This window comes from Lygodium microphyllum, chromosome 18 (assembly GCF_053477565.2).
Source record: "Lygodium microphyllum isolate KBCC chromosome 18, Lygodium_microphyllum_v1.1.10, whole genome shotgun sequence".
Taxonomy (NCBI): domain Eukaryota; kingdom Viridiplantae; phylum Streptophyta; class Polypodiopsida; order Schizaeales; family Lygodiaceae; genus Lygodium; species Lygodium microphyllum.
Window position 1 is genome coordinate 139,890,827 of NC_141152.1, and position 72,089 is coordinate 139,962,915.

General features: G+C 41.1%; 1 protein-coding gene across 3 annotated transcripts; it reads right to left on the reverse strand.

Annotated features, from left to right (window-relative positions):
* Positions 1-5,842: 5,842 nt before the first annotated feature.
* On the reverse strand, positions 5,843-50,998 carry APC10 (anaphase promoting complex 10). Of its 3 annotated transcripts, XR_015694721.1 has the most exons (8): positions 50,656-50,998; positions 29,767-29,827; positions 29,590-29,682; positions 13,880-13,950; positions 7,227-7,328; positions 6,892-6,992; positions 6,712-6,803; positions 5,843-6,621 (listed from the first exon to the last, which is right to left on the reverse strand). XR_015694721.1 is itself a non-coding variant. In XM_087699320.1 (7 exons), exons 1-6 carry the CDS (start codon positions 50,802-50,804, stop codon positions 6,923-6,925), a joined length of 546 nt encoding a protein of 181 aa, XP_087555446.1. In that variant the 5' UTR covers positions 50,805-50,998; the 3' UTR covers positions 5,851-6,803; positions 6,892-6,922. The 3 variants fall into 3 exon arrangements, 2 of the variants coding, with proteins under 2 accessions (XP_087555446.1, XP_087555447.1); XM_087699320.1 differs by having other exon boundaries at positions 5,851-6,803; XM_087699321.1 differs by having other exon boundaries at positions 5,859-6,803; positions 50,668-50,992.
* Between the last annotated feature and the right edge of the window lie 21,091 nt (positions 50,999-72,089).

The following is a 72,089-nucleotide window of genomic DNA, read 5'->3' on the forward strand; positions in this document are numbered from 1 at the left end:
TCGATAGTTACAATAGCATTGAGTGGTAAAGTTGCTCTATCACTTTTTCGTTGATGGTAAGGAGAATAGTGACACCATCTTGACTCTTTTCATTGCAATGATACATGATTGCCTATGAAATAGGCCAGTTACATGTTAACAAGGGTTTGATGAGGATTATCATAACCTAAGCATGTTTGTAATAGTTGATGAACTACTTTATTTCTCGCTAGATAGCCTTCCAATTTATGGAAGCATTATGCTAGTATGCATTTGTCAAATTACTCATCCATGAGTCCATGTTTGGGGACTTTAGGCTTAGGAGATCAATCCAATAAGATTCTCCCATGGCAATACTTTTATTGGCTCTTATAACTTAGGCTCTACTCAAAAATGCCCACCAAAAAAGTCCCCAAAAAATGATTTTAGGGCACTCAAACTACCAAACAATAACCATCTCTGTATCCAACTACTCATAGATGGTAACTTGTAATGGAGAAAATCTCTTACATGCCCTAGTACCAGAGGTATACAGTTAGTTCTCTACAATTTCTAGATCCATTACAAGTAAATAGTAGCTTCAATTGGTAATTTTAGATCATAAACCTAGGTTTAATTGCATTATTTTGTATGCATTCAAAATCGTTTGAGATCATAAACGTATACTTAATTGGATTGTTTTGTATGCATTCAAACCTTCTACCAAGGATAGATTACTAAGTATCTAATGCACCCATTGAGGGTTATCCTAATGGTGAAGGAAAGATTCAAGTGGATGAAGGCGAAAATATATAGTAAAATGTAAACTTGGAAGAACATTCCTCTTGTATTTTCAAGAAGGATAATTATTCACCTAGTCATGATTAACTTCCTCGGTGTTCTATGTGGGTTCTATCTTTTCTTTCCATAAATCATGTTGGAACAAGAAATAAAAACATATATTGGAATTAGTATGGAATGGCATATACATTTAGGGTGAAAAAGTACTTCCATGAGACAACAAAAGGACTATGGCATGGCTAGCATGTATGTAAAGGAAAAGGCTATATGCCATGATCCCTTAAAATATAACTATGCTATTCATTAGTGGTTTATATTATGAGGAAGTGGATTGGAAAACCATCTAACCTTGGTGATCATGGGCCACTCACAAAGGATAGAAGTACATGCTTTGTATCAGCTAATGAAAAATTAAGAATAAAGAGAGACAATTTCTCTTGAAATCATCTCAAAGACATGGCGTTCATTTTCTGCAAAGCTAAATAAATTCTTAAGAGCTGATGGTCTCCCAACTTTTAGGGGAGGTTGCACATCCTACAAAAGGACCAATTTTGGAGCTTGTTTGATTGTTGAATTCCAAAGTGTTGGCAATCTTCAAAGAATTGGTCTTGGTGACAACTTCACGAATTGCCATGGCCTCTTGGATGCCATTTTTGTATCAAGAAAAAGAAAACTTGGCCTACTTCTGCTAAAAACAATGGCAAGAGGAAGAAGAAAGAACATAAGCATCAACAAAGGAGCAAGACAAAGCTCGCACATATTATCAAAACTTGGAAAAATATGAAGAATCATACATAAGTGCACAACCACGAATACAAGAATTCGGGTGATTACAAAGTGAGGGAAAATCCTTCTTAACAAGGGAGAAAACATGGGCATTCCAAGGTCTATTCACACTTCACTAACATATAACATGCTACAAAACAAGTGATGGGTTGAACAAGTTATCTCAGTCAAGTGGATCGATTTGAGAAAATAATTATGTTCAAGGCGTTGTGAGAAGCATCAAACTTCTCACAAGTCAAGGCATGTCCGAATAATTTGCCAAGTTATCCTACGTAGGCACATGCCATGGTGGTCTCATCTAGTGAGAGTTAATACATACGACAATGTTTCTCAATGTAGTTTGTTGCAATCACCAAAGACTTGATTCTTCAAACAACTAAACCAATTTGAATATCAGTATAAATAGTGGTAAGAGATGATTGATCACTACTCAAGTTGGCAACATGTTGTCGAAGCTCAAGCACTCCATTGAGGTTACCTTGTACTTGGCTCAAATTCACAAGTGAAAGTGGCCCCAATAGCTTGTTGTTTGCTCGCTAAGATGCACATGAAGCACCAAGACAGGAAAAAATTTTGCTCTAGTGAGAACTGTTGTCTCATTAAAAGTCTACCAATCAAATCTTAAAAAACATGTTGGCATGGATCAATATCAAGTAGATAGAATAAAGCATGATATTATTGCATTCTAAGTAGCATAATATCCACTTTGTCTATTAAAACGTGATTCAAATTTTGTGGGGCAACAAGAGGTCCATGAAATGAAGAGCCATAACAAGCTTAGAGCATAGCCAAGGTGGTTGCAACATGATAACTATGGTGCTTTATGAATGGACATCTTTATGAGCAACTTTGAATACACAATACGATTTTTATGGTACATGCAAGCTAAAAATCATAGGCTACCTAAGAAGTGGGATAGGAAATATAGATCCATCATGTCATTTAGAGACAACCATTATTCTTATTGTTCAGCATTGTGTTTATTCTTCTAGACACTGTATGTGAATATTACAATTTAACTTAGGATCTGTGGCAGGCAGTGATCGCTTTGGATCATTGTTAATGGGACCTTCAACATGTCAACTCATAAGCATCTTAGGTGGCACCTATGGTAGTGATTGGAAATATAAAATGTACATAACTATCCTTATCCCAAGTTTTGTCCTTAGTTTGAATGACAAATTCACTTATGACATTCTTAGGAAGGATAGAACTCTCTTGCGCTGGTTTGGGGTCACCTAGGGTCCATGGTAGTGATGGGTTTATGTGGTCTTTGGAGTGTGAGAGCTACATCTATGGCAAATGGGATGGCCTTTCACATTGGTGAGGGAAAACAAGGTAAAGTGAAATCACACAGATTCCCAAAAATAGAAAAGAAAAGGCCTTCAAATTGCAGAGTTACAAGGATTACAATGTATAAAACATGGCCTTATATAAGGATGCGAAGTACATGGAAATTGGTCGAAGCCGAAGGGTCTATTATTCTCCTATTTACTAATAGAGATAGTTTTGCCAAACGTTAGGACTCTTTCGTCTACATATGCTAGAAAAAGGCAGCATTAAACGCTTGTGCGGGGTCTCTCTCACTCTCTCTCTCGATGACATGTAAGAATACCCATCTCTTTCTGTGGACAGCTCTCGATCTTTTGTCTATCGTACTGAACATTGAAGGAGGCATGCAGGAGAGCCTTTTCTGGCCTATGAATATGTATATATCTTTATGCATGAAGGGTCCATAGCACTACATAGCCTCCATCAACACAAAGTAAGTCCCTTGTTCTCTTTCCTTGTCGTCCTTCGCCTTCTGCATTGTTCCATTCCACGTCTCTTGTTTGCTTTTGCTCCAAGCTCCAACAATGTATGATTCAAAAGTAACACAAGCTACCCGGTCTGTCCCCCCCATCATTACCTTGCTGATTCCTCCCTTTTGCCTCAATCCAACAACATGAGTCCAAAAGGCCACAACCCCACTGCCAGAAGAAAGCCTCTTCCCTTCCTCCCATTTTGTCACCCCAATCCCCCTTTCTCTTACATGCCACTATCCGACAACATGCTACATCCAAGCCAAACTTAGAGGGTAGCTTTTTTAGCAGCACCCACCCTCACTTCCCATTCCTTATAACATTTTCTTTTCCCAGAGGCAAAATCAAGTGGTATGTCAATGAATATAACGGTTACATCATCTGGCAAGTCAAGAGATTCCTTAACTCTTCTAAGGTTTCCCTTCCTAATTCCATTCCATTCCTTGATAGCACTCCACTATATTCCTCCATGTATCTACATCCATTCATAAGATTTTAATGCTTGCATTGCCCCCCGCCCCCCCTCCCTCCAATTAAGTTTCCGGCAATGCTTATATTACCTTACCTTCGAGGTTTGTGCTTAGAAATCACAAGCAAGGGCTCGATTGGAAAATACTATGCAAGTGTTGGGGACTCTTAAGGGCCTATGCTTCCAATTAGAAGTGTCCAAACCCGTGGCTTCATAACTTTCCCTTCAACCACTTGGCCTACTTCACGCCTTCCGAACTACTTCCCTTCAACCCGTGTTTACAAAGAGATTCTTAGTTCTCCCCCCATCACAGCCGGAATCCCAATTTTGTGTAGCTCCAAAAGTCTTTCTTTTTACAAGACAGGTTGCCCTCTACGTAATTCTCTTATCCTTTGTAAAGTTGTGTTGTCTCCAAAGACTTTGCCAACCTTACTAGACCAAATGGAACTCCTATCCATGAATGGGCAAACTAGGGTAAAGGTCAAGGTAAGCTTAAAGAGAAACATGGTCCTAGGAGTAAGCTTTAAGGGGGGGTGGAGCAACAAGCAATTTCTATTGAGGCTATAAGCGAGCCGAAAAATGGCAAGAGAAGTGTTGTTAGCAACTAACACAATGTCAAGAGCATATGAGTTATTAGTGAGGATAAGATTGATACGTGACAATTGGCTCCATGGTGTATTTAATCTGAATCCATCTTGCCTTTCCATCACTCTCATTGAGATCCTATTAAACAATGAAGGACCGTATTAATCCATCTTATGAGGAGATATTGATCTTGCAATGATGACAATCTAACTTCCACACACACAGGTGATCCAAAAAATTGAAATATTATCACCATTATTTACATCCTTGAATATCCCAAACTTGCACTTGTCTTGAAGGGTTCTCTTCTATCCTCTCTATATCAAGTCAATGTTTTTTTAACACATGAACTTGCAAGATAAGCATAAATCGATATGAGTGAGCTCAAAATGTCTTGTGTATTGTACCAAACATTCTTTTGATCTCATTGAGGCTAGATGAAGTTACACTTTACCTTCTTTTTAACTTTTTAAAAGCTCATTCATATTTGCCTCAATCAATACGTCTTTCACTTTGGAGTCAATTTGCTTGCGAATACATGCTATTGTTGCTATTGTTGATAGCCAACAGCCTAAAAAGTATAGGGACTAAGCCATTGAGCATTTTCACATCTAAGAATATACTTTGGTTCACCAAGTAGAATCAACCATAGATCATGCAAGACCAAATTGTAATCTACCCTACAAGTAACTAATATATGAATACGAACCAATCACTTGCTCATTAGGCTTTGACAGATTCAATCACCTAGAAATGACAATAGTAGGGGGTTACTTTTAACATATTTCTGTAACATATATGCACGTGTGTGCAAAATGTGTTTTTGTGCAAGGGATAGGGATGGCCAAACACCCTTGGGTCTATTCTTACAACCTCTCATCCATACATATAGAGGAAGGAAATATATAATAAACCTACAATAACAAAGCACGTCTCATTGCTTGTTTAGTGTTGGTAGCCAAGTAGTTTGCTTGATTTGCAATTTGAACCTACAATAACAAAACACATGTCATTCCTTGTTGAAGGTTGGTGACAAATTAATTGAGCTGATCTGCGGATGACTTATCAATGAGGACTTCCTTGAGATAAGGAGATATACTTTGGCATCTAAAAGGTTTTCTTTGCACTGGCACATTCAACATTTTACTGAGTCCCCTTCACCAATGGATGGAAACACCCAATTTTCTTCAAATCTTGCACCCAGAAAATGATTGTGGGTTCCTTCATTTTAAGTATTAGGCACTTCTTTTGGACGTTACCTACCAAGATCCAAGTTCTTTTAGGTCATGTCCTTCATGCATATGCTCTTCATGCTCAAACAATATATTCTTGATAAGCACTATATTTGAGGAATTTGTAGGTATCTTTTCAACCATTACAAATTCAATAGTAGTTATTGACTTGTAACTTTGGCATGGGTGCATAGGGGTAAATGTAACTGTGGATGTGGGTTTTGTTGAGACGAAACAATATATACTTGTTAATATTTTGGGAGGCAGACATGTGATCATCTTAATGAAAGGACCGAACACATGTAGAGATGCATAAGAGGCAAAGCTAAGAGATGAAGCAAGTCAACAACGATGAAGTCCAGGATGGAGATAACAACAATACCCTACCTGATACGGGAAGCTTTGGATCCTAAGGCTAAAGATGTAGATAGACTTAATGTGTAACATATCCTAAGGCTAAAGTTGTAGAGAGACTTAATGTGCAATATACAACTCGACTTGTGTTCTTAAGTGACTCCCAAATCACGTGTGTTAGGCAAGATTTGTAACACTAGATGGAAAGAAAACATTAATTTCTACTCGATATAGCGACCCCAAAAACCAATTCATGTAGGAGCTTTATCTTATCGGTAAGCTGTATCGACATCAAACCCACCCTAACCAGCTGTCAAGCACATACCATATGCAGCCTCGCTCATAAATCAAAGACAGCCAATGCTCACATAAGACGGCATTCTAGCATAGAATTGTACCGGCTGGAACTCCAAAACATCAACAGGAGCTTTGTCACGCCCTTGAAAATGAAAGGCATGTTAGCTGTAAGACCAGCATTTCATGTGGATTTTGAGTAGCAAAACCAGTAGCTTCGGGAGCTTGCCTTATTTTTACAGACAGAGAAAAGAGTGCCAAGTGTGGGCCTTTTTTGAGGATTAAGGATGTGGGGGCGTGCGCGCGGTAGGCCCCCCATATGCATTTGAAAACAGGTGGTCTGCTAGTGTACCAGAGAACTGTATCAGTCACCTTTCTGGCGGACTTTCATTGTTATATCTCACAAAACCAGCAGTTGCATGCACTTTACCATCAATGCAAGTCCTCATGACCTGTAAAGTGCAGATGATGTCCTTGACACCATGCATGTTGTTTCAAAATAGACCAATCAACATTGTGCATCTGCCAGGAAAAGAAGTATGTCACAAAGCTCAGAAAGAAATGTCAACATGTAAGATACAGCTGTACAGGGTAAATTAACCCAGAATACCTAGACCATGCTTGCCTCCTCACTGGTCCTGCTACCTTATGGTGGAATACATAATGAAATCCAAGGAGGTAAACTGAAACTGTTGGCCAATAACTGGAGTCCTGCAAAAGCATTGGAAGTGAGAACTTCTCTCTCCAATTTCAAAATAAACAAGAGACAAGAAACTCGGTAGCAAAAGATAACAAGAATACGTTCATGAATGCTTTTGAAAAAGCCTGAATGATTTTAATGTTCACGTCCTTCAAAACCTACAGGTAAAGCTAGACAAGAGACCAAGAATGCCCATCACAACTTAGGAACCTTGTTTAGACTGAGTAAGGATATGATTCACTTACTGACGTGGACCGTATATTTTGATCTGGCGAATGTGTGTGTCTCGCCCATTTTGGTGATTGGAGAGAACAGCAAGTTGCACAAGGAAAGCACGAAGAAACTCCCTGCAATGGAAAATACATTTGTAACTGCAACTTTTAAGTCAGTTAAGCAATGCATCACAAAAAGATGTCACTAGTCTCAGAGGTCCAGCTAGTCATTTCCAGTCCCAGGAGGTGAGAGGTCATGCTCATATGCAGGTCTCAATACTGGTACAGCAGTCACACAAGACAGTATGTCTTTCATACAGCTTACAACAGACTGCAGTTCAGCAGCATCACACAGCAGGCATTGTCCTTTGGACCTCCTAACACTCGTGGCTTCTGTTCATCCTCTAGCCTATTTCTGCCCTTTCTATCCCTTGTATTTATACCTCAGCACTTGTGCTCAGCCACAGAGGCAGGTACACAAGAATGCTCGGCACCACATGAGTGCATGGTATTTTAATTTGCATTCGTACCTATTTTCAAAAAAAACATAAGATTTTGCATTTACAATCTTCTGTCTGTCTTCTTCCACTTCCCTGTATATTTAGTGCTGCCTGAATGAGTGACTTTGAGGGTTCGGAGTCCCCAGAATGTCACAATTTCTTAGTCTATTACATGGAGAATATATTATACTACATGCTTTCTTGGATCTTCTGACTGTTACAAGATTTGTAATCAGCTTAGTTTCTGTTTCATGTGAACGACCAGCAACCCTGAGTTGATTGAGCTAGCTTGATCTTATGTCCTGTTGTCACTTCACTACCTGATGCATCAATGATTTTGACTAATACCTACTTCTGACATGGCTGAATAAGCTGAGTTGATATGCTGGTAATGCCATTGTCACATGGAATAGGAAACGGGAACGGGAACCGAAACAGGAATGGGCATGATTTGGCTTCCCCTACCACTACGTAATAGCAGGGAATCAGCATACCACCATTCCTTGTGACTATGGGTAAAGCATCTACTCACATTGACATGAAGAAGTTAATTGTATTGGTGCGATAAAGGGGTCCTGTGCATGATGATGTGATGCCAAGCTACCTCAGAATTAGTGTGAAAAATAAGCTTGTACAATTGGTTAAATTTCTTAGGCCATTCTATAGCCCTAAAACAAATTCCAGTAAAAAAACAAATTGCCAATTTGGACAACTAGCCTGGAAAGTTCTAATAAAAGGGAACCATGGGCAGTGTCACACATCGTCCCATTATCTCCCATCCTTGCCAACTCCCCATCATCATCCTTTGCCTTCACCTTCTCATCACCATCATCATTGCTGCCTCCTTGCACTCTCCACACCTGCATTTTGGTCTAGGGTGCTGCTACCCTGCTCTTCACTAGCATGTTTGGATCCTCTTCTCCATTACCAACCTCCACACTGCTACATTTGGCATTTTCTCCATCATGAAATCCCTCACACAGCTCTGCTTTTCATCCGGTGCTTCCACCTAGATTAATGCCATCCATGTTATGGCCCTCCTCAATTTCCACTACTGCCAATTGTGAGGAAACACTAGGATTTGTAGAGTGAACAATGTTTACGACAACTCATGACCAACAAATGGACTCAAAACATAGCACTGAGAGTGAACAGCACAAAAACACAAAGAACGACCACATACAATTCATGACCTCGAGGATTGAAAGGTTGTCAAACATCCAATCTCCTCAACAATTCTTAAAAAAATACTGCAAGGGGCACTATAGTTGGGACCAATAGGTGTCATTGTATAGGAATACCAACAATCTACCTCCCATCTATCAGTTATCCTGATCTCTAATTTGGTGACATCATTAACTGCTTTCAATTTTCTAGGTTTCTACGACCCTTAGGGATTATTGAAGGCAAGTTTCAATAGCAATAGGAGGTGAGACATTGCAAAAGATGGCCATAGGCAATGTGCAACAGTCAGCACTGTTGCAGTAGCAGCAGAAAAGTCAACTGACTAGCAAGATGGCAAAGAAGGGGGCAAAAAGCTGGCAATGGAAAACAAGTAAACGCTATGATAGTGGTAGGTTTACAGATAGGGGGATGGCCACAAAATACTGACCCCTTTGGAGCTGTTGAAGAGCCCATTAAATTAGCCAAAAACTAGAAAACTTTAGGGCCAATTACGCGCCTTACCAGCCATCACCACCAAGAGCAGTATTCCAAGCCTCTAGAGTTGCATTTGCTACTCCTACATCTACTTGTCATCAAATTGGGCATCAAGCATTTGTAGTTCGCTCCACTCCAAAGCTTTCAAAGTACAACTCATTCCTCATCCATCCCTCAACCTACCTCCACAAGAGAAAAATGAATGTTGGACAGCCCTATGCTCTGTGAGCATCCATTGTATCACAGTAGCACACTCAATTTGTTCATCAAGTCTCATTCATTCCAATCTTTCCTTCCTCTTCATTTGTGCTTTTTTGAGCTCATTTATTAGTCTTGTTCATACAATATGGTTGCTCTACAAACCCTACTGTATTCTCACATGGTACCAAAGCATGTGCTCTTGCAAGATCTCTCAACTATTGTGAGCAATCAAACCAACTCACGAAGTAGCGATCACCTTCGAGCTTGAGCTGCTAGTTTCCCACCTCGTTACTCCCTCTCTCGAGATTCTATGCAAAACTAATCCACAATGTGAAGGACAGTGCTTCTTCTTCTAGAATTGGCTATTGATCACCATGGAGACCTAGATCATTACCAATATGTAAATATCAATAGAAGAGACTTTGGAACCAAAAGGACACATATGTGCATACCTTCCATTTCTCACAATATGATCTCGGTGCCCTATAGCCTCAATTCATGCCCCTTCCTCCCTTATCTCGCTTGCATTTAGGTCCTACATCGCATCCCTCTAGAAATTTAGGTCTAGATCTTACATTTGCATCTCCTTTTGAAACCAGCCTTCCTTCTCGGATAGAGTGGTAATACCTGATCAAGCACTTAATTACAGCAATAATAAAAGAGCATAATCTGAAACGCTCACTTTACCTTAACAATCTTGGACAATGGACACCCTATTGGCCCCAACACTAACACCCTTTGCAATATTTATTTAACTTGAATTGCCAATGGATTGTGTACAATCTGAGATTTCACAATCTCCTTTGCTGATCCAAAAGCCCCTTGCTATACAAACAATCAACAAGCAATTCGAGCTAATTACCCCTTGATTTTCACCCAAGACTTGCACTAATGGAATCACCAACTGGCCAAATGTTATCCCAATTCACAATGGATGAGCTGGCATATCTGAAATCTTTGGCAATTCCTTGAATTTTAAGTGTTGATTTCAGTGTACAATACCCTTGACTAATGGCACGAATTCCAAGGTGGCTGCTAACCTAATTTTTGCAAAAAATTAGGGTTTACAACAAAATACTCACTGCTATCCTTTTGGTTGAGATCTCCTCCAAATGGCTGAGAAATACTAAGATAGCAAACAAGAATAAGCTAAAGAAAGTGAGAGAATGCTAGAGAGAGAAATAAATCAAAGTTTCCTCGCAAGAAAACCCCTAAAAACGTTTGCTACCTGCTCTGATCAGCCAAAATGGTTGTCGCCTGCTACCTGGGAGCATAAACACCATTGTCGCTTGCTGCATGGGAGCACAAATACTATTGTCGCCTGCATTAATTCATGTTTCCAGCAGCCTCTAGTGCCATAAATGATGTCGCCTGCTTCTCTTCACCTTCCTGCAGCAGTTGGCTGCCTCTAGCAGGTGTCTATAGTCTCAAACTCTAATCAATAGCACCTCTCTCTCTCTCACAAGCAGCATACTCTTTGAATGAGCCTCTCCACTAGCCCCAAAAACGTTTTTCCTCAATTGCATGGGTATTTTTGCAAAGTGGCAGCCTTCTAATCTGACTTTCGAGCAATCTTCAGCCATTAAATTCATTTTCAGAATTGATTTATTTTGAAAATTAATTTCAGCCCTTCTAACCATGCCCAAAATTAAATGTGCCTACTATTGATAACTAAATTGGCTAGGCCATTTGCAAACCTCAAGTGGTCCCAACCTCAAGTTGACCCTTAGACTAGCATTAATTAATTAACCAATGCTAGTCCCTAGTGTCGCCACTGATACTTAATGGTCAAATAGTTGTCCTAGGGTCAAAATTGACACCAACTGACAACGAAAGCCCAACTTACATAGCTTATCACAACTTTTGCCTTTGACATCCACTATCTCCTCGCCGTCCTTGGCCATCAACCATGAAACAACTGCCATGTTCATCACATGTGCCTAGCAACCTTGCACATTTGATTATTAAATTAATCAAATGTTACTAGTAAGATTAAAGAATCTCAAAAATTTCACGTCCCCATGACACCTTTCCTAGGTTCTTTTTCTTTCCCTTACGCTAGTTTCGATCCTCTTTCAAGTTTTAGGCCCTCTTAGCTACTTTTTACTCTCCTCAAGAGCATAGCACTATGCAACCCAGTGCTTCAATCTCAGGAATGAAACCCTTGCACAATGCACCTCCCATCTATTCACAAGTGAATACCACTCTGCCTTTTGGTGCTACCGTGTTGGAAATCCCACTTATGCACTCTATACCTTTATCCCATGTCACTCAATCACATGGATATCCCTCTCGTGCTTTTGGTGTGTCATCCTATTATCCTTTAGTTACATAATCACATAGATATCCTTCTCATGCTTTTAGTGTGTCATCCTCTTATCCTTTGGCTACTCAACTAGTGTCCACACCTGTCTAGCAAACATTTATGCACCACCATTGGATCCTCCATGTTACTTCCATAAGAACTTAGTTGTGGTTTTGTTGTCACTCTTTCTTATGGCTCAACGTTTTTATGGTTTGGGAGGCCACAATTGTAGGCCATTTCCACTAGGGAGGATCTTGCAAGAACCCTCTTTGAGGAAATGTATGATTGTGTGGATTCGGATCTCCTTTAGGGCATTTGTTGTAGATAGCTTTTCTCCCTCCTAAAATTGTAACTTTTAGTTTCAACTCAACATGCGGTCTCATTACAACATCCGTCTTGGTGATTTGCAAAGTGGCACCATAATTTCTTTTTGAAATGTACATAGGTGCCTAATTACTGCCCGTGAGAATGTTACCCTTAACCTTAGGTTTCAACTAGTAACTATAATGCTCATGAGAAAGGCTTCATATACATGTTTGCATATTAGCCTTTATTTCCTACTACCTTCCAAATTCCAGAATGTGTGCCCTCATATGCATGTATACTATCCCTATAGTAATCTTTATTGCCTATTTCCAACAACTATCATTACAACAGTGAACAGTGTGTCCTAGCCTACATAATCTTATCATTAGTGTTCGAAATGATTTGTTAGCCTACAGCACACCAATCTCTTGTATCAATCCTTCATTTATTTCATTACCTTCCATCACAACATAGTTTGTTCCACATGAAAAAAGGAGGAGTTTTTGTACAATAAAAATACTTAGACAGTTCACATTCGCCTCACTACGACTTTTAGCTAGCAAAACCCTTGACCTTAGGTTTATCACACCACTTCACCACCACTTGAGCTAGGAGATCTCCAATTCTTATGCTTCAAAGCATGATTGATTTGCTCCAAACGGCAGCTTGATATAAAGTGTTTGGCACCACTAGGGGCTTTAATAGGTAAAAACTTGCTATCAAACAGTGGGAGAAAAATCATTCACTGTGTTTATTCAAGATGGTTATTTGATCTTGCATACATATTTGATCAGTCAAAATATGTGAATTGGGTTCATAGCAGTCATAAACACTGCTAGTACAGCACCCAGATCACCTGAAATCTAGAGGATGTTGTTTGTTCCTTGGTACCAAAGGAATTGTGCAGTAACGGACCCAAGCAAAAAACAATACTGTACAGCCACGAACAACCCGTGAGGAAAATAAACAATCTACCCTGTGCAAAACAGAGGCAGCCCAATATTGGCCTATCAATACTGAAAATGATCTAAACTAGGTCAGCCACCCTGTAGTACATGCCCCCCATGCACAATTACACTGCAGATGCTTGCCACTAACGTTCAAAAACAGCAAACTGCTTCCTTGTATCCAATTTATGTAATTCTCTATGGTGCTTGCTATTCACAGTACCGGGCCAAGCCTTTCCAAACACTGACCCTTCATCCCATGTCTTTATTTTTCTTGTTCTCGAGGGATGCTCAACTTCTATTGGTTTGTTCACTTAGCTAACAACCTCCACAAGCCAACCAAGGGGCAATTTTGCAACGCCCTTCTCTTTCACACACATGTATTGAGCATGCTCATGCCAGCATATCGATCTGCTTTGGTCTACTGCAACGCCCTTCTCTTCAATGCGCATATATTAAACTTGCTCATGCCAGCATATCGATCCTTTTGATCTAGTGACTAATCCAACATGAAATAATAATCCAGCAATACACACACAAGCATTTCATGCATCTTATTCCCCCTTAGATAACCTCATTACAGCCAGCTAAACAACATGCTTAACCTTCAACAGCAAACATCTTGCCAGACCAGATCCAAGAAACCTGTTTGGACATTAGTAAATAAACTTTGAAAGGGATGCAGACTCACATAAGCAAGCTTACATAATTTGGGGCAAATTGTAACAAGACATAAACATCATTGGTAGAGAGCAACAGATGACTTACGTAGAATCATTCGGGCACAATGATACACGAACCCAGCCAACAGGTTCCATTAAATCAACCTGCTTTATCTCCTGGAACATTCAGAAACATCTTATACAAACATCAAGTGAAACAAAATTTTGTTAAAGATTATTATTAAGTGCAATTACATATCAACTATTTGGAAACAGCCCATAACTGAAGCTGTGCCCAAATAAAATTCACACCACAAAAACAACCCAAAGGCGTCTAAGGAGCTTTGAAATTCCAGACATCAACCTAATTTGTATAGAACTCTATCCTCACAGAAGGCACAATACCTTAAAAATTGGTTATTAATGGTGCAATTTCTTGGCTTCCTGCAAGGATGTGGTTGTGAATCTCCTCAATGTAAAGAAACCTTCTCCTAGAAGAAGAGAAGGTGTCAAAATGCATCGATTTGGACCTCCAAGGCTTTAAATGGAAAGCAAAGACTAAAATGTAGAGTATCAAAACACTTGTTCAATCTCTTGAAAAACATCACTCAAATGCCCGCTTCCAAGTGCCCAATGTTGTAAGGTCCTCAAATGAGGAGAAGCACTAAGCATTGCAAAGGTTCCAAGTTCAAACACTCGAATCATCTAGCCTTGTAGAACAAAAGGTTATGAGATGGTCTATGTGGACTTGACTATTGCACAAACTAGGCAAGAGTTAATGAGGTAGTGGAGTACACACCCAAGGCACTTTGCATTGGGTAGCAACTAATCAAGTGCACCAACTTCATGGGCTAACCCCAAGTTGAGGGTCCATGGGCTCCAGCAAACCCCCTAGCGAGGTTTTGTTTGGTGTTAGTAAATTAGTTGGCTCATGAGTGAGTCTATGCATGTGTATTTGTGGGTTATTTTAGGCATTTTTCCAATGCCTATTTTTGTGGTTCCCAACATTTTCTAGCTAGCTAACTTTATTTTTTGGCCATCATGATGCTCAACAACCTAATGCATTTTAGGCATCGTATTTTAACTATTTATTTGTGGACTCCCTCCTCCTCAGTTATTCATCACTCAAAGTCTTCTAGAGCAAGTCTTGCTAGAGAGAGAGAGAAAGAGAGAGAGAGAGAGTTGGTGTCAATGCCCACACAACTGGTGACTCACTATTGTATGCAAGTGTCTCATGTTTCATAAATGGATTCCATTTCTCGGCATATTTGCAAGTTCTCTCTTTGCATAGTTTCTCTACTCTTGTGAGTTTTCTTCTCTCTCGTGTCGTGTAGTCTAACACCGCGGTCTTTGATTTGAAAGCCCTTTTTGAAGAAGTAGAAACAACAAGAGGGCAAGCTGACTTCGAAGACATCTTCACCCCGTCATGATGCTCCTAAATCTAGCACATCAAGAAACAAGATGAAGTGGGCTTCACAACTTGCTTCTCCCACTTCTAACATGGTTGGAGAGACTTCTGACTACCATGGAATCCATACACCAGACAAGATCTCACAAGCCAAATACAATCTCATCCTCATGTATCGATCAAAACAATAGATTGAAGGTAAATTTGAGTCCTCTCCTTTAGATTCAATGCACCAGTCTAATGATTTTGCAAGAAGGACGGAAGCTCCACAAAGGACTTGGCCGTCCTAATGTGGAAACTAGCATGGAGTACAAACCTTTCATCTCTCTACCACCTTCATTTCTATCTCTACCTCTTTCATCTCTTCCATACACATCTCCACTTTCATTCACTCCTATATCAAGTACGCCATCCATTACCGAGTGTGGATCAGTTGGTACCACAGTTTGCCTCCATGGCATTATCTATATACCCTAGCCGACAGTTGGACAAGGCTTACATGTCCCGGGGCCTCCACCTCCACTGGCACTTTATGGAAACATTCATGTTACAATGCCTCCACATCAATCAACACCCATTGGACACTTTCAACCTATTTCTGCCTACCCACCTCCTACTTATCCACGTCCACCACCTCCTTATTATCCATCTTATTTTCCTTATCCAACACCTCATGGTTCTTCCTCCTCATCAACCAAACATACCTTTAATTACAAGACTCGTTTTAACAAATCAAACTTCACTACTAGATCAAACGTAATGAGACATGTCCATCACTCAAAACCTATGGGATATTGTGCAAGGTTGAAACCCCAGCCTGATCTCGCACTTGTTCCATACGAGGTTGTCCGCTCATGGAAGGCTAGAAATACCTCAGCTATTGTTGAGCTGATGAAATCTACCATGGGGGCTCCTGAGTCCTCAGATGATCAAGCGGCATTATTTGTTAACAAGCTACCGAGAAAATACTTCCATTTTGTGCAACAAGCAAGCCCACTATGCCCATATTCTATAAATTTGAGTGTTAGCTACTATGTTACACTCAACTGTTTGATCAATTTCATAGTTTAACTTCTACAAAGGGGGCTCTCGTTGCTTCTTCTCAAAATGGGCAGCAAGGAAGGGATAAACAAAATCAAAACTCCAATCAAACTCAAAACCAAAACCAAAATCAAAATCAAAATCAATCTAATTAGACCCAAGGCAACTCTCAATCATCTCTAAGACCCAGATGGCAAAATGTACCTAAGAAAAATCAGTAATGTCAACATTGTTAGAAGGCTAGCCACTTCGACAACGAGTGTCGATCAAAGGTAAGAGGCACAACACCAAAAGCTAAGACTTAGAACCCTACCCCTCAATCGAGCAACCTCCAACAGGGAAGGCAAGGTGGTAACAACCCTCAGCAAGGATAGCGGCGAGGCCAACCCCCACTACCATAAGTCAGCCATCACAATCAACATAATTCTCAACGCCAAATGTCATGTTCAATTAATCTATAGAGGCCCACATCGTCTCCATAGAGACATTTGTATAAAAACATGGCCTGAGGCGGAAGCTATGGAGGTTGGAAGAGAAAGAGTGAGTTCATAAAGACACTGACATGATTGACTGTTACACAAGTGAATTAGGTTACAAGATGGAAGATTGGACTCATAAACACAATCTTGTGTATAGACTAACAATGACACAGAGACTTTACCGAAGGACAAAAGTACTATGACATTGCATTAGAAAAGAGAGCAAGTACAATGCTTTATAGAAAACTGGATGGTAGCACTTCTCCTACTGTGCTTATGGGATTCTAGTCCTGAGCCCTCATTGCTCCTTCCAAAGAGACTGAAGTATGTGTGATTGCAAGCATCTCAACACCCCTCTTCAATCACAACCAAAAGTACAAAGTGTGTAGAGGCTTAGTGAGAGCAACACCTGCAAAGTGTGGGCACCCCATAGACATGGCAAAACACCAAAGATTGTCGCAGAAAAGGTTAACTGTGGATACCACAAACATGGTGGATATCCAAAGGCTGTAACACGAGCCTCACAAAGTGTACAAAGAGTGTAGTACAAGGCTATATGAGAAGTTTACAAGTTTATGTCTGAAGCATTAGGGCTAAGCAATACAAGGCTAAAAAAGTCTATCCGAATAGAAGGACTGATGAGGTTTGTCCTTCTCCTGGTGGTCTTCTTATTCTTCTCCTCCTCCTTCTTCTTCTTCTTCTTTTGCTCCATGTTCTTTTTCTTCTTTAATAACAACTAGATAAGCCTTTTGGACCTCTTTCTGGCGTTGCAGAACTTCTCGTTGTGTCTGGTCCTTTTACAAAAGTCACAGAAAAGCTGGTCCTTCTTGCCTTTGTACCAGTTGTCAACATATAATGCTTGTTCATCTCTAGAGGTGCTTGGTTTTTCCTTAGTTTTTAGCTTCTTTTCCTACTCTTAACAATGATGCATGGATATCAACAAGCTCAAAATTTGGCATATTGATTAGAGTTGTTGACACGTCATTATATTGAAGAGACAAACTTTTAAGCAGAACACCAATGCAAACATCTTCTTCCGTTTTAATGTTGATTCTTGCAAGCTGGGTTAGAAGTCCTTCCATGTAATTTAGATGTGTGGCTAGTGATGTGCTGGACTTCATTTCAAGCTTGAAAAATTCAACCAAAAGACCATATTTTAATGACTTAGACTGTGCACCAAACAAAGTATCAAGTCTCTTCCATGTATCCTGGTAAGTATCACAGTTATCCACATGGTAGATATAGCTGTCATCTAGCTTCAGTTTGATAATGGCCTGAGCCTTATCATCATTCTTTTGCCAAGTAACTACAAGATCCGCATTACGAGACTTCTTCTCTTTGCCACTAGTAATGGTCCAAAGGCCCTTCTTCATTAGGATGAGCTTAATGCGACGGGTGTCCAGGTGTGAAACCCGACCCCTTTAAGCGAACTATTGGAGAGTCCTTGCCCATGCTGAAGTTGGAGGATCAGTAGCAAATCTGTCTTCAAAATTCTCAGATTTCAGCAATAGAAGACTTGATCTTGAGTATACTTCATAAGCACAAGTGCCAAAAGACACTAGATGAATAGTAACAAGAGATACTGATGCTTGTATCTCGAAGCTTGAGACATTCAGAACCTCCCCTCCTTGATTTGATGCTGAACAAAGTACTGGACAACTTCAGATTCAGTGGATCAGAGTGGCACATGCTTGGTTTGAGTGTCATGAGAGAGAAAATAATGGAAAGATGAAGCTTTGAGTTCTTGGCTATGGCAATCACAGTTAGGGTTTACAGGGCAGCTTGGTTTTTCATAGATTGCAAAAGTTGTAGTGTATCATTTCCAAAATATTTTTTATAGAAATGAAGCTTACTTCATGGGCTATCAATGCCCTATGATGACGGTCAACATCACATTGCATGGAGAGAGATCAGGGCGTACGATCAGCACAAGCACAATTCTCGACAGCGTGATGAAATTTCAGCAATGTTGAAGCATATAATGGCCAATGTTGCACTCTTAGGTGCCAAGAACCAGTGCCGTGGGTAGAGAAACAAGTCCCCAGAAGGAATCATGAGCTGATATGAGCTAGATGTGGAGATATAAGAGCTCCAAGCAAGGTTGGTACTGCCTAGCTATGGCTGCCATGGAAGGTTGGTGAAGATAGAGTAAGAAAATGAACTCATTGGTTGGTGGACTTGAGCTGATGAGCAGAGTTGGAGAGAGGTTGGAAGGGAGGTTTACTGATCTGAATTGATGTATGCCATGCTCACCATAGCTCTGATACCATGTAAAAACATGGCTTGAGGTGGAAGCTATGGAGGTTGGAAGAGAAAGAGTGAGTTCACGAAGACACTGACATAATTGACTGTTACACAAGTGAATTAGGTTCCAAGATGGAAGCTTGGACTCATAAACACAATCTTGTGTATAGACTGACAATGACACAGAGACTTTACTGAAGGAAAAAAGTACTATGACATTGCATTAGAAAAGAGAGCGAGTATAATGCTTTATAGGAAACTTGATGGTAGCACTTCTCCTACTGTGCTTATGGGATTCTAGTCCTGAGCCCTCATTGCTCCTTCCAAAGAGACTGAAGTAGGTGTGATTGCAAACATCTCAACAATTTGAGGATGTGAGTCTCATTCACATTTGTAAGTTGCACCCTAATAAAGTGACTGCAGAAACCCACCCGTCACAGTCGAGTACTTAAGCTACTCTTTGGATTGTGGACAATGGAGCTTCTCATCATATAACCCCCATAGAGGACATTTTCATCTCTTAAGTAGATGTAATCGAGAGAGTCCGAGTTGGAAACAACTTGCTTAAATGGTGCACTATACTTTTTTTTTATTGAGGATGATCATTCTAGATACATGTGGATGTACTTTCTCAAGCATAAGTCCATAAGTCCAATGCCTTTACATATTTCTCTGCTTCAATGCTGCTGATACATAGCCAAACTTATTGTCGTATAGGATGCATGAGGAGTGACAACAGGGGCGAGTTCACCTCCCACAATTTTTCCGAGTTTCTACAAGAACATAGAATTTCCCGCCAACTTACCTCTACCAATTCCCCTTCACAAAATGGAGTCATAGAGCATAGAAACCAAACCATCATGGCCATGGCACGCTCTAAATTGTTCACAACAAAGCTCTCCAAGTGCCTTTGAGTCAAGGCTATTAACACTTTGGTGTATATTCTTAACCGATACTCGACTACAACTATCCCTCAAAGAACTCTGTATGAGGCATTTTTGGGCTCTCAACTTGTAGTTTCCTACATTCGTGTCTTTGAAAGTTGTGCCTACACGCACACCCCCTAATGATAAGATAGATAATCTCATTCCTCAAGCCTATCTCTTGATCTTTGTAGAATACTTCTCCAAAGTAAAAGCCTATTGTCTATTCAATCTTAGATAAACAAGGTGATCATTATTAGGACAGATGTAGTGTTTGATGAGAGGGATATTGTGCAGTTTTTTTGCACCAGACTCCGAGCCATTTCCTCCCATTATTCCCTCAAAGATCGTGTCTTCTTAGCCATGTCTACTATCCACTTCTAACCCACCCGCAAATTCTTATGCTCCCAAGTCCCCTTCGGGAGACCCATTACCTCACTGCTATATCAACAAACCATGCAAGATTCGGGGATCCTTCCACTAGATTCCACTCCAGAGGGCCCTAGAAGATCTACCTGGCTTGCACCTCAAGCATCATATACATTGTTGTTTACAGCTAATTAGATAGTATATTCTAAGCTGGATAGTTAGCAAGAGGTTCTTCAACACCCTCAATGAGAGGCGAGAGACCATGGAGAAAGAGCTAGAGAGTATTGATCGAAATGAGACTTTGACTTTGGTGGATCATCTGAGTCACAAGAAAGTCACCCGAACATTGGATTTTGAGAACTAAGCTAAAGGCTAATAGGACTTTAGACAAGTACAAGGCTCGCCTTGTGGTACAAGGGTTTAGATAGAAACAACGCATTGACTATGAAGAAACCTTTACTCCTACTGTGTAGTTGACATCATTTCATCTGTCGATTGTGCTCGCCGCTCACTTCAATTGGTTGATCTATCATATGGATGTCAAAAGTGCCTTTTTGAACAATTACCTGAAGGATGAAGCCTCTGTGGAGGAGCGACCACCAGAATTTTCTTCTATTGATTAGAAAGATAAGAGCTTTTACTTGTAGAAAGCTCTTTATAGACTAAAGCAAGCACCGCAATCTTGGTTCCAGAGAATAGATGAGTTCCTTCTAACTCACAGATACCATTGCATCCCTTATAACCCGATCTTACATGTCCACATCACTTCAAAGAGGGTCAACTATATCCTACTATACACAGATGATTTATTTACTTATCCCTAACTTATACTCTACTACCATAGCAAAAATTAAGGCTCGACTTTGTGCTACTTCTGAGATAAGAAACCTTGGTTTCTTGTCTTAAGTTTTGGGGATGGAGGTAGTTCAATCTAGGAAAAGTATTTTTGGGTCACAACAAAAGTACGCTCTTCAATTAGTGAACTAGATCAGACAACCTATGGCCATGCCTCTTGATCCCACTGTTCATCTTTCTAAGGATACCCTCGGTCAACCCTTCAACGAGCACACCTGTAGATCTATGGTAGGGAAACTTCTTTGGTTCATTCACTAGGTTAGATTTAGCTTACTCACTTAGTTTGCTTAGTCAATATTTCACTACAACTAAGATGTCACATTGGATTGCATGTCTTCATATTTTGAGATATTCGCGGTGTGTTTATTCTTATGGTCTGACTTATGGTTCCAGTTTATGTTTGCAAGGATACGCTATGCTCCCCTACTTCTTTAGATTGATGGGAAGAAAGTGCTTCCCTCCACCTTTCCCTTCCAATTTGAGAGGGGTCGGCTTTCTTCTCTTGGTGATGACAAGATGTTGTTTCTAGTTTCTTTTTCAAACATTACCTATATTGTACTTTGTATCTTCATCTGCATTATCAAGATGACATGATAGTAAAAGGGCACTTGGGTAAGTGAGCAATTTCCTTGCAAGAGCACTATCCAAGTGGCATCATTGGGTAGTATTCTGCATGAGCATGATCACACCTACATTGCCTCTTGCATAACTCCAGTGCATTGGCATTTTATTCTCATAAATATGCATCTATACACATTTATCCCTTTTCAATCTTTTTAAGTGGTCAACTTTGGATCCACAATATTTATGGCATTGCACATGGCAATGTCCAAGGAAATCTCCCTTGCTTACTTAGCTTCGCTAGCTTGCTTTTCGCACATCTTTTTACCGCTTCACATATCCCCCATATTTATATCACCCCACCTTTAGCCCATTCCTTAGTGATCTACATCCAGTAGTTGTAGGGATAGCTTGCTTATTCTATGAAGGTCTTGGATCTAAGCATTTCTTAGTCTCTTGTCAGTTACTTAATCGACCACAACACATAATTTTATACAAACACTTCATACACATACAAAAAAAACCCCAAAAAAGTCCATTGTGGTTCCATCCACCTTTGCACGACTTCGTAGACCACTGGGCAGCCAATGTGCACCCTTTGTCCAATACCCTAGCCTTTCTAGGGTGACCACTTGGACTCCCTTCGTAAGATAACCATCGTCTCTATAGTCTTGGTAAACCATTGGACAGTCAATATACACCCTCTGTTCAATGCCCTAGCTGCTTTGGGGTGGGATGCCATGGGGTAAAACAAAAACACACAAAACTTTTGGTTAGCCTTCCTTTCTAGCTCAATTTTTGGGCCTAAAGGGGAGTGTTGAGCTAAAATATGCATTACATATCCATCAGCCTCTTGAACAGCCCCACAAATGCTTCATTAATGAGAAACCATAAAATGGAGAGGAGTTCAAGAGAGTTAAAACAGGGAAAGGTTCAAGGTCTCGAAACTTTCATAAATAGACAAGCTACCCTCCCTTCAACCCAATCTCGTTTTTGCATGTTTCAAGCCCTCTAGCTTCGCTATCCACACCCCATTCGCAGAGGACATCTTAGCTAAAGCTGCTTATCAATGTCTACTACTCTTTAGTATATGTTTCCAACCTTCTCCGTGTAGTCTACACCCTTCATTGTCATGAACAGCCAGGTGGACCTCTCTTGCTGCAGCTTATCGCCACCCTACTTTCCATCATCATCTAGAGTCTGTTGCTCCCAATTGCTGCCTAGGCCATTGCCACCATCCTACTACTATTGCCGCCGCTTGACAATCATACACTCCCTAGAGACTGCATTTAACAAATTTCACACTCTTCTCCCTATCCAAAACTAATTTGGCACCACTATGTGCTACATTTGCTAGGTGTCCGACATCTGGAGGTTGCCCTGATGCATATGGAGATCCATCAAGAGTATGACACAGTCTTCAGCTCATTACCTCTATGTTGGTCCTCAAGACACGAGAGGTCGAGGTACAATTTTCATTCCCTACACAGTTTGTTTGCTGCATGAGCATCATATTATATTTATTCATTCATTCAAATGTTCATTGTGTTCATTGACCCTAAGTTATCCTAACCCTAATTGTGTCCTCTTGAGTTTATGCTTTGTTGTACACTTTCATTATGTTTCTGCATTAGGGTATTTCTTTACATCACACGTGCACAAAACATATTCAAATTCAATATCAATATGTGCAGAAGCTCATTGTAGATGGAGTTGTAAAGTTGGAATATTGTTCTAGCAATGATAATTGTGCTAATATCTTTATCAATGCTCTAATGATTCATCGGCAAGCTCAACATCTTCTTTGACTTTGCATTGGGCTAAACAAGTAGTTCACGTTCAAGTAGACATTGAGAGGGAGTATTGAAGGTTTCTTAATTGCCCACCTCTCAATTAATCGCCTATTCTTAAAGCACAAAATGCAAGGCTCCTAAATAAGGAGAAGCCATAATGGGACATTGGTAGGCTTCTTAGTTTAGGCATTGGAAGGAATCTATCCTTGTACACTAAATGGTTATGAGATGTTGATTTCATCATCGAGTCAAGAGTATAGTTATGGGGTTTCGAGAATGAGGAAACAAAAATAGAAACAAACAGAAATGGTAAAATATTGGGGTTTCAAGGGGTTTCTAGTAATAGAAAATGAGAAAGACAAACAAAACAGTGACAAAAATGGAAACTAGATCATCGAACCAAAAAAAAAACATGGAGTTTTGAGGTGTTTCCAGTTACCATGGTTGGGTAAAAAAGAGTTAATGAAGGTAGTAGAGTACAGAACTTGCCTTGCGCTCACTTACTATGTTAGGCTTGCTCCTTTGTCACCTTGCAATCCCTCACACTCTTATCCTCACTTGGTGGTGTTGGCGGAGTATGGCGTTTGTGTTTGCAACACGTGGTCAACTTTGCCTTGTGGTTAAGCCTCAATGCAAGTGTGTCCCCTTTGTGATCACAATGATTCTAATGCGAATTGTTTCCTTTTGTGTTGTTATGTGCATTCAATAAGAGAAGATTATATGTGTTCATTTCCTTGATATTGTTGTCCAAGCATTTTCTTTTTGTTTGATCTTTAAGATTGGCATGATTCTGTCTTGTTGTGCAAACTAATGTATATTTACTATTCTCATCTTCGATTCATTCATGATCTAGATTACACTCCTATTATTGAAAGATTCGTTGGTTTGACATATCTCATGGAGCTTAAGCTAAATTTTCATGATCCCATTTATGCTCCCCTCATTAAGAGATCCTTTATTCTAGCATATCTTACGTAGCTTTAGCTAGCTGCTTTGATGCTTGATAGATAATACTACCTTACCAAACACGGTGTTGACTTCCTTTGGACTTCAAACAAGCCTCTACTTCCATCATCATGCAACAAAATAATGGTCACACTAGTGATGATGAAGAGTAGCTATGGTGTGACTTGGTGTCACTTCAAAAGAAACCTAAATGCAAAGAATCTCTTGTTGATACAAGTAGTGGCAATTGTGGTTCTATGTGTGACCAAAGTACGAGAACGCACATTGTTCTCTATCTTGGTTCACTTGGCATCTACCATTGACTCTGTCATGAGGACATGTATTTTTGAAACCTCACTTAACATGTGGATTAACTTTTAATCACATGATTAAGTAAATGATGCATATGTGAGGTGCAACTAGGATTAGAGTAAATTTACGAGCTTGGGACCTGAGGAAATCACGAGATGTCAAAGGCAAAAGTTGCTATAAGTAATCCCGCACAAGTACTTGGTGGTATATGGGGCCAGTTATTGGCCTAGATCATTAATTTGGCCATAAGTGTCCATTGGTGACACTAGAGAAGTGGTGTTTAATGATACTTAATACCCATCTAATGGTCAAAGATGGCATAGAGACACTCAGGAATGGAAGTTGCCTAGCCAATTTAAATATTGGCCAGTGATATTATTTTTTAGGGCACCGAAATAATTATTAGATTAATTTTTAGTATTTAAAGACTGAAAATTAATATTTAATTATAGCTAATGCTAAAAAAACCATTTGGGAAGGCTGCCACTTGTGTCAAAAATGACCATGCAAGTTTGAAAAACGTCTTTAGAGGTTAGAGAGAGACATTTTTAGTGTATTTAGCCTATAAGAGAGAGAGAGAAGATGTTCCTGGTCTAATTTGTAGCCATTGGAGAACCTTCTGAGGCAATCAAGGGCTAGAAAAGACCAATCAACAGTAGGTGATAGTATCTACAAGCTGTTGAGATGGGGCAGCAACACTAAATGACTGATTTTCTTCAGTTATTTGCATCTACAAGCTGTTCAGACAAGGCAAAAACGAATGACTGATTTTCTTCAGTTTTTTGCGAAGGAACTCTAAATTTTCTCTCCCTGCAACTTTCTCTCTCTTATCCCAGTCATTTCACAGCCTTGCTCTGAAGATCTCAACATTTGGACCCTTCGAGGCTGAGAAATTGCAAATTTCTCTACTGTAAACACTAATTTACAGTAAAAATTAGGGTTTAGTAGAAACCTCGAGAAGCATGCCAGAAATTGGAAGCTCCAAGACTTGGATTCAACAAGGCTAAAGGTGAAGTTCAGCTAAATTCAAGTGGAGGACTAGCTAGTCATTGAATTTGGGGCATTTCCATCGTCCATGAAGTGGGTGAAGGCCAATCAAGTGTCTGAATCAAGGGGCAAATCAGATGAAAGACTTGCTGGTCACTTTGGACAGCAAGGAAAGTTTGGATTGCGAAGGGGATCAGAAAAATCCCATTGTAAATCAACTATTTCTTCAATAAAGCTAAAGAAATACCGAAAGGGGCACCAATTTTGGAGCCAATCGAATGTGCATTGTCCAAGATCAGTAGGTAAATTTGTATTTTCAGATTTGCATTTATTGTTTGTTGCTATACTTAAGTTGTAATCAAGGATTTACCACCCACGGAAGGAAGGCTGGTTTCTTGGCGTTCTTCTTTTTCTTTTTCTCATTCTCATTCTCATTCTCATTCTTCTCTTTCTCTATCTTTACTTCCTCTTTTTAGCCTTCTTCGCCTAGGTCTATATTTTGCTCCTCATCTTCCTTATCATTCTTGCCTAAGTCTAAGTCAACTTCTATCTCTTCTTCATTGGCCTTCATACCTTGATCTACCTTTTCTTGCTCTTTTTGTTCTAGCCTATCTTCTTCATTTTGCTTCCTAGCTCTCCACACTCGTTCTTCTAACTTGGCTCCTTCACCTCTTTCTACTTAATCTTTTTCCGAACTTTCTTCCTCTTGTTTCTTCTTCTTCTACTTGTTTCTACACATCTTGCGCTAGCTTATCTTCCTCTTCTAACTTCTTCCTAGTTAACTCTACTCCCTCTTCGATCTCTTTTCTTGTCTCATCTTTTTCTTGATCTTCTCTATGACTCCATCCATCTAATAAATCTTTTTCTTTCTCTTTCCTATCATCTTCTTCTATCTCATCTCATATTTTCATGATTCTCTCCTTCAACTCTCATCCTAGCCTATCATCATTGAACTTTGTGGGTTTGGTTGGTTGTTGGAGTTGGGGTTGTGGAGGTCGATGTCAAGGTGTTCCAAGATCTAGGCTAAGCTTCTCCTCGTCCTTCTCTTCTTCCTTGGGTTGTTGGGGTAGAGGTGTTTCAAGATCTAGACTGAGCTCATCCTCTCTCTTTTCTTCTTCTTTATCTTCTAACTCTTCATTTTTCTCTTTTCCTTCACCTATCTCATCATCTAAAGTAGAAGTGTTGGTTCCATGTAGCAGATGCCCTACCCAAGGTGCTTTCACCCTTCCATTCTCATCTCCTAAGTCTATCTCCTCATCTACTTCTTCATCATCCTCTTCTTCAAAGGCATCTCATGTCTCACAAGAGGGTGTCAACCTACCTCAGCCTCAATCTCAATGGGTGGAGGTATTCCAATATCAAGATCGAGCTTATCTTCCCCCTTCTCAAACTCCATTTCTTCTAACACCGGTTCTTCTTTCAACTGGGCTGCAACCTGTGAGTGCAAGGGTTCATCCTTCTGACATGTCCACCTATCTTCATCTTCTTTCTTATATCCTAACTCCATCATAATATTTTCTACCTTTGAACACACATCCATTCTCCATCCTTCTCCCTTCACATAATACTCTATCACTTCTTCCTCCTCTTGACTTCCCTTAGCTCGGCATTCTTCAAGATAGGGATAGTCAGTGTAGAGGTCATCTCTTCTGGGTGGCAGTCAATGGGAAAATCTTCATGGTAGTAATATCAATCTTCTTCAAGGGGATATTCGTTGTAGAGGTATTGGCCTTCAAGGTAGCCTTCTTGGTAGTAGTCTTCAAGGTAGTAGCGGTCGGCTCCGTCTAGTTGGAAACGAGGTGTTCCAAGATCTAGACTAAGCTCATTCTCTTCCTTGTCTTCTTCTTCATCTTGATCTGACCAGAACTCTTCTTCTTCTTTCACATGTTTCTTCTTTTCTTGGCTCTTTGGTTGGCTTCACTCCATTCTTCAACTCTTGGGCTCTTTTGGCTCTCATCTACTTCAAGTATGGTTCAACCCGCTCTTTGGCTTCTTCAAATCAAAAGGCAGTCTCCCAGTTCCCCCTCACCATGATTTCTTCTTGTAGCTCCGTGTCAAGGACTTGAGCCATCTTCACTAGCTACAACCTGGCTCTCTCTAGCACCATGATCAACTAGTAGTAAACCTTCTCCAAGTCTTCATCCAACTCTTTAGCCTTCTCTTCGAGATTACGCAACACGTGTTCCTTGTGGGTCTTCTCTAGTGCTTTGATAGCCTTCTTTGTCTACTCAATCAATTTGAGCTACAGCTCTTTCTTCTTGTATGTGATTTTGAGCCAATGACATAGCTCGTTTTCCTCTTCAAAGAAAGTGTCCTTCCGTAGCTTCAACTCTCTCCAAGACATTTTTTGAATCATATGTTGCGCATCCTTATCACGCCACAGCTCCCTCTCAAATTTGCTGGCACAGCAAGTTCTCTCCCAATTTTTAACAAGTAGATTCTCTCCGAACTTTGTTAACACAACAGGTTCTCTCCCAATCTTGAACAAGTAGCACGCCCAAGGAGGCATCCCGATGTGAAGCGTCATGTCGCATCGTGTCGTGCCAGGGTCATCATGTCGCGTTGCACGATGTGTTATGGTAGGATCTCCTCTGCGTCCATGAGCCTACTCCCCTCTTGAGCTAGTATGCACCGCACTAGAGTTACTTTGATACCAAGTGTTACGGACCTTCACGGGACTTCAAGTCATAACCTGTCATGAGGCACAAAAATGGCATAGCAAAAAGACACACAAGATATATCAATAATAAGAAATTATTTGTATTCATGATATAGAAAGATACAACATTGAGGCACATCTCAAGACTACACCCTCATGACGCCACACGTGAGGGTTTACCACTAAGTATAGGGAATCACATGTAGAATGGAAACCAAGCAAAGCTCAAAGTCACTACTACTCCCTATATAGGTGTTTCTAGCTCCAACACCATGGTATAGCTACAAAGCCCGTACCCTTACAAGGGGCAGTGTGGGTGGGAAAGAAATCCGATACATTAAGTCGCCAACAGTTTGGGGCAAACTTTGACCATGTGGGGCAGTTAGTGGAGCAGGGAACAACCTGCTAGAGTCCCTACAGCAGTAGGCAACAGCAAGAAGAGGGCTGCTACAGCCGAGAGGCAGCATTTTTTTAGGTGTTCCGACAATTTTTGACAGCTTTCATGGCCATCTAGGTAGAGTAGCAACTGATTTCTTTCATTTTCTCACGATGAAAGTCTGAAATTTCTTTTTCCAACATTCTCTCATATCCCCCAAAGGCAATTCTCAACTTCCCTCACAGCAAATTCCAATAGTTCCACCCATCAGAGCATGCCACCTACGATGGTGAGTGCCATGGATTGGAACTTGTTTGGGGGCTGAACGAGGTGCTAATGTTACCCATATGAAGCAATAGGATGCCAATCATACAGAGGTGGAGATTTTGTAGAATCTCTGCTGTATTCTTACTAAATATAATGCAATCTTCATTATGATCCTTGTACTCTTTCACTTGTGGGCATAAAGCCTTCTGTTCTCTACATTTGATATCATCACGTGGCTGCTGAAACTTACTGGCAAAAAGCTGCATAGTGACTGAGAACTCTTCAGCATATAGGTTTGAGTTAGACATTTATGAAAAGTTTGTTAGAAGTCTGTGCATGAAGAAAGAAAGCAAAAAGAAGAATTGGCACACATTAAGAATTTCTGCATATATGTATCACAAAGTAGAAGCAATGTATTACCACACCCATGCATTGCTAATCATCTATCAAAGCATCCAATTTCTAGGAATAATTAGTATGCAACAAACTACTCCCATTATACCACAAACCCACTTCAGATTACTATAACAATCACACCAGAAGTACATGGCTTTATACCAATTTTGAGGAGACTACCAAGACACAAGGACCCATTACCCGTAAATCATGAAAAGAGTTTCCAGCTCGAACTGAGATTTTATTTGGTGTGTAACTCTCATCATGCTTGTAATCCACATATATTGCAAGTTGCTGCAGTATCAAAAAAGTTAATTGTATACCTGAATTCATGTGTGGTATCATGCAAATTCTTGTCATACATGGACAAGATCAAACCTGCAGCCGAACTTTTTTCTGAAACTGAATATTGACAAGATGTGGCTGTGCACCATCAGATCTGCAAGAAAAGAACAGCAACAAAATAGCAAACAGTAGGTACAGATTCTAGGCTATCCAAATACTATACAATGTGCACTGCAAATTGGTAGATCACTTTTACAACTCACTTTCAGTAGCTTCCACCAATGTAAGTACTAGCATGTAAAATACAAAATGTAGTCCAAACTATCTTAGGTGGTATAGGTTTTGTATAAAAGCCCTCAAGTTGTATCATTTATGGTAGAATATCCACTCTTGACTGTCTAAGTGTCAGAAGTGGATGCAACAATGGAAGCGTAGAAAACTCCTGCAATAGATTGTGTAACACAAGAGAGGAGAAAACATTGCAAAGCAAAGAAGAACACTACACCAAAAGCTTAGAAGAAAGGAGATGCTAAAGAATGGAACCCATATACCAAGACATGAGAAGTAAAAAAACAACACGAGTCACTGGCTGTGTGGGCATTGGCACCGGTTCCCTCTCTCCAATAGAACAGCTGTTTTTCATTTTTTCCTGAATGAATGACAGACCAGAGGAGGAAGTGACTGGCCTATAAATAGGACCAAACTCATGATCAGGTCAGCCAGCATGTGGGGCCACCATAAGTACAGGTCAGCCAGCAAATACAACAGTTGGCCAAACAAAAATGCATAAATAATCAGGTGCCCACATAGGCAGCAGACCCCATCGTGAAATGGCCAGTCCACTGGAACATGCACTGACTCACACATGAACTGACAACATCCACTAGCATATGGCACTTAAGCACAACATATAATAAGCCACTCTTTCCATTTTTAATGTGCCACTTAATTGGGTACCCTTACTGGCTCCTAGCAGCCCCAAAAAGGGACACACTTTTAGAATCAGGGTTTCTACAAAACCCTGGAAGGCTTATTAAGGTTCTACAAAAAAAAGTGAATCATTTGCAAGCCATTCATATCCCCAAATGAGGTGCCCTGCTGCCCTCTACCTCCAACCCATCAGCACTGCTCTGCCTTGCCTCGTTTTCTTCATATTCTCGTGTGCAAACACCCTATCAACGGTGGATGTGCTGATCATCATCTACAGTAGGGAAGCTGCTATTCCGGCTTCTACTGCTGGTACAGCTGCTGTCGCCATCATCTACTACTGCTGTTCATGCTTCCACTATTGCTATAGCAGGCTGCCAGCATTGTCACCATCATAATAGTAGGGCATGTCACCATCATTTATTGCCTGTCACACCAGCCTCAGTAGGCCACCACCGTCTTCTGCTGTAGGCCATCGTCGTTTACAGCACCCATAAGCTCCATTAGATTGCCACCATCTTCCGCTGTAGGCCATCATCGTTTACAGTGCCTGTAAAGCATCCAGCACTGCATTTACTACTCATACAGCCTGTCACCATCAGTCACAGCACACTGTGAAGCATCCAGCACATCATCTACTGCTGTCTCAGCCACCATACAGCAGTCCTGCACCCACGCAGCATGGAGAGCTGGTAATTTGCTGCATTGTGATCTGTACCATGTACAATACGCTTCATCCTCCTTCCTCACCCTGCTCTATCAAGAGCCATTGAAACATTCCCCTAGGATCCAACCTCCATATGAGACACAACACAAGCCAAACTCACCATGAAAGGGACTGGACATCAAACTCACCTCTCCGCCATACAGCCAAATGGGCTCACCCCCGATCTTAGGAGCCAACAGCACTCCGAGTCAGTAGAAAATAACACTGATATGGGATCGATCCACTATGATACCAATGGCCAAACAATAGACCAAATCTCAGCTGTCCCCAAGCCCTTTGCATTTGATCTTCTCTTTCATACTACTTAGAGTTGATTGAGCAAACCAATGGGAAAATTTATATCCCAATCATTTTGCATATGTGACAAGCTACGTTTACCATGTTATGAAGCTCCAATAAAAGTATTGATAATGTAGGGCTTTGATTGTCATATGTGACATCTTGTCCATATTATTTGTATCTTCAACAATAGTTGATAAGTAATCTCAATTGTAATGATGAAATGAAATGATTAAGTTTCCTCATAAAGTAAGCCTTTTATGAACATGCCATTGAGATTGCATCAAGGGTTGACGTCCCATACCACCATCCCGGTGTACGAATGCCTCGACCAACAAGCCAAGAGTCCAAGAGTAGTGATCACACAATGAATGTGCACAATAGGACCTTAAGTCCTATAAATAGGACTTGGCTGCCCTAACCCTGAAGAGTCCTAAGTGCATTCGCACTAAGTCACTTCATAACCACTATGACCAATGCTACTAATACCCATCCGGATGTCCAAACACGGCACTAGGAGCATTTTGTGTCATGATCGCATCCCAAGGGTCAGCTTCCCATAAGAAAACACAACATTGGCTAACAAATGAATTGAGAAATTAATGATTATGAATAATTTAATAGATTGTAAAGTGAAGATCAATTTGGCCTCATACAATTGAGGCTATTCAACAACTGAACCACGATGGTTGTTATGTCCTTGGACATCTAGATGGATGCTAGTAGCATTGGTCACACACTAGTTATGAAGTGACTTCGTGTAAATGCACTTAGGACACTCCGAGGTTAAGGTAACTGAGTCTTGTTTATAGGACTCAAGGCCCTATTGTGCACATTCATTGTGTGATCACGACTCTAGAGCTGTTGGCCCATGGATTGATGTATTCCTATGCGGCGATGGTATGGGCTGGTTCTACCTAAACCCTAGTATTCCTTAAATGGTATCAAGTCCTAGTGCTCTAGATTCCTAAATCTTTATAAGTCTAAGTTTTCTTTTCAAGGGGGGCAACTGCTGCCAAATCATCACCATCTACTATCCAGCCATTATAGATTGCAGCCACATAATTTCCAAAATAGGGTGCCTCGAGTGCCTTGTTTGTGGCTACATTTACAGCCAGACTACTAACATTAGTTATTGCACTATCACGTCTTTATTGTTGCCTACATTTACAGCATTTACTACCTGGTGACAAGCTGCACACTCCTTCCCACATGCTAAACAAACTTCGCAACAATCTGCTGCCCCAAATCAGCTCCTTTTAGCTGTCACCCCGCCATGTGCAGCCACAACTACCTTTCTGCTACAGCTTGGTCGTAGAACTGTTACATTGTTTGTGGAGGTCTCTATCATCATCATCATACTCCTACAAGCTGTGTTTTGTTGCCTGCCCTCTTGGACTATCCTCTTCGACTGGTGGTTACAGTGTTCAGGATTTGGCTAATGACATTTCTTAGCTCAACACCTCCTCTCAGGCCCAAATCTAGGCTAGAAATGTGAACCACCCTAAAGTTTTGTTTACCCCAAGGCAGCTAGGGCATCAGGCAAAGGGTGTGTACCCATCAATTACCCAATGGTCTACCAAGACAACAAAAGCGATGGTTATCTTACCAAGGAAGCCTAAGTCATCACCGCAAAGAGATCAAGGTTGCTCGTCAGCTGCAAAGAGCCTACCAAGTCTTGCAAAGACGAATGGAATCAACGACTTCTATTTCTTTTGTTATGTGTTTATTCTTGGTTTTTTTTTTTTAATGCCAAGTCCTGCAAAGGGTGCTCGTCAAAAAGAAGGGGTGGTAGTCGATTAAGTATCAAACAATTTAGGAAACAAGCCCAAGTTCTTCAAAAAACAAGTAAACTTATCCCACACTTTACTAGAATAAGTGTCTAAGGATGATGTAAGTGGGTGTGTGTGCCAATAATATGGGGAGTATATGGAGAGGCGTAAAAAGATGATGGTGAGCTTAGCAAGACAAGCAAAGAAAGCAAAAAAGCATGGAAAAACTGTCATGTGCAATGCCATGAATATGGTGGATCCAAAGTCGACCACTCATGAAAGACCGAAAAGGAATAAATGTACACAGATGCATGTTTACATGAATAGAATGCCAATGCATGGGGTAATACAAAAAGAATATGCAAGATTTCATGCTCATGCGAAATGCAATGCAATGATGCTACTAGACAATGCCCTCACAGGGGAATTGTTCACTAGTCCTAGTGCCCTTTTACAATCATGTCATCTTGACAATGCAAATAAAGTTACAAATGTCCATTAGTACAATACAAAGAATAAATGTCTCAAATGTTTAAAGCTAAACTGTAAACACATCATTGTTTGAACAAGAGAAGAAACCGCCCCCTCTCAAACTGAAGGAAGGAGCAAGAGGAAAGCACCCTCTCCCCGTTAATCTGAAGAAGTAGAGGAGGATGGATCTAAGCCAATCTGAGATAGAATGTACTATAGGATTGATCGCTTTAGTCAAAATGTCTGCAAAATTATAGCTTAAAGGCACAAACTCTAGACAAATAATGTCTAGCTCAACCTACTCTCTGGTGAAGTGGAAGTGGATTTCCACATTCCACGTCCGAGGTGTGATGATCAAATTGTCCACGAGGGCAATGACACTTTGGTCGTCGCAATAGACAACTATAGAGAAATCACAAGGAACTAAAGCGTAGCCAACAAGCTCCTCAAATAGATGGCCTCAATGATACCATCAAAGAGAGTCCTATACTCAGCCTCTGCCATGCCGTGGAAACCACCAGTCTCCTGCTTGTGGCTTGACCAAGAAATGGGAGCCATGCCCAAGGAAAAGAGATAATCGCCATGGGAACACTGAGTGTCGAGATCTTCCATCTAGTCAGAATTAATGTAACCCTACAAGCATAAACCATATCCATAAGTCACCTCATTATGAAAAGTATACTGCAAATATCTCAATACACAAAGACAAGCAATCCAATGTGACATCCTATGTGCTAAAAAATACCGACTAAGCATACTAACTGAGTATGCTAAATCTAGCCTAGTATGAATCAACCAAAGAAGCTTCCCTACAACATATCGATAAATGTGTACATCAAAGGGTTGATCTAGGATATCCTTCGACAGATGGATAGATGGAAAATGGAATCAAGAGGACTAGCCACAGGCCATGTCTGATCCGTGCAATACTATTCCACTAGCTGAAGGGCGTAATTCTACTATCAGACACAAATACTTCCCCCAGAATGAACTACCTCCATCTCCAAGAAATAAGATAACAAAGCAAGGTCAGTTATCTCAAAGATAGCACAAAGCTTGGCCTTACTTTTTGCTATGGCAATAGAATCCGAACCAATAATAAGTAAGTCATTGATGTATAATACGATACAGTTGATCCCCGCGCATGTAGTGCGCACATAGAGATTTGGATCATAAGGGGTAAAATGGTATCCATGAGCCTGTAAAACTCCATGAGTCTGTAAAAACTCGTCCATCCACTAGAACCAAGACCTCAAAGCTTATAAAGAGCTTTCCGCAAACTAAACACCTTATCCAAATGGTCTACAGAAGGAAACCCAGGAGGCTACTCCACATAGACTTCCTCCTCCAAATAACCATTCAGAAAGGTGCTATTAACATCCATCTAGTATAGCGGCCAACCGTAGTGAGCAGCAAGCACAACTAGCAAATGGAAAGATGTCATCCAAGCAGTGGGTGCGAAGGTCTCCTCGTAGTCAATACCTTGCTTCTAACGAAAACCTTCCACTACAAGGCAAGCCTTATACTTGTCTAAAGTCCCATCAACCTTTAGCTTTGTTCTAAAAATCCACTTCATCTCCTAATGACCTTCTTGTGACTAGGACAATCCACCAAAGTTCAAGTCTCATTCCGATCAATACTATCCAGTTTGGCCATCACATTGGCTAGAGAATCCGAGTCACAAACGACAAAGGAGGATGATGTATCCAAAGAGTCCATATCCTACTACTACTTCTTCTTCTTCTTTACAAATGTCCCTTCTTACCACAATGATACCACTCGGCCTTTGACTTCTTCTTGTCACCCCTCTCTGAAGCTACAAATGCCTCATTGGAGCCACCATACGGAGATAGAAGCCTCCCATCTAGCCTCAATGACACCTCATGCTTAAGTAGCATCGAGGACATATGTGTAAAGCCCATTGGCATCAATGATATTTGGGCGGCCCGCAAAGCATTGGCTACACCATCAAACTCCGATGGGAGCTTGTAGAGCACAATCCGAACAATATGATCCTTTAGAAGTGACTGCATGTGCCAAAGTTAATCTTGTACCTTGGTAACACAAAGCAAGAGTGACTAGATAGTATCCTTAGGCTCAAACTTCATTTGCTTGAGCTGGCCATAGAAGGTAACTCCATGCATGGTCGAGGGAGTCTCGTACAACATCTCAAGCTTCTTCCATACTACAGAAGCTATCCTACAAGAGGAGTTCATGGATAATATTCTTTAGAGATATATTGGAGAAGAGCAAAATACATACAAGTATCATTGGAATCCCATGTAAGCACACCTTCCTCATGGTTGTCCTATTGCCCAACCGGCACAAGCACTAATTGCAGAAAATGCAGCAACTAGAGATCAAAACACAAACAAATAATTAAATGCAATTGTCAACATTAAATTTATGCAAAAAATCAAAAATGCGCGCAGCTGAGATAAAACGTAAGCTTCCAAGGCAAAAATTCAGGCCAATTTGCAGCAAGGACAAGTCGCTTGGGCCGCAGCAAACAGTAAGAGGCTGATTAGCAACAAATAGGAGTGAGGGTAGACTGTGTACAGCAAAAAACAGCACCTAGCGCCCAAACATGGGCTCTAATACCATGTCACAAGTGGGTGCAGCAATGGAAGTGTAGAAGACAACTGTAATAGACTGCACAACACAAGAGAAAATAGAAAATAGAAGAAAACACAAGAACAGTGCAAAGGGAAAGATATGCTCGAGAAATGGAATCCATAAACCAAACACAAGACAATTGTGTACAATAGTGAGTCACTCACTTAATGGGCACTCACTGGCTCCCTCTCTCCAAAGGGACCTAGAATCTACAAGTGGATGATGATGATGATGATGATGATGACGACTGAGGAGGCAACCAAATGTATAAGCATAAAATAATGCCAAGAAACAAATACATCGGCCAATATCAATATGCCGTCAGCCAACAATAAATGGCCTAAATCATCAATGATGATTAGCATAAGGAATATCTAAAATATCCTACAATGCCCAGCCCACAAATAGACATCCCCAAACTCACTCATGAGCTAAGTAACCTACTAACATTTCTTTGACTTGCAAGTACCCGAAGTAGGTTGCCATGGATTTCATTTTGATGCAAAAAATTATGAGCTATAAATGAGGTAACTCAAGATCTGTTAGAGATTTAGTCATCCCCTAGACTGACATTCTCTTCGTAGAGCAGCTTGTGCGCTGACTATCAAATCGAGGAACTCCCTTCTTGATTGGAACTCTTCTGGCATGGCATCTTCTAGGGTGTCCTTTATGCCAATTGGGCAAGCTTCATCGTGTTGTATTAGCATTAGTTGTAGTTGTTCTTCTTGAATAGCCAAAGCTAGAACTTGTGTGCCACATGTTCCTACTGAGCGATAGATTCCTAGAGGTGCACATTCTCAGGAGGTGGTACAACTTTTGTCATAGAGGGAGTGTCCCTCTTCAAGAAGCTTCCCTTTTTCCTCTCTGGCATGTTGTCATGCCTTGTGTGGGGTACATGTTCTCTTATTCCTATCAATTTTTGGGCATTTTCAGCAATCACCAAGAGCAGGCACCATTTATCAATAGGGGCAATGCCACATGGCAGTACAGCAGCTGATCATGATTTTATGGGATTTATTGCAGCCAATCAGTCGGTCAATTTTGCTGACTGCCCTGATTATTTTATTGGCATGTTTCATGTTATTTGTTGCAACTAGGCAGCCTGCCCACTTCACTTGTCTTTCAAGTGGTAGAGAGACAAAGATCGACTCAAGGAGATACTTCGGCAGCCTGTTTCTATATCTGCCTTCTTCATTTCAGCATTCATTGACTACAAGCTTCTACGTTCTTTTGTCTCTTTTCTCTCTCCCTATTCTCTCATGTTCATTGTCTTTCAGTCTTGTCCATACAATTCTGCATTTGCTGCACGCTAACATGGCATCAGAGCAGTGTAGAAGGGCTGATTGATCATGGGCAGACTCGATCAAGAGGATTCTTCGCAACAAAAGAGTTTTTAGCATTCGCAAGCTGAGGTGAACAGGTGAAGAGTGGGGAAGGAGTGAAGTTGCTGTTTTTTGCAGGTTTTTGCTGTTGGTGAAGAAGAAAAGCTGCATTTTCAGCCTCTTGGAGCAGATTTGAGTTTTCATCTCCTCCGGCAACTGAAACTTGTTGCGGACAAGGCGAGGAAACCCTAGTAGGCATTAGCATCATGTGCGGAGTCGAAGGGGACTGCCCTTATTTTTATGTACCTTATTCCATTGCCAATGTCTATCGAACTTGACACGAAGTTTCACGCTATTATGGACTGTAAGGTACCCCATGTTACTAGCTCTTCCTTTAAATCAAAAGCTCGAAGGGGAGAATTACCACATCTAGTGGATAATGATGCTTGCTATCCTAAAGTCCTATGATTTGGCAGAGGCCATGACCAAGACTATAGACCATCCTATAGCCCATCATGCCTCCAAGCTTTCTACTCACAAGGAAGCCAAGTTGATGAAGGTACAGACACATTGGGACAAATTCAATGCCCTCATCCGTTCTTTCCTCTTTCTCTCTTACACTCCAGTCCTCTTTCTCTCTTACACTCTTGACTGTCATTGCTCACATCAAGCACTTGATCATGGCTTGAGAGATATGGATGGAGTTAGATCAAATGTACAATCGGATGTCCATGATGAAGCAAGTGTCTTGGAGGTTCAAATGCAGACTTTGAGTCCCAACAAGTCTTCTTCTATGCAGGAGCATGTCAATAAGCTTCGGCAATTGCACATGCATATCCACAATGCAAGGAAGATGATTAACTTGGAGACCGTTAAGTGGAAGGAGTTGATTCTGATGGTCTTGGACCAAGAGGAACAACTCAAAGGTCTTTTCCCAACAGAAGGGGAAGAACAACAACAAAAAGAGGAAAGACGAGAAGTCCAAGACAAGTAATTAGAAGAAGGATTGCCCCGACAAGGACAAGAAGGACACCAAGAAGCAAAAGGCTACAAAGGACTCAAGGGTGATGTCTGCTCCTTCATCGGCCACCTTCCTCCATTTGGAGGTGATAGAGGATGTTTCTGCCACGACCACTGATGCAACGATGTTGGCCACACAATCTCGTGAGTGGATTGTGGATAGTGGTGTTTCCTACCACATGACTCCTCCTCCAAATGGTATTGCTCGTATGCGTTTGATGCATGGGCGAATTCTCATAGGTGATAGCTCTTCAGTCCTAATCAAAGGCAAAGGCAATATGCAACTAATTCCGAATGGGTGAGACGGTGTCCACACATCATAGGTACTCTATATGCGGGGTATAGGATATCATCAATGAGCAAGATTTGTGCTCTTGGCCTTACAATCAAGTTTGATAAGGACTCCTTTCGAGTTCTTGATGGAGTATCTCGACATGTTCTTTGTGCAGGAAATGAGGAGAATGAAATCTACAAGATGCCGTCTTCATTTGCCTTTTTTTCTCTTTTTCATTCTTCTCAAACTAGTATACCCAATTTGATCATCTCAACTACAACTACCTTCGAAAGGCAGCTCATGGTCAACTTGTGCAAGGATTGCCAAGGATTGGGATGATCCACCCACCATGTGTATCTTGCATTTGTGGCAAGCAAGATAGAGATGCTATTCCCAACAAGGGTTCTCGAAGGGCTAAGGAGCTCCTAGAGCTTGTTTCGACAGACTTATATGGACTGATACAAACGGAGTCCCTTGAGAGAAGTTTATATTTTGTGCTAGTTGTTGATGATTTTAGCAAGATGACGTGGCCGCACCTCTTGGAGCTAAAGTCCAAAGCATTTTTCCATTTTAAGGATTGGTTGATCTTTGAGGAGAACAGGTTTGGTAGGAAACTCAAGACCCTATGTTTCCGCAAGGAAGGGGAGTTTGTCTTCCATGAGCTAACTTGTTTTTGTGCAGATTATGGCATACACCACGAGCTTGCCAACATGAATACCCCTCACGAGAATGGCATAATGGAGCAGAAGAATAGCAATGTAATCAAGATGGCATGGACTATGATGGAGCATCGACAAACACCTTGATGTCTATGGCCTAAAGCAATATCCACATTCTTAATCGATTCATCCTTAATCGATCCCCTGCATTAGCCATGGTTGGTATGACACCTTTTGAGGGTTACTTTGATCAAAATCTAGATGTTTTTATTTCAAGGTGTTCAGGTGTGATGCCTATGTTCACATCCTTTAAAAAAAAAGAGGGATAAATTTGAGTTGGCTTCCAAGAAACAAGTGTTCATGGGTTATAGCTTGCAATCCCAAGGATACAAGCTTTATGATCCCATTTCACGGGAGGTGTACACGAGTCGAGATGTTCGGTATATGGAGTTTCCAACTACAGAGGAGGGTGTCGAGCATCCCATCCTTGGAGATCCAAGTGACAAGTGGGCAACTACTCCAATGCCTTTGAAGCCCTTACCTACTAAGGCTCCGCCCTCCTAGAAGAGTAGATTGCTTCACCATCTGATTCACCCATTAAGCTAGCCCCAATGGATATTGCTGAGACTTCGGCCAAGGCAAAGTGACAAAAGGAGAGTATCGACCTTCTCCTCATTGGGCTTAAGATACACTTTGTGATTCAAGGATTAAAGGAGTTCCTAAGGAGTGACAATCACAGGATAGCCCGCAGCACTCGGAGGAACCAAGCATATTCCATCGAGCTTGTTTGTACTAACTATTGTTTGATGGCTCGTACTACATAGGATAGGGCACCCACCTCCATCAAGAAGGCTTTATAATCACAGCATTGGAAAAAGGCTATGGAGCAAGAGTTGGATGCTATTGAGCCAAATGGCACTTGCGATATGTGAGCGTGCAACAAAAAAAGGAACAGGAATAGAGAGAGAGAGAAAGAGAGAGAGAGAGAGAGAGAGAGAGAGAGAGAGAGCAACTTTGCAAGAAAAGAAGAAAAAAATTTGCACTGACCAAGGAGAGAATGCTAAATACAAGAAGAGGACTAATTAGTCCCTACACGCAAACCACAATGTCATTGAGGGCAGCAGATCAGGCTAATGATGATAGCAATATCGAAAACGAAGGAGAAAATTGAAGTCGAATTTTTCACCTGCCAAATAAAAGACAAAAGAATGTGTCTACCAAGGAAGAAGTGCCATATGTATAGGCACTTCTTCATGAAAACCGGCAACTACACTCTAGGGCCTAAGAAAGCAGCTAACCAAGTCCAACTGCAATAAATACAAGAAAAAATGCCAAATGGACACAAAAGAATCTTGACAAATATGGACAATATCTAGCAAGTGGAGACAAAATAGGAAATGTAGGAATTTCCCTAGGGATACACACAGAAACCCAACTACTGAAGGAAATGCACAGAAATGCATACTCAAATAGAGTTGCCTCCTCCATGAAACCAAGTGAGAAACATGTCAAAAGCTCCTAAAGTCCTCGTCTAACTCAGACTAAGGCTCACAATCAGAAGATTACAAAGCACGACAATCTTGATTGCTAACACCCCCTCTCAGATCCTGGATGTGGCAAAAGGCCAAGGAAGAAACAAATCCTAGGTTACCAAGAGAAATGCCAATGTCGATGAAGTCCATTGATATAGACCACCGATGAAAAAACTCCTCACAATCCTAGAAAGCCCCCCTCTGAGACGCTAGGGACCATGAAATCCGCAGCCGCATCATTGAGATCATCCCCCTTTGAAAGGGATGGGGGTACAAGGAATCCACCACCAGAGAAGATGAGTGATGGAAAGAAACCTGTAGAGTAGATGGTGCACAAGCGGAAACAAGTGCAACAATAGACAACTACCGCAGAGAACCCTACATAAGAGAAGTGGAATGGAGCCTATAAAGCTCGCTCTCCTGCCAACATGTCGCTAAAACAGCTCTTGAAGAAGAATCCTCAATAAACACAACTTGCTCAATGGAGACAACTCGCATACCAAGTCTAGTCAGGCCAAAACTAAGAGGAGTGGAAAGCCCAAGTCTGAAACATGTAGGACTCCTGAAAGGGAGTGCGAGGTATGGTCTGGCAATGACAACATAGTGCCAACACCACTAATAAGCATCGAACAAATATCACCAACAATGACTAAACCCTCAAATGGACAAAGATCCTATAGCATATCTCCTCATAGAGTTATATGACTCAAAGCACCACTCTCAATGAGCCAAGGGCTCTTTGAAGATGTGTCAACAGCTCCTCCAATACATGAATATGAAGGAACATGAACTAATGGGTAATAGCTATTGTAGAGGTAGAGAAAGGCTTGGATGATTTAGCTCCATCCTTCATGCCCGAACGAAGATGAGGGTACTTCTTCCAACATTTTTCCTTGGGATGTATTCCTTTTCCACAATATGGGCATTTACGCTTCTTCGAATTGGAGTCAAAGCTTGAAGAACTCTCCTGTTGTTTAGTCTTTGACATCCCTTTCTTCTTCTTCTCCCCTCCCGAACTTGCAATAAAAGCTTTGGTGGAGTTGGATCCACTAGCTACCTCTTTGGCTCGCTTGCCATGCTCCAAAATAAGTAATGCAAGCTCCTCCCATAAAAGCTTCTCACAAGTCCTCGATATAAGAAGGCTAGTGTAGAAGACATCAAACCAGAGAGATGGCAATTGGCTACTGACGGAACGGGTGGACTAGTCACTGGCCGCTACAGCAGACGGGACAAGAGGCGGATGGGACGTGCGTCATGCAGACAAGAGAGGCGGGAACGCACAGGTCCAGGATTGACGAGCGGGCAAGAGCAACAAGCGGGCCAAAGGCAAGTGGGATGCCACGTGGCGTTCCCTGTCTCATTTCGGACAAGGAGCGCAACAAGGAACGCATTCCTTGCTACATTCCCTGTCCGAAACGAAACTAGGAACGTTCCACAATTTTGAAACGCGTCCCATGACGGCTTCGTGTGCCAGAGATGGTGATTCGACATGTCGAGGGGCTATTCCCGACCATTTTTTGCTTTGGCACGAAACCCTATGTTTCATAGTAAGTCAAAGCACATTGAGATACAGTATCATTTCATTCAAGAGAAGGCCTTGCATGAGACCATTGATATGGTATACTATAGGATAGAGAACAATTTGACAGATTTGTTTCCAAAGGCACTTCCTCGGGTTATTTTACAACAACACTCCAAATCCCTAAGCCTTATGTTGTATCCAAGATCTAAGAGGGGGTGTTAGAGATTTAGTCATCCCCTAGACTAGCATTCTCAAGCTACAATTGATATAGTCAATTCTCTCAGGCACAATTATACATTTTGTGTCAGTTTTTGGGCATTTTCAACAATCACTTGGAGCGGGCATCTTTTACTAAGAAATGGCAATGCCATGTGGCAGAATGGCAGCAACTAAACGTGATTGTTTGGCATTTATTGCAACCAATTGGCTGCTGGTCAACCAATTTTGCTAGCCACCTTGATTACTTTATTGGCATATTTCATGCTATTTATTGCCACTAGGTAGCCTACCCACTTCACTGGTCTTTCAAGTTGTGGAGAGAGAGATCGGCTGGAGGAGTTACTTCAACAACCCATTTGTATATTTGCCTTCTTCATTTCAGCATTCATTAACTATAGATTTTGCATCTCTCTCTCTCTCTCTCTCTCTCTCTCTCTCTCTCTCTCTCTCTCTCTCTCTCTCTCTCGTAAAAGGTAATTGTATTAATTACGAAAAAAGTACAAGTTTACTTGATTACAAGATACATGATGGCACTAAGCCATCATGTGAAACGGTTCTAGTTCTAAGAGTTACAAGGTCATGGCAAAGATGTAGAGGAAATTGCCATATGCCAGGGACGCAAGTCCTCCCGGGAAAGTAAGTCAAAATGCTGAAGAAGATCTATCTGCCAATACAAGAGACCCTTAAGCCTAGCAATATGCCGCTGAACATTACAGGCGGAATCAAAAAGAAAAGCATTCCAAATGGTCCAGTTATGCCAACAGCCCCAATATCGAAGAAAGTGAAACACGAGCTTCATATGTGGCTGTGCCGGTGTCGGGTATTTGGGCTGCACAAAGACCCAATCAAAGGGCCTTAGCGAGAAACCAACCACCGCTCTCCAAACGGCTGACAAGAACGACCATATTTTCTTAGCGATAGGGCAAGAAATAAATCGGTGACGGGCAGGTTCGACACCGGTGGTGCAAAAGAAACAGTTGCCATTGGATATTCGTCACTTGGAAAGAGCCGAAGCAAGCGGAAGACCCCCAATCATCACCCTCCAAAGAAAGACCTTATATTTGAAGGGTGTCTTGTTCAGCCACCCTTCCATCATAGTTGCCCTCCACCATGACCGGGATTTACGCAATCCCCAAAGAGCATTAGCTTTAGTGACCAGCCGGTGATGATCTTTAATCAGAAGATGATAGACCTGGTTAGCGGAAGCTTTGCCTAAACTCAGCCGGCCTTCAAAGTCCCAATCCTGCCAAGGACGATCCGAAGCAAGGGCAGGAAAGGGTTGTCTACTCTAAAGCACCATCAAAAGCTGTTCCCATAAATGCCTGTATCCACGAGGGATCCTAAAGATCCTCCGGGCTGTACGAAATGAGATTAACACATTGCGACTGGCAAGGGTGGCATGCGCGACCGAAGTTAAGCCCAAACGTGCCATACGGTTGAATTGTGGTCGAAGCTCTTGTTTACCTTCCCATGAAAGTAACCGCGAGACTACCAGCAATTCCAGTTGAAAAGAATTAGCAGCTAAGCGATCCTCCGCCGGATGCCACTGAGCCTTCCGGAGGACCAGTTTCCAAGAACATACCAAATGGGCAAGCAGTGATGAAGAGGAACAAGAGAATCCGGAATCGGCATTAAGAACATGCCACCACGAACTCTGGATTTGGGTATTGCCATGCCGAAGCCCATGCTCCTCAAGGAAATAATGGGCTATAACGACCCACGGATGATGATCTGAGCACATTGCGCGGAAAAGAGACCAACGGAGGGCCATGTGAGTTTGGGCATCCAAAATAGCTCCTCCACCCATGCGTTTGGGGGTGCACGCATGCGACCAAGAAATCCAGGAAATGCCTGCATGCAAGGAATCTTTCTTCCATAACATAAAACGAATAAACTGAGTCAGAGCATTCAGAGTAGTAGTAGTCCAGGGCAGCAGAGGCAAGAAATATGTGAGCATCGGCAACATAATTGTCTGGGCTACTTTGAGGCGAACATGGAATGGCCAAGCCTGAGACTTCCAATACAGGAACTTAGCCGCCAGTTTCTGAGAAGCCCACTGTAGAAGCTGCTTTGGGGGAACATCAACGCCCAAGGGGTAGCCAAGTTGCCTGGCAATGGAGCCACGAGGCACAACGATACCCTGCCAGTTCAATGACTGCAAATCCGACTCCGTGCAGCTGAGAATGGCTGATTTCAACGCATTGATGCGAAGGCCGAAAGCCTGACCAAAGAGAGCCCAAACATCCAATGCTTTGCGAAGGTTATTCTTATCCGCCCGCAGAATCATAAAACTATCATCAGCCAAGGATTGACTAATGAAATGTTGTCCAGAAGGAAGCGACAATCCAGCCAACTGAGTGGAAGCTGCCATATAAGATAACATCGAAAGAACTGGATGAGTCGCAAGGGCAAAGAAGAGAGGGCTCAATGGGCACCCCTGTCTGACAGAGCGGGCAAGGGCAAATGGCTCGATAACGCCTCCATTCAACATGAGTTGCAAAGACGCCGCTGCACTGATGATGTAGATCAGTCGAGACATCTAATCACCAAAGCCCATAGCAGACATAAGCTCTGCAACAAAAGACCAGTCCAGATAGTCGAAAGCCTTTTCCAGGTCCAATTAAATCAGTACGACCTCCTGATTAGAATGCCTTGCATAATCAATCGCCAATTGCGCATTTAATACATTGTGCAGAATGTTTCGGCCCTTAATGAAACCATATTGAAGAGGATGCACAATGGCAAGGAGATGCTTGTGGAGCCGATTCGCCATTACTTTGGAAAAGATTTTGTACATAGAACCCATTAAAGAAATTGGGCGCCAATGTTTCAACATAGACGGCGAAGGAACCTTTGGAAGCAATTTAATAAGTCCTTCTTTCCATGAGAAAGGCATAATCCCCGTTTCCCACACCTGCTGAAACAAAGCCGTCAATGGTTTCGCCAATTGGGTAGCAAAAACCTCAAAGAAGGTCATAAAAAACTGAACAGGCCTGAGTAGTTTGGGCTGAAGGTGGAGAAGTGGAACCAAGAAGGTCGATGAAATAATTCCTACACATATGCACAATAGTCTGCAGATCAAGGACCAGGTGCCCTTCTGCATCCAGGAGTCTAGTCATATTCTCTCTAGCAGGAGAGGCATGGAGGGCTCGAAAGAACTTATGAGTCTGACACGCATTATCTTGCAAAGTCTCCGTCAGATGCTGCAATTTGGCCTGTTGATACGATTTCAACTGAAACTCTTGAATAAGATGAGCCACACGCATTGCCAGTGCTAGTAGAAATGCATCATCTGGAGTGTCCACCAACAGAGAACGGACCAAAGCCAGCAAGTCCTCCGCTGCTTGCCGACGCTGTCGACAAAGAGAGGCATGATGGATTCCATACTGCCGAGCAACCCGCTGCACATTACAGAGCAATTGTTCAAACGAAGCAATGCCCTGAGAGGAGAAGTCCAGTAAGAATCTATCAATCAATTGCTGCATATAACCCTGAAAGATTGCATGCTTCAAATAAGATGAGTTAAAACGCAAAGGGAGCATCTCCAGAAATTGCTTAAAAGGTGCAATGGGTTGTACGAGCATCTCAAGCTGCAGAGAAAAATGGTCCGACAATGCATATTGCTGCAACACTTTCATTTCAAGCATCTCAGGGAGGAAATCATCATTCTGCATGATGTATATGCGGTCCAGCCGCGACCATGTTGTTGCATACTGAGCGGAATGGAAAGTAAACCCTGTAGAAGACGAGTGCAACCAGGACCAGAGATCTTGCTTAAGAACAGCAAGAGCCAACTCATGCCACCTACGGCTTTCCGGCACGTCCATTACCGAATGCTCCGATGTGGACTGCGAAGAATCAACACACATTGAAATCCCCCATGAAGAGGCCCTGTCTGCCAAGTGACAAAGAAGTCTGCAAAGTATGCCAAAGCTCCCGACACGATAAAGGATCATTCGGAGCATAGAGACCAAGTAACCATAAGATTTCTCCATCGAATAAAATTTCAATCACCACAAAGCGGCCATGCACATCATTTTTAATAAGAAGAGGTTGATATTTTTCGTGTACAATCATGAGCACACCAGAATAACGCATGGCCTGTGTCCCTGCATAGAACAGACGAAAGCCATGGCAATCCACAACTTTTCCAGCTTCACCGTGACTCTTGTGTTCAACAGCACACAAGACATCCCACTGATTCTCATGCAATACAGTCCACATGGCATGTTGATGATGGCGAGAACAGATTCCTCGCACATTCCACGTGACTATTTTCATGTGTTTTTTGTAAAAGAAAATCAGGTACGAGGCACAGCTTGCCTCGATTTGACCTTTTCTGCGAGAATGTCCAAGACTCCCTCATCCAAGAAATCAGCCAACACGGCAAAAGAGTTCTGCGGACCGAATTTGGAGGTAGACGGCATATCTGTTGGCTTGGGAATGGAGCGGGGATAACGACGATCCCACGGGGTAATGACGTTGCCTCTAGTATCAAAAGCCAGCTTAGCTGGTGGACCCTTGGGACGATCTGAATACACTCTCCGAGTGGGCTGAGGACGGGGGGCAGATGAAGCCATCGCAAGAGGAGAGTGCTCCGACAGCAACATTTCTTTCCTGCGCATATAAGTACGCATGGAATCTTGTGACGCAGAAGGCACAGAATTCTCCATGCCAGCAACCACCCTGGTATCTTTTTTTGCGCGTACTTCAACCCAATCTGTGCCACGGGAATCTAAACCCGAAACCTGTTGTTTATCTTTATTCAAAGCTTTAGGTGGGTGAATAGCATCCTGCGACGGGACATCACGTACCATATCTTCCATGGGTAGCACAACATGCCCAGCATCTGAAGTGTGTTGCTGTTCTAGGCATTCGGCCATGAAATGCCCTAATTTTCCACAAGAAAAGCAGTGTCCTGCAAAATTGCCCCATTTCAAACGAAAGTGTAAAGGATGCATGCCAGAGCAATTGAGACGTAACCACGCAGGCCTTTTCCTGGTAGTGTCCCATAACATACACAAGCGGTTACGATTCACTGCCCTTAAACTTGGAGGGACCAGAACAGTGTCCACAACAGCCATGGCGTCCTTCAACAGTGGCCAATAAACAGCCGGGCAATTTTCCACTTCAACCCATACAGGGCACTCCCGTTGCAGCAGGCGTTGAAAATCTGCCATTGGGCACCATGGTACAACATGGACCAAACAGCGATAAAAAAAGAGGCAGTTTAGACAGAAAAGCAACACGGTGCGTCTCAGATTTTAACAGCACCTCAAAAAAACCTCGAGGCCCCACAAAAATCTCTTCAACACATTCCCCTTGTAGCAGACTGTGCAGCCACTGGCGAATACGGGAAAGCTGGGGGATTCTACCAGTGAAGAAGAGTATCACCACGCGATCATAGAATACTGAAAAGGAGCGCAAGACAGATTTGGGGTCAACAGTGGCTTCCAAAACATCTTCCGATGCAGAGTCAGAAAAGAGTTCCTGATTATGTTGAACATAATCGCCAAGTACAGTGTTGGCAAACTCTAGCAAATGCTCCCAGTCAACATCCTGAGAGTCTGCAGAGTCCAAAGCAACCTGAGCATAGGAACGATCCTAATGATCCATTGACTCCTCCGAAGTGTGCTTGGTGCGTTTGCCTGCAGGCTGAAAGTCAGGAGCAATGGGCATCTCTTCATTGCACGGAACCATATCGTCGGGTTCCTCAGTATCAGAGTCCGGACCAAGCGCTGCCACCGTTTGGTCTATAAAATCCAGGTCCAGGCCAGCCATGGTATATCACTGCGTATACCGGTCAGAGGCCGAGAACGAAGATCTCACGGGAAGCAGGAATGCGCAGGCCACTCTCCCTCTTTCTCAGGCAAAACGGACCCGGCACTGGACTGATGAAGAAGCTTGGGAAGCGCATGCGCAGAAACAGACGGCCGCACGTGCACACGTCCACAAGCAGAGAGGGCCTCGTTCCCTTGCTGGTTCACACTCTCGCGCTCGTTGTGTGGCATCCCGGATTGGGACCTGTTGTCACACCCTCGCTGTCAAGCACTGAGGATGACAGAATAGGATAGGGCGATGCAGATCACCACGCCGACGTCAGCAGGGACAGGAGGCTAACGGACAGGTAGGACGCGACAGCGCAACCAGGGCGCAGACCCTGTGCTGGTGACCCATCCGTCGCAGAGCAAGGCGACGTAAGCAAGAAGATCACACGGCAGAAAGACAGCAGGGCACGGGCTAGGGTTGGGCGCGAGGACACGCGCAGGGCGAAACGACGGTCGAAGGCAACAAACACATTGTTTCTCACTCTCATTGAACCAAGTTTGATGCTTGTTGAGTTCTAATTGATCATACAAGTGGCTTTCTTAACTCAATGCTAAAGTGCTATTAGCGATCATAATTGAGTCATTGGGAAACTGAAGCTCATCCTCGTGGTTCAAGCCAAACACTCCCCTGCAAGGTAGATCCAAAAGTGACATAGCTATCTAAACCCATATATTCCATGTGATTTGGGTGGTGGCACTTAAGACAAGCAACTAGACAATTACCCAACGTTACTTCCTATGTTTTTTAGGCAAGTATGTCTCATTTCTTCATATCACATCACTTCCCAAGAAAAGTATCATGATGAGCTTCACAAGAGAATCACTTAGAAAGCATTGATATAAGGAGCTTGATACACCAAAACTTCAAAAATTTATGGGATATTTGACTTCAGTTCTAACAGCTTCTTTTGTTCTATCAGCTCTAATAGTTCCTTCATAGGGCCTTCACTTTTATTAGCTCCTTGTCCAACCTAAAATTAATGCCCAAACAAGTTGGCCTATGCCAAGTTTTTGGTAGCTTGCATCAAACCTGGAGAGCAATAAATAACAAAGGCACTACTTGTGGGATTGCCTTGGGGCTCACAGGGTGTGGAGGAGACCTAACATGTGGATAAGAGGACTTTCAAGCGAGCAAGTCCTTTCTTGTCTAGTCAGCATTGAGCTTAATTCTCATTCTAGACTTCTCATGAACAAAGTGAATCCAAGGGTGCCATAGATGGGAGTTGATTGCTAGCATTATTGCATGGTTCATCTAGATTGTGAGATGTAGTCATGCATCAACATGTTAACAGCAAGACATACATATTACAAAGACTACAGCATTCAGACATGGATTATTCATACACTCCAAGAAGGCCAAAGAGATTACAAATACCCACGGAAGTTTTTCTTTGAGGTGTCCATTAATAGATTTTTCTCATGTCTGAGAATAAAAGTGTGAGGGTGGATGAAGAGAATGCATACATCTTTCTGCAAGTAATTCATTAAATATCTAAAACACATATGCTAATCTAGACAGAAGAGATTTGCCACAACTTAATCAGAACAGAATTGTGCAAGGCACCTAAACCTATCTACGCTCTCTGTGTTTCTTGAGAGTAATAGGCATGATTTCCAGCCGAAATGCGTTCCCTGCCACTCACAACTGTCACTCGCTGCCGATGAATGGACACACGACCTATTATTCTTCCATCCATCTCAGCCACTCATTCCCCTACCTAGCCATGAATGCGCAGGGGGGCAAAATAAACTTCTAAAACGGGACATTACTCAACAGACGTTGAAAGGAGAGGAAGAAATAAGACAAGGCATACGAGGATGCATACTGCCAGTATGTTTCGAGGTTAGAGTCGCGCAGAAGGTCGACGCCGTTACCAGGCTTGGCAGAGCTGACGCTCCAGACAGCCAGCTTCCCGATCTCCCGATTGTCCCTTTCATCGTCCCTCTCCATCTCCTCTTCCATGCTCTCTGTCACTCTGTCACTTCCGAACTCCCCGAGCGTTCTTTCAAAACTACATGAAGCGGCAAACTGTATACGCTGGACCAGCTTCCATCCGCACTCCCAGCCTTATTTACACCAGGCGGACACTTCGTCTTCTTCTTTGGGCCGACTGCCTCCGGGGGCAGCCTGCCTAAGGCTGGTTACACCGCCATCCATCTATGCCGCCCACCACCTAGCCGCCAAACACTTCCCATGTTAACCCAAGAAATCAATGTCAATCAATCAGCATCAAAATCAACATTAGTTAATCTCGGATTATTGACACAATAATCAATATTAATTAAGCATTGACACACAAATTAAAACTAAAAATGAACGGATCACACAATTAATACAATTTAAAATAATAATTAACACATTAGATTAGCACAATTAACTCCAAATATACACTAAATTAACAGAAGTAACACAATTAATAACAAAAATTAACATATTGAACTAACTTTAATATTTAGTCAATCAAATCAACATTAAATGATTGATTATATAATAATTAAAACTACAAATGAAGGAATAACATGATTTATACAATTTAAAATGATAATTAATACACTAGATTAGTACAATTAATTTCATATACACACTAAATTAACACAATTAATTACAAAATTTGACATACTAAATTAACTTTGATATTTAACAAGCCAAATCAACATTGATTGATAAATTAAAGTCACCAACTTAACTTGTATTTAATTTGCATTCTCTCTTTGAATTAGAATCTCCAAATATTGTTGTAGCATTTGCATTCTCTCTCTCGATCTTAAAACACGGTCTAAGCAACATTGTCCATTCAAGTTGCTTCCCTCTAGGTTGGTTAGATCCTAGTGTCAGCTTTGTTGATTGAGCTTGTTGAACCACTTTGTGTGGTATTGTTGGAGATAAAAGCATTTATGCCTACATTGCCTTATATATTTACTCTACACACTGAGACCGTACACCTATACACTACAGTTGGCAAACGCCCATCACTGTTATTTTAATTTTTTATTCTTTCAATGACAATTGAATAACAAAAGGCCGATCTCACATTGTGACTGTTAGAGTTTCCACATACCACATACTCTCTCTCTCTCTCTCTCTCTCTCTCTCTCTCTCTCTCTCTCTCTCTCTCTCTCTCTCTCTCTCTCTCTCTCTCTCTCTCTCTGTGTGTCATAGCTCTTGTTTCTACTTGTGTGCTTCCACTCAAGTCTACCTTTTAGTTGGTATCAAAGTGTGCATTCAAGGAGCTTCTTCATGCTTTGTTTTAGGCCCAATTCAAAGCATTAGCTCAAGGTTTCACGGCGGCCATTTCATCTCGAGATATGCATTGATAAGGCTTAATAAAGCCTTGTTGAGTGCTTATTAAGCTGAGAAGCAACCATTCTATCCATTTTTGAGTGGATATAGAGCATGCTACAGAAGTTGTAAATAACTATTGCAACTTGATAGCACTTTCATATTTTAGCTATAAGTTTTGTATTAGATTCAAGTGTTCTATAACTAGAAATGAAGAGTATGATAAGAACTACATAATTAAGCACTCATAGAGTTGGTTCTATGTAGTTTTCAATTCTCTATCTTATACAAAGCAGAATAGTTCAGATTTGGATAATAAACAATCACTACAAGGGAATGGGGACATAGCAATGCCAGTTTGTGATGCAAAATAGCGGCATTGCTATATGCGTCACAAATGGTGTCGCTAAACTAATTAATGACACTAATAGCAACGCAAACAGCGATAATAGTGACGCTAACTATGACGTTGATAGTGATGCTGATAGCAACTCAAATAGAGATACTAGTCTAAGGAAAAAAAAAGAAAAAGAAGAGCAAAAACCTGAGAGTGGCATTTGCCACAAACATTTTCGAGGGAGAGCGAGAGAGTTTGTCACCTTGAGAGGGAGAGGAAGAGAAAAAGGCAAAGAGAGAGAAGGAGAGCTCCTCGCTGCCACCGCTGAACGTAAAGAAGAGGGAGAAGTGCGCAAGGGAGAAAGAAAGGACGTCACGAAGAGGAGACGGAAAATAATTCATCCTTGGTATGGTAGATACATTGCCTCTTCTTGCTTTGTTTTTATATTTTCTTTCTTTCTTTCTTTTGCTTTTTTTTTTTGTAATGAGATGCATTGAAAGAGAGAGAGAAAGAGAGGAAAGAAGGCAGGGAGAAAAAGGAAGGAAGAGGAAGAGAGAATGAGAGAGAGAACAAGAGAAAAGGTAACAAAGAAAGAGAGAGGATGGTGCACAAATCAGTCACCGTATGCGCGCGTAGTGAGCATCAGAAAGTCCCCAAAAACAAAAGAACTCTACTTTTTGCACACAAATCAATGAAGAAAGCTTGCACAACATGAACAAGAGACCAATTGGGTGCAATCACCCCCCATGCCTTGTGTGAGCGCTCCACAAAGCATGTATTTCATATATTATTCATCTTCAAGCTCAAATAATAGCCCAAATTACAAAATAGCACGCTTTAGCTTTTGAGTTTGCTTTTGTGCCAATAAAGAATTAAAGCTAATGGGCGCTCAAGAAGTCAGGCGATACCCAAATACAATGTCCAATATAAATATTTAAATCGTGCATCCATACACATATAAAAATAATAAATAAATAGCAAACGCTTTTGATAAATAAGCGCGACAAAATATAGGCGCCATGCCTAAGATACGCGCCCATCAAAATATTGACGATAACTTGAATACACGCTATCCTTCAATGCTTCCCACTGCCACCGTTGCTTGCTCTACACATCAACTGAAGCATTCACAAAATAACACAATTAAACCGACAAAAGTGAATACCTGGCAGTCTTCAGCTACATAAATAAATTGGTTAGAAACCAATCCTAACCTTAATTTATCACGAGTACGCACTCTAAACTCATAAACGTTTATTAATTTAAATATATATTTTGTGAAATCACCCGCTATGAAATCATCCATGTACACACAAAATTAACAAAACGCCCGAAAAAGATAGGCGTCCTCATCAACTTCTCGCACAAAGAATCCACTTTGTATATGATCCCCAGTAATAAAATTTTACGGAATCCACCGCAAAACCTCACAGAATCCACCCTAGCACGAAATCCATCATGGAATATACCTCCTGGCATCAGAGGAAGAGAAAAACGAGATATAAAGGAAGGGAGAGAAAGAGAGAAAGGGTAACAAAGAGAAAGGAATAGAGAAATAAAATATGAAGGGAGGGAGAGAGGAGAATGAGCAAGAGAAACAACAAGGGGGAGAGAAACAAAGAAAGAGAAAGAGAGAAAAAAAGAAAGGGAGGAGAGAGAGAAACGAAAGGTGAAGGAAGAGGTGGAATAAAAGGGTGGGTTAAGGAGAGTAAAAAGAAAAGAGAGTGAGGGAGGAGGCGAAAAAGGGACGAAGCTTGGGAGAAAGAGAGAGATAGAGAGAACAATAAATAAAGAGCGAGAGAGAGGAACAAAGAAAACCAGAAACACTAAGAGAATTTGAGAGATGGAATGATGGTAAAAGGGAAACACAAAGAGAGGTGGGGAGAGAGGGTCTTTCAATGTCCTTGTTTTATACGTTTTTTATTTTCAATCTTTCATTTTAATTGTAACAAAAATAAGTTGAGTGAGACTAGAGAGGAAAAGAGAGAAGAAGGGAGGAAAAGAAAAAGTGAGAAAAAGTGAGAGTGGGAGGAAAGATGGGGAAGAGAAAGAAACATTGAGAGAGAGAAGGGGGGAGAGAGAAACAAAAAAGGATGAAGGAAGCCAAATGGACAAAGAGAGATGGAGGGAGGGAAACAAATAAAGGAAAAGGGAGCGAAAGAGAAGTAGAGATTAAAATGGAGGAAGATCACCAATGAGAAGAACAAAGACCTATTGTTTGCCGTAACATAGACCAAATGGAAAATAATGATGATTGTGATGTCCAAGATCATGAGGCATATCTTAATCAATGTGTCCCGTGTCCTTGCACTCAATGCAAGAAGCTAAAAATCAGACGAAGGTGTCACTTGTCCATAGAACATATACGACACTTTGGCGAGTTTCAATCAAAGATAATTAACTAGGCGATCTTAGACTTTGAGTAAACTGTAAAAAGAGTGTATATCAATCATACTTTACATTCGTAAAGTAATTGAATATCATATACGAAAATATTAGATGTACCCATGAAATTTCTACAGAGAGGTGACGCTTTATCCCAAGGAATGCACCTATTGCGGCCCATTAGAAAAGTTCATGGGCATGCAAGGATGGATTGCCTGAACTAATACACCTATTGGATGGCAAGTCACAAGACAACACCCTCAATACCAGAGGAGACAATGGACCTTTCAGACCTTCCTTCAATCTTGGAACAACCTGAGATGGAGGCAATGATCGATGCATTAATACCCATGGACGTCAAGTCATTTGATCCACTGAGAGAAGAAGTATCTATACCATTATATGATGGGTACCAAGTATCTCGCCTGAAGATGTTGCTTGCGCTCCTAAGTGTGCAAGCAAAGTACAGATGGAGCGATGCAAGTATGACCAAGTTTTTTAGGTACATTCTACACTTTATTGATTTTTTTGACTCTATTATGAAATAAAACACACTTCTTGTACTCTTCAAGGCATCTTCTAATTTTTTTTCAAGTTGTTAAAGTATCATATTGATTCGGGTTTTTTACAAATCGGATTTCTCCCACAAAATTCTGCCAAAACCCCTATCAAGAGCTTTACCATATCACTTTGGGTTTACTCTTCAAGCACTAGGTATGCTACATTGCTTCTCGATTATAATAACTCTAGCAAATGGGGGGAACAAGTTCTTAGGAGGGATGCCAATGTAAAGGGTAAAAGGGATGGTTATCTTAGTGAAGATGGAAATGGATTACATATTACTTTGGATTTACTCTTCAAGCACTAGGTACGCTACATTGCTTCTCGATTATAATAACTCTAGCAAATGGGGGGAACAAGTTCTTAGGAGGGATGTCAATGTAAAGGGTAAAAGGGATGGTTATCTTAGTGAAGATGGAAATGGATTACACCTAGGAGTTGAGTGAGTGTATAGATTTTTCAAAGGACTAGCCTCTAACTACACATGGGTTCTGTGTGCATCACTAAGATTTGGAATCTATCGCCATCATTAGAGGACACCTCACCCTAGTACACAAGTCAATATCCACATCATGGTGTCATTTGGATCTTACACAAAAGCTTGCAAGCATGGACCCCTTCTGTCACATGCTTATATGTATTTATATATATATGGGGAACTAAAGTCAAAGCAGCTTTTGGACGCTGTTTTTTATCATCTCAATAACTCCCAAAGAAACACAAATTTCAAGAAAATTCTTGCATTGCTCGATCGGTTTCGACCTGGTCTACAAAGTTGCAAAAGAAACTTTTTTTAGATTCTTCACCGATTTGAAGTTACGAGGGCGCCGCAGACTGCTAGCTACATGCAATTTTCTTCTCTCTTTTACCACATCAACTTTTCATTCTATCCTTCTTGTAAATATATTATAATAATATGCTTTGGACACCCACATCTTGTAATCTAGCTCCCTTTCTCTATTGTCTACCACCACCCTTGGCTTCTTGCATGATGACCAAGGTGGGGACTTGTCCCATCCACTATTCTCCATATTTTCAAAGATGCCGTACATCATCTAGGATTATATTAATCAAGAAGATTAGCTTAATCTAATCCCTCATGGAGGCTATATAAAGAGCCCATGGAGAATGGGAGAAGAGGGAGAATGACAATGACAAGCACATGAGAGCACTCTAGAATACCCTCATGCTAGTCCATCTCTTTAAGGTAAGCTATGAGTAAGTTCTTTTATTATGTAGCATGATGGCAAGCTTCCTCCACCTCTTCTCCTCTTGTCTCCCTCTCTTCTCATCTTCTCATTCCATGAATACATAACGGCAAGCTTCCTCCACCTCTTCTCCTCTTGTCTCCCTCTCCTCTCATCTCTCTCTCATATATTCTAATAGGGTGTCTAGTACATATATTCTCTTTTGTAAATTTGTGTCTTGGTTCTTTTGATTCTCTTTGAGAAAAGGGATGTCCTAGCCCATCCTCCCTTTGGGTAGCTGGTGCCCCTCTTTAGTTCTCTTACTGAGGATTGGAGGTTAGATGGGTAAGAGGCAACCCGTTCATCATTTCAACCCTCATTTTTGGTGCCCACGCTGAGGATATTCTCATCCACAATTCTTTACCTCCTTATGCGGGACGATACAACACATAGTGGTGCATCCTCTATAACAAGTGCTCCAAGTGGCTCTTCTCCAACGTCTTTACCAACTCTTTTCGAAGCTGGTCGAAGTCCACAACTCCCACAATGGTCTCCCAAGGAAGCCCAAGAAATGAAGTATGTCTATCGGATGACGGCACGTATGCGGGTAAAAGGTGTTCACCTTAGAAATTCCATTCTCTCACAATGAAAAAAATCATGTTGCCATCAATTGCTAGGTTCTCATAATTGTGGTGAGTGTTTTGCAAACAAAGTGAAGGCCCTTTCGAGAGGTCCTCGTCTCCAAATCATCAAGTCTCTCTCTCTCTCTCTGGCCTAATCCACATCAAAGGAGGACAACTATGCATAAATGGTGTGGAGTTTTGTAGAGGTGCAAAGTATGGAGACTACCTTCAACTGTTGCTAGCTCGAAGGTTGGGTGTGGTTGAAAAGGTGGCCATCACACCTTATGAAATTTATGTCGCCGAGGATGGACACACTAAGGCAAGAACAATCACTGGTGAGCAAATTCTTTGTATAGCAAAGTTGGTGAATTCCAGAAAGAAACACTCTGGGAAAAATCCTTCATAATTCAAGAAAGTGCATTCCCTCTACTCCCTTAAGTAGTATCCACTTATGAATAATAATAATGGCCCGAAATTTTACATCTTCCACTCTGTATAAAACATCTAAGTTCATGTCTAGACGTGTTCATCTTTATACTCTACTAAGGCAACATGGCATTTCCAAGCTTTTTTGGGCACAAAGGGGAGAAAGCTCTAGACTTTTTGGATGACTTAGAAATGACATTTCTAGTCACAGGCTGGGATGATGAAGCAACCAAAGTACTGGCCTTCTCTTTAGTTCTAAAGGGTGATGCTCGAGTGTGGTATCAAGCTCTGTTGGAGGCTACAAGGGGTAATTGGGAGGATCTCAAGACCGCATTCATGCACAAGTACCAAGATACAGAGCCACCTGAAGCTATTTGGAGACAGCTCTTAGATCTTCGCCAAACCGTACCAGGGGAGTACCAAGCCTATGAAGGCATGTTTATAAAATTGTGGGATAAATGGACAACCTCCTTAGCCGAGGGAGAAAGAGTACCTATTTGCCTTAAGAAAGATTGTTTTCTAGCTGGACTCCACCCTCTACTAAGGGAGAAGGTCAAAGGAAAGTTTTCCATATCCTATGAAGAATCAGTCACTTATACCAGGGAGAAAGATAGAAAATTGAAGTATCAAGCCCAGTTGAAGGGGGGAGTTGAGCCCATACAGGCTTTACCAACCATGCCAAGGCCTAGAGAAATAGCAGAGGCCCCACCTGAATCGGAGATGCCACAGCAAGAGCTCCTACAATGCATTACTAATCAGCTTGAAAGCCTTTCGTTAAATTTGGTGCAAGGAGTACGGTCCCCTCCCCTCATAAATGAAGGCAATCGAGGTCCAAGGAGACAAGAAAGAGAGTATGTTTGCTATACTTGTGGGGAGACTGGCCATGCTATGTACTTTTGCCCTCATCCCAGGCGTTTTCCAGGAAATGGGTTCCAAACAAGAAGGAGGGGACAACAAGTGACACCACCTAGGGAGAGGCTTGTTCCACCGAATCCAAGGCCTCCACCACCGGTTCAAGTTCTCTAGTATCCTCGACCACCTGCAGAGGTGCTGCCCTTGCCTGTCCAGCCGCCAGAGAATCATGATGTCAAGATAATTAGTTTAGATGAGAGTGATGTCAAAGGGAAGGCCAAAGTAGTAGAGGTTGAAGCAATGCCAGTGAAGAAAGCCCGCAGAATTGAGAGAATGGAGCCTACACCACCAGAGGAGGTTGGAAAGATGGAAGAGGAGGCAGAGTTTTCAAAGGCTGCAAAGACACGCAACAGTAAAAAGAGGAGGGCTCGCTCACGCTGACACATTGAGTTAGACGATTTTTCATTGGGTAAAGCTACTAGAGCTTATGATTTGCTTGCTGATGTGAGGGATCAAGGGCCAAAAATTTCATGGCCACAATTACTACATCTATCTCCAACAGTGCGACGACAATGGCCAAAGATGGTAAGCATTAGACCCATGAAGAATAGACATGTGAATGCAATCCAGGCTAGAAAGATGAAAGATATTGTGCCTCTAGTGGAAGCTGAAATCAATGGGCAGAGAGTGTCAAAGACATATATGGATGGAGGTATAGAGATTTGTGTCATGACGGAAAAGTTGATGCATCGTTTGGATTAGAGATAAATGAAACTACTAAATTTGGGGCCAAAATGGCTAACAATGTAGTAGTAAATTGTTTGGGAGTTATAAATAAAATCAAGGTAAAGGTGTGTGGAGTGCAATTGGAGCTTGACATGTATGTGATGCCAGTGAAGGGGGATGGCTATCCGCTCATTCTCGGGTGACCATGGCTAATGGGAATGAAAGCCAGACAAGATTGGGAGACAGGGCTTTAGAGCTAAGGCCACAAAAGGGGCTGCAGAAAAAATGGAAGAGCGCTATCTACAACATGAAGGAGGGCCGACAGGAGGATCTTGTGTTAGAGACCACTGCTGATGAATGGATTTCCAGCGAGGGTTGGTCATCTATGACAGAGGGAGAGTCTTCTAATGAGGAGGAAGAAAGCTCTCTAGAAGTAATGGGGATTATATTAAAAGGGCCTTCTAGTAGTGAAATTCTGCAGCAGCTTCCAAAGGTCGAGAAGGAGAGGTTAGAAAAAATGTTGGCTAAGGATCTATCAGTTGAGGAGAAGGCAGCCTACATGGAAGTGGTGATAAAATACTCAGCACTTTTTATTTCTGATTATGAACACATCACAGGTGTGACAATAGTACAACATCACATTAATCTAAAGGAGGGAGCAAGGCCAATGGTGCAGCGACTATGACGGTTGGGACTAGTTCAACAAAATGCTCTACTCGTTGAGGTGCAGTGACTTTTGAAGGCAGGCTTCATCTATCCAATAGGGGACTCAGAGTGGGTTTCATCTGTGGTGGTGATACCTAAGAAGAATGGAAAATGGAGAAAGATTGCACCTTGCAGAGATCCAAAGTCACGAGCAGCTTGTGCAAGAAAAGCCAGAGCTATTTGCTGAGACAGAAAAAAGATTCAGCATTGCAAATCAGGCAAGAGAAATTGCTGAAGAACAATTGGCTCGAAAATCTAGGGAAAGGAACCAACTCTGGTTCTTAACGAATTAGCAGCAGTAGGTCATGACAACCTTGGAAAGTGAGCTGGAGGAGGGAAGAAAGAAGATGGACGAGAGAGCTAGTGAGTGGGAAAAGAACAATTTTAAAAGAGTTAGGCATTTAACAGAATGCTTGGCGGTTGGCTGAGTGCGAGAGAGTGCTTGCGGAGTCTAGGGCAGAAGCTACTATTGAGATCCATGTGTCAATGATGCCATAACTTGGATACACTAGTAAGTAGCACAAATGATGAGCTTCATCTAGGTTTGATGTGCAAAAGCCCCCTTAACCAAAGAGAAAACAAAAAGGAACAAATTTAAAAACTTCACCCTAGTTACAAGATAAAACAACAATAACATGATAAGAATTTTCTCAATGGAAGGATACATGGATAATACAACTCATTCACATCTAAGGATTGCAGGGAGGACATTTGGTCTAGAGTTTGACAAAGACGTGCAAGAAACATTAGGAACACATCCATGAATCCCATCAAAAGGATGAGGCACACAATGCTATATTAGGTTATGATCATAAATCCACTTGTCAATGGTATGACCTTGTAGATGAATATATGTGGAATTATGCCAATGTTGTTAGTGATTTGCATGCATTAGCCATGAGTGGTATGTCTTCATATGAAGATAACATTACAGCTATTCCCAATGATCTAGCTCAAATGTTTTTGAAGACGGGCTGAAGACATTGCCTTGAGAATGAGCCTCCAAAAGTTGGGCTAGATCAAGTGAGCACCCAAAGAGCATGGCATAACAATGATAGAAATATAAAGGATAAAGGAGTCACTAAATGACATGGTTAGCACCACTCAACTAATATAAGATGACGAAAAAACAAAATCAGAGGAGAAGAAAGCCTTTGAGGAGTGGAGGCTCATAATCATGGATACACTTTGCTACCTCTATGCCTACTTTGCTAGATATAATCATGAGTTTAAAAAAAGATTAATCAATGACTTGAGTATGAATTCTTGAGTTCTTTTTATTTATGACATTTGAGTATAAGTATATGACATCAATGTCTAATTATTTCCTACATTTTTATTGTATCATATGATAGGCAAGGCATATGGATGATGACAATGTATTGATAATTTGTGTCACTGGTGTTATACTCGTTATCACTATAATGTTTGAGATACTGTTAAATGATGCAAATAATAGTGATAAGGACATTATGCATTTGTGTTTTTTGATGGAGTGCATGGCTCAAGGTTTCGTCTCTCATTGCATTAAGATAGCTCATTGAAGGCATGATCATTGAGCATATTGGGCTTATCCTAGACCACAAACCTTTATGGAGCAAGGGCTTTTAGGCAACTATTCAAGTTGAATGCTTAAAGCAAGCTACAGGTTAGCAAATGCAAATTCGAATATCTTGTTGTGAAGCTAGTAGCATAAATGCAATATAGGAAACCAAATTATTAAAAAGTAGTACATATTGAGAAGTCTGCTTGTATGGCCTTACATCAACTTACGAGTGGCTTGAGTTTTGGACTTAGAGTTGATTTGTATGGGCTCTCAACATTGTTTATACAAATGGTTGTTTTGGACTTTTGTGATGCATTGGTCACATTTGGATTACATAACATCTACTTAAAATGGCCAACTATACAATAGACAATAAAATTTGCAGATGCATTTGCCTTCAAGGCATATTGTTCGCAATTGGTACAGTAAGATGGCAATTATATACCAATCATTGTCCCAAGAAAAAACTATAAATATTATTTTAACAGAAAGGGTTTCCACTCAATGATTTTTCAAATCACCATGGTTTCCAATTATGTTGTTTGGGACTATGATATTGGTTCTGCTTGATTTGGTTCAGTCATGGTAGCCATCAACAGGCAAATGGTCAGCTACATCAAGCATGTTGGTCCACCCAACCATCAGAGTATGCAAGAGCTCTTGAAGCTGCTGTAGTGGTGTCCTGTCCGACTCATGGAGCAATTCTTGGTCATTAGCGGATGTCGTGGATGGTCTTCTTTAGCTGGGGAGCCGTTCACTGAGTCACGATCATAGCCTGCAAGAGAAAGTTGTGCACTCCCTAAGGGGTGTGTCTGTCTCACGGTGTGATGTAAGTACATGTGTAGTGGAACTGGGAGATGGGTCTAACCTTGGGTAAGCCCTTAGTAATGTCCCACACTTGAGGACCCAGTTCGTGTGTTGTTGGAGGTACAGTGCAAAACTTAGGGTTACAGGTATGGAAGTCCTGCCCTTGATGTGCCCTAAGCGTGAAGGGGGGGGGGGGGGGCTAGGTGTAAACCCTAGGTGTAGTGAGTGAAGTGAGCCCTCGTGTTTTTTTCTTTTCTCTTTTTCTTTTTTTTCTCTTTTCTCCCTTCCTTTTTTTCTTTTTTTTAATTTTTTTTTTCCTTTTCTCTCTTCTTTTTTTTTTTTGAAGAATTGCATACAAGGAAGATGTCCTAGCTAATGCCTATCACCTTCAGTTGGATTACGAGGCAGTCGCAAGCATTGGGATAGGAATGCGCGACTTTGTAGATATTCTTTAATACCAGCCCGGGCCTTCAGAGGTGTGGATGACAAGAAAGGATGATTGCACCTCGTGAAGCGGGTATCACTCATATCCTCTAAGATTTCTAGGCAAAAGGAGGGAAGCAGGGTTGCCCTCATCATTAATCTAGTCATGGCTCTACTATCTATCCCTAGGTTGATGTCAAAAAAGAGTGGAGGGAGGTGGGCTTCCTCGGCTGTGGGTCTCTCCATTAGTAGAAACTTGATAAGCCTAAGATAATTACAGGTAGTTAAGAAGGCTGGATCTGGGCAAGAAGAAAAATCCGTGAGGAAGCAGTTAATAGATGGGAGGAGATTCTCTAACCTAAAGACTAGGCATTCCTCGGGGCTCCGGGCATTAACATTATATATCTTAGGAAAGTCAAACTCCCCATGAATATTTCGATCATAGTCAATTGCATGCCTACGGGGGTAGGGCATGTAGATTGGATCGTTGCGTTCTTCAGGGAGCGAGCTGCAGAAGGCGGTCCAGGAGTCAAAATTGGTATCCCAAATCCTCCTTTGCCACTTCAGCTGTGCCTCGTAGCCTTGGACGGTTTTGAAAACCCTGTTCTTTGTTGCTTGCAATCTTTGTGGAGTAAATACATGTTGCATTTGTGAAGGACTAGGCCAAGGGTTATGCAGTATTGGCCACACACTTGCATTATTATGCATGATTATGGTTGCATTTACACCTGATTTCTAGGACACTAAAATGGCATAAATTAGGGAGGGCAAGGGGTAATCAAAGAGGATGACTTGGAAAGGCATTCACTGGAATGCTCGTAGCTACACTTTGGCTTGGAACATGGGGAGTTTGTGGTGTCACATTGAAGTACATTATTAGATCATTGCCTTAAATGGTGTCTTAGCACATCTGAGACATAAAGTGCTAATACTCTTCTGTAGGGTTACTGTCTCGGGAGTCCATTTGCACCCACATTATGCATGGAAAAATTGCAAAATGTTTTGAATAGTAGCTTAACATTTGGTACATTAATTGAATTTTAATGTACAAAGTTGATTCTTCATGTACAAAACAAGATTGCACACAATCAACTTGAGCAAATCTCTCTCCTCATGAACAAAGAGCCTTACTTTATTATTAGTGAATGTGTTTAATGGTAATGGTTATGACAAGCGATGACATGTAAGAATGAGACTAGTAAATGTGCAATGATTCAAGGAGATATAACAAATTTGAAAACATAGAGGTATTCTCTTGATGCCTCTTGCAAAGTCATTTAGATATAACAATAGGAGTAGTAAAAGTGAAGTGATTCAATGTAATAATATGTAAGAGATATAACATATTTGAAAACATAAATGCATTTTCTTAGTGAATCTTGTGCAATCATTTAGCTATAAAGGTGTTCCTAATGCCTCTTTTGGAGTGGATAAATATTTCCTAATGCCTCTTTTAGAGTAAAAAACATAACATTATTCTCCTAAAGCATCATTCACAATCATTTTAGCAATACACAAATGCCTCATACAACTATTCCCAATCATAAATAATACACATATCAACCGATACAATTATCTTACAACATGATGAGTCAAAAACATTACATCACGATATAGTTTATAGTGACTCATATGAATAGTTTTCAATCATAAATGATACATAATAGAACGAATACAATACAATTTATACATCAACTACCATACAACCAACCTAGTAATGTATAACTAAAGCCAATTGCACAACCTATACAGATTTATTTATCTATCTACATGATTTATAAACTTTCATAGGTTGCAAAATTAGCCACATCACTTAGAGTTAAGAACATCATATACTTTTCCACCCATACATGAAACTTATGACGATGATGCTAGAGTTAAGAACATCATATACTTTTCCACCCATACATGAAACTTATGACGATGATGCATTTTATAAGTGATGATGCACCACAATGAAAGCATAGAAGTTTCATAATTGTATATCAAATTCATTTGTAAAATCTAAAGGTTTCATTTATATTAGCTACATACAATCAAAAACATGAGGGCACAATAAAGTTTATAAAGATTCATATTATTAATTTGCCATATAGGATACTTAAATCAACTCATACATAATACCAAAATCAACTTGTAATATAAATTTGGATACTTCTTTAGGACAAAGCAATCTCATCTATCTATCTCATTCACATTATTCATTTTAAATATGTGGCGATTTAAAATGATGAACAATCATCTTAAAAACTCATTTGCATAATCCATTTCATTGATTAACAAAGCACCAAGATGTAATCTAAACATTTCTATGTACCATCATCTCATTTCAAACATCATTTATGTTAGGTTCCATATGAAACTATAATCTTAAATAATCCAATTCTTTTGAGGTAGGAGTGTGAAACATGGAGCATGCATCATTTAGTGTCTAGATGCATTATCATCCTACACGCACACACACGCACACCCACGCACACGCACGCACACGCACGCACACGCACACGCACGCACACGCACGCACGCACGCACGCACGCACACACACACACACACACACACACACACACACACACACACACACACACACACACACACACACACACACACACACACACACACACACACACACACACACACACACACACTCACTCATTTGTGAATGTAAAGATTAATGCAACCATTATTGTTATTCAATTAAGTTAGTTGTGTTGTGTGGGTAAAGGCACAAGCTCATAATTGGGAGGTCTTTGGATTTAGTCCCACTCGTAATGGAGGGATGTATTAACTTTTGATGGGTAGGGAGTATGGCTAGATGTGAAATGATGTTTTGAGTGTCTTTGACACCTTACTATTCTTTGACTTGTGTTGATGTACTTCCATTCAACTACTCTAACATTCTAACAATTTGTAAGGACACAAACTTTTAGAGATGTGCATTGCTCTTCATCCATGAAGATCAAAACCCAAAAGTTTTGTGATAGAATGCAAGTGTAGAGGCTCCCCATTAACTAGAACAAATATCTTGGCAAGTGAGGACATGGAACATTGCTACCATAATCTAAACCAACCTTCTTATGGATGATATTGAGGTCCTCTTTTTAAAGAAATGGTCATAAACCCCTAATATGATAGGTTTGGAAGCCCCATTAGCCTATTAGAATGCTCTATTTGTCCTCCACCTATACACATCACCACAATTCACTTTGTCATGTTCCTAGTGCTCACTACTAACAATAAAATGCTATATTAATGGACCCTATTACTTTACTTGATCCTCTACACTAAAGTTCTTTGGAAAGTGAGACAAGATGAATGTTTTTTAAAATTTTTAAATAACCATTGGAAAAATTTATTTGAAAATATGCACTTCTATATTGGTCAATACATTCATGTTGCTAAAGAAGCACTGAACTATTGGGCATTTTTTTCTTCGATATTGCTCTTAATGTGAAATAGAAACCTATTATTTTTTGGTAGGATCATGTATATTATAGAATTCTTCATTCTTTGCCTTCTTTTCTTATTACACTTCTTTCCCTTTAACTAAGATTCTCCTTGACCTTTTCATGGAAGCTTTCTATTCCTAGTTCTCAATAATTGCTTTTCATGAGTATGGTGGACCTTTATAAGCATTTTGGACCTTAACTCACATTCAAATGCTTGTTGAATCGTTTTTCTTCTATATTTGCAAGTACACATGCTTAATGCAAAATAGAAACCTATTATTTTGTGGTAGGATCATGAATATTCTAGACTTCTTCATTCTTTGCCTTCTTTTACGACTACACTTCTTCCCCTTTAACCAAGATTCTTTTTGACCTTTTCATGAAGGTTTTTGGTTCTTACTTCTCCATAATTGCTTTTCATGAGCTATGGTGGACCTTTTATGAGCATTTTGGACTTATTGCAACATACACTTATCAAATCATGTACACCTGGATGATGCATGATACATGCTTGGGTGGGATGCATATTTGTGCCTAAAGGAGATGAGGATGCACTTATTGAAAAATTTGCATTGTGGAAATAGAGCTTTGCTCTCTCAAAGTTCTAAAATTTCTCCTATGATCAAGGATCATGTGATAGTGACTACATTAGAAATCTACTACCTATTTCTTCCTTCGCTTACAATTGTTGATGTTTCAAAAGTCCAACCCTTTAATTTTGTGTTTGTATATTCGATCAAAACATTTTTGCCCTTGCATCACTGAATCATAGTTTTCTTCCCTAGTGTATGTTGTAGATGGAGATAAATGTAAGGAACAAACATAAATATTTAAGAAAGGAAAAGTGGACCATATGTTCATATAACACCAAAAAACAAGGGGATTACTTGATAGACCACATGCTCTTATAACATAAAAAATAAGAGATCAATTAGGAGGGGGAAAAATAGGGGATCACTTGGTGCATTTAAGCAATTAATGGATATTGCATTGTGTCTCTCCTACATGCACGTTGGATTCTAATGTGTTCTCATAGTCTTCTTCTTTCCTCTCATTCTTTCTCGATGCATCTCTCCCATGTGCATGTTGAATTCTTTCAATGCATCCTTCTCTTCTCCTTCTTATTCCCCTCTTGCTCTCTTCTCTTCCTTCTCCTCTTTTTCTTTCACTCTCTCTCAATAGTGTTATTGCTAACACACACACACACACACACACACACATAGAGAGAGAGAGAGAGAGAGAGAGAGAGAGAGAGAGAGAGAGAGAGAGAGAGAGAGAGAGAGAGAGAGAGAGAGAGAGAGAGAGAGAGAGAGAGAGAGAGAGAGAGAGAGAGGGGGGGGGGGGGTAGGGATGGTCAACAAGAAGCTCACAAGAAGTATGAAGTAAGTGTGGGATCCACATAGAGGGGGGGAGGAGCATAAAGGAGGTGCATCTCTCTCTATCTCTTACATGTGGATGTCTCATTAGAGCAAGAAACAATTGTGAGCTTAACCTCTAAGTGGGTGGTTTGTGATGGGAGCAAGAAGCTTCTTTCTTTGTGTGTGTGTGTGTGTGTGCACGTGCATGCATGCCCACAATGATGGCAACATGACCAAGTGAGTCACATCACATACCAGAGGCTCTTGACAACTACAACATCGTGAGATGGTGCGTGACATGGGGTTTACATAGGCATTGAGGGGGTCTCTACTCTTAAGGCTTCTTGTGGTTATGCCCATGGCTCAAAGAAACAAAATGTTCAATAGTCACTGTGCCCCTTTATCGAAGGTATGGTCTTATGGTTTATGTACCATTTATAGGATTTCGCTTTTGTTTCCATGGATGTAGGGAGGTTGAATTGCACTAGTCAATGTTGTTTCAATGTAGGCCATCTTGCTTTCTCTCCCTCTTGTGGTGGCTAGCTCTAGGATGAAGCTCTCCCTCGCAAGAGTTAGCTCCACATCAAGGTCAAACTCTACCACATGCTATGATTAGGCATACAAGACACTCTCATGGCTATGTTGATGGTCATAACACTTTATTGGTATTCCACCACGCCTTGTCATTATGGTCATTCTTTTCAAAGGGCACTATCAACATAAGGCAATGAGCCATGTGGTGACAATAAGAGAAGGGCATTTGCTCTAACAAACCCTAGTCTCTAGAGTAGTTAAGGCCATCTACAAGCTACAATGTCATCCTCTCTCAATACATGAAATGAAACCTAGAAGACATGGCCTCGCTTCATGTTGTACTAATTATGTGATGCTTTTGGCTATAATACATTTTTCTCTACACTAGGACGACGAACACATTTTATTTCCTCATGATAATGAACTATGTGTCTTTGATTAAGCACTTAGCAAGCAATACATAGTTGTCAGGTTTCCAATTCAAAATTTTTGTGGATCTTTGTGTGATTATTAAGTGTCAAATCAAGTTAAATGTCACATTTAAAACAAACTATCGGAGTAAAGAAGAATCCTTTTTTATTTGACATGAGCGACATAAAAATCATAATATTAGTCTATATACAATAAGGATTTATACATGACCTTGAACAAAAAATGAAGATTATTTGTCAATCTTGTAAGAGGCTCCCCAAAAGTTCATGGACCGCCCAACCACTTGCTACCCCTTCTTTCATTAGTGCTAGTCATTAATTGGGTCCTTAGGCACTGTGGAAACCACTAATGCTACCTAGTCATCTTGACATAACTTAATGGTTGTCACTCTGTGATCTCCATGGGAGGCTTGGATCCTATGGATGTGTCCTTGCGCGACTTCTTCAAGTGATCATTCTCATGCTAAACTTGCACATAATCCTTCTCCTTTCTAAGATTCAACATTATTTTCTTGATTTTTTTGCCTCGAGAGAAAAGGGAATATGCAAAATAGAGTTAGAAATGGGAATAAGAGATGAGACAAGACCACACCATACTTAACATACCTATAGATGCAAACATAGACCTCTTCCTTAGATAGACTAGGCTAACTTTTCAAAGGTATGCTTTACTTTTTTCAAATATCAAGATGACCTTTTCAAGGGTTGTGCCAAAACTAGCCTACATTTGGAGGCTTTGAGATATCATTTGAACACTTGGGCTACTTTTTTGTTGAGATGGCAAGCTTAACAAGTGCGGATATTAATGATGGACTGCCTGGCTAGATGGGTCCGCACGTCTACACTTAGCACGTTGGTGGTCATTATGATACTCACATGGCCACTGACTTATCACTTATTGTATTTAGTTTGCTACACCTACCTACAGCTAGCAAAGACACTAACACTAGTCAATTAGTGTAGCCAGTTATGCACTGTTTAACTTAGTAGGCCATTTTTATTTATGTTGTATCGTATCTATACTTTGTGTAAATTGTATAGTGTGTGAAAGAAGAAGAAAAAACCAGCAAGAAAACGTTTTGGCCTCCATCTCTCTTCTTGTGTTCTTGAGTGAGCTTCCTCTTGTGTATACAATGTGTGTTTGGCGCAACAGCTCAAGCAAGTCCCCCCACCACACGATTCTTGACATGGTATCAAAGCCGCGCCATTGAGAGAGGCTGATTTTGAAGGCTGAAGCGAAGGAGAAGAAGCAAGGTTCGAGCAAGTAAGCAACGGGTAAGAAGCTCTCCCATTCTTCCACTCTCTCTCTTGGATAGTGCCTTGTAGAGCTATCCCACAGTTATTTTGGGCGTCTGAGGCCGTTTCAGGCCCCATTTTAGAGTCGCAAGGTTGCAGACAACAGTTTCAGGGTACACTGTGATTTTAGTTGTACTGACGGAAAGTGGGTGCGCAGGTTATAGATTGTGAATCTGTAATTTTTGAGGTGTTTGCAAGAAGCAAACATAAGGTTTATCTACAAATAGGTTGTAGATTACATGTACTATTGAGTAATTAGTGAAAAAGATTGCTTGGGGTAGTGCTATGCACGTGTTGTGAAATATTGCAGAAGACTAGCTTGTTGTATTGTATCCTTGTTTGTGATAATGGTAGAGAACAATGGAAATCCCATTATTGAGAAGCTCGATAAGAACAACTACCCTTCATGGAAGTTCCGTGTGACGAACTTCCTCATTGGAAAGGGCCTTTATGAGTTTGTCTCAGGTGAAGAAAAGGAGCCAAAGCTGGGTATCCCTCCAATTGTAGATGAATTAAAAGCATGGAAAGAATGGAATGCAAAAGACAAAAAGGTGATGTACTAGTTATCTGCAGTCATTGATAATACTATGCTGGGACATCAGGAATCCAGAAACTTCACATGCAGCTTGGACAAATTTTGAGAGTATGTTTTCAGTAAATACAAAGGCACAAAAGATTCAACTCAAGCAAGAGTTGAATGCCTTGAAGAAAGGGAAAATGCCTGTCAATGAGTATGTGTTGAAGGCTACAGTGACGAAGATACCTTCTGTATCGGAGACCTTGATGGTTGCGATGTGATTCTTGGCATGCCCTGGAATCATAGAGTAGATTCAACCATCTTCTCTCAGAAAAAGAAGGTAGAACTCACCAACAAAGGCAAGAAGTACGAGATCCAAGCTGGAGTTTCTGGAGACACCATACCTATGGTAAGCCATATGCAAGTCTCTAGAGCAATTAAGGATTGTGTTCAATGTTGTCTGCTTTATGTCACTGATGTAAAAGATAATATGAATGCTGAAAACCAAGAGCAACTTCAGCTCTTGGAAAAGTATAAAGATTGTTTTTTGGAAGATCTTCCTTATTAGCTTCCCCTAGAAAGGCCAGAAGACCATCATATTGATATTATCCTGGGCAGTTCTCCTCCTAATATAGCACCATACCGTGTGAGCCGTCCTCAACAAGAAGAAATCAGAAAGCAAGTCAAAGACCTACTCAACCGTGGGCTAATCAGGCCAAGTAGCTCACCATTTAGTTCACCGGTTCTTCTTATTCAAAAGAAAGATGGCACATTCAGGATGTGCATTGATTATCGAGCCCTCAACAAAATCACTGTGAAGAATCGGTTTCCTATTCCCAGAATTGATGACATTTTGGATCGTCTAGGAGGCTCAAAGGTACTGAAGAGATTAATATGCACGGTGATTCGACTAAAAGAAATGGTGAACAGGTCCAAGCATTTTACTCGAGTTCAGGGAGGGGACGTGGTAGATCCTCTTTGAGAGGCCGTGGTATGGGAGGTGCTGGCGATAACCAGCAAAACATGTTCAATCAACAGTTTGGTGAAATACAGGTTTCTGGAGGCAGAGGAAACTTAGAGGCAAAGGGAGCTCTACAGGAAGAGGTGGATGGCAGAATAGAGGTTCTGGAAATTCTGGTATTGTTTGCCATTATTGTGGCAAAACAGGCCATATTATAGCCCATTGCTATGCAAAGATGGATGATATTCGTAGTGGTAAATTGTAGCAAGGAAACTATGCATTGTCTTCATGACAGAATGAAGACAAAAATGAGCGTCTGTTTGTTATGCAGCATATGATGAATGCAGTTACAGGAAAGGGGACACATGATGATGTATGGTATGTCAATTCAGGTGCATCTAATCATATGACCAGTCATGTTGAATGGTTTGGAGAGATGCAGGACTTACAAAACCCAGGTTATATGCAGACGGGTGATGATTCATGCCACCCAAATTCACACATTGGAAAGGTTCCCTTGTCCTTGTATGATGGCCAGACAAAGAGTCTGATAGATGTATTATATGTGCCATCAATTACAAAGAATCTAGTGTCTGTTGGCCAAATGGTAGAGTAGGGATTGTAGGTCTGATTCAATGCAAAAGGTTGTTTTATAGAAGACTTTAATGATAAGTGCAGGTTGGTTGCAAAAGGAAGTAGAGTTGGCTGAATGTTCACTTTAGATGCTGGAATTCCTGCAATGGATGCTGCTATGTATGCTAAAGGAAAAGGAGTAGTTGCAGATGTTGAAATATGGCATAAACGTATTGGACATGCAAACGTGCAAAGGCTGAAATTAATGCAGTC

Bases quoted from the DNA above. Each gene is read 5' to 3' on its own strand.
- APC10 (XM_087699320.1), bottom strand. From the start codon at position 50,804: ATGGAAGAGGAGATGGAGAGGGACGATGAAAGGGACAATCGGGAGATC. The intron at 29,683-29,766 runs GTTTGATCTTGT...TTGATACTGCAG, and splicing joins AGAAAAAAGTTCGGCTGCAG to CAACTTGCAATATATGTGGA. The intron at 7,329-13,879 runs GTAAGTCATCTG...TTTCCATTGCAG, and splicing joins TTGTGCCCGAATGATTCTAC to GGAGTTTCTTCGTGCTTTCC.